This window comes from Ptychodera flava, chromosome 1, assembly GCF_041260155.1.
Source record: "Ptychodera flava strain L36383 chromosome 1, AS_Pfla_20210202, whole genome shotgun sequence".
In the NCBI taxonomy this organism is placed as follows: domain Eukaryota; kingdom Metazoa; phylum Hemichordata; class Enteropneusta; family Ptychoderidae; genus Ptychodera; species Ptychodera flava.
In genome coordinates, this window is record NC_091928.1 from 49,079,126 (window position 1) to 49,134,394 (window position 55,269).

Consider the following 55,269-nt stretch of genomic DNA (forward strand, 5'->3'; position numbering starts at 1 on the left):
CTAATTTTCCCAAAGGAATTTTCCAACCATTCTCTTTCAAAATCAAGACTAAAAATCGGGGGTCACCGTAAAAGATTTTTCAGTCGAGACACAATTACTCAAAATTTACCAATACTTGAAATTCAAAATAGCCGCCGTCCCTGTGTTAACTCTATGGAGAAAAATTAAATAATTGATTTTCGATAACATGAGATGGTGAAAAGTTCTCCGACACCAAAAGCTTTAAAATGAGCTCCAACAAGTAGGAAATCAGAAAAGAATGGTAAAGTTTGAGAGTCAAAATATATGTCCCCTTAAGCGAATTCTACCTTAATTCAAATATCTAATGACAAATTTCATCGGAGGAGAACTTCATTCCATTGATAAGTTACGGCGAAATTGACATTACCTTGCTGCCGATTTTTCCAGTAGAGATATTTAAATCTTTCAAAGTCGTCAACACTCTTGAAAAAAGCCATGGTACCTCCCATGGTGGAGCATTCTGCCGATGCATCGTACCACGACAATGGATTATTTGAAAAAAAGAACTTGTAGGTATCTGGAAAAGCCGAAAGCATAATTACATAGTTTAAGTTCACATAGGGTAACAGGTTTTAACCTTCGCCTGTGCGCTTGCTTTTTCATATCTATGACTAAAATTCCAACAAAATAAAAAACTGTAACTATATTTTCAAGATCACGAATTGTTTTTCACATAAGATCACACAATAATTTAATTATAGCATTGCGCAGAACTAGCTACAAACGTCTAGATCATGACGAATATTCTTAGCTTGTATGTTTGTATGTATGTATGTATGTATGTATGTATGTATGTATGTATGTATGTATGTATGTATGTATGTATGTATGTATGTATGTATGTATGTATGTATGTATGTATGTATGTATGTATGTATGTATGTATGTATATATGCATGCATGTATGCATGCATGTATCTCTCTATCTCTCTATCTATCTATCATATATACATATAATACATTTATACATACAAACAAACATACAAACGAGCAATCAAACAAACATATATATATGTATGTATATATCTATATATCTATATCTATATATATATATATATATATATATATATATATATATATATATATATATATATATATAATATATATATATATATATATATATATATATATATATATATATATATAGTGTTATGGTTCTTTGTTTTGCAGACAGTCCCGAGTGTTGCCTGTAGTATGGTACGATAAATAATTGTTGGAAGAATGTTCACACTCTACTATATTCAGGACATTATGCACATTAACACCTCAAGGCCTCAACATTCTTGCATCTTAAATACACCGCCGTTCTTACTAATTATGCAAAATACAACGCCCTCACATATCATCTATAAATAGCTCTGCCTGTAACCATCTGCGTGCAATTTACTATCCCGTGCCAATAGACTATGTAAGCCCAGTTACTAAAACCACCCTTTACTGCTCTGTAATTTTCTGTTTTCAAAAAGACGTGTACCTTACACATCAAAACTGTACTTGATTTTTTTCAACAGAACACCTGATGAAGTCCGACTTCTCCAACGAAACGTTGTGCAAAGTGAAATAAAAACAGCGACAACCAGAATATAGTAGAGTGTAACACGATTGGAATTAATTTGGGATGATTGGATCTTCACATTTTTCAAATTTCTCAAAAGTGTTAGGTGCCAGATAGCTAAATGTTACAATATTGAAAGTTACTCATAAAAACAAGTGTATAACTTGAATAGAAAAATAGCTGAGCTTATATTTGCAGATTAAACAAACCCTACTTCACCATCCAATTATCCCAAATTATTTCGAATCGTGTTAGTGTGAATATTCTTCCAACAAGTGTATGTATATATAATATATATATATATATATATATATATATATATATATATATATATATATATATATATATATATATATACATACACTTGTTGGAAGAATATATATATATATATATATATATATATATATATATATATATATATATATATATATATATATATATATATATATTTATCACATGAACTGGCCCGTATCTCCACCTTTGTGACGTACACCAGCACAGATAAGAAATCCATATTACCGCTGTTGTACGTCATCAACCGGAACTTTTTTCCTGTAGTGCAATGGTACCGTTCGTACGTGCACGTCGCGACACAGACCGATTTGTCGTGATCGATGCCATGCTCTCATGGCATTTTGACAAAAAGGCGACCCGATAAATCCAGATACGGAAACATAGAAGGCATGCCCAACGAAGTTTCGAGTCGCTAAAGCTTAACTATTCCCAAGAATAGAATGAGGATACCGTCGATCGTTTGGCTCGGTAACGTCATGGCTCCAGTAGCAAGGCCCAATGTGGATATCGTTGTACCTGGCGATCGCCAAGCGACGTCGTACCTGGCGATCCCGGTTGGCGATAAACCCGAAAGATACACCTCAACGAAAGTTCAACTTAATAAATGAATACTGTATAAACTTCGGGAAAGCGACATAGAAGGCACAAATATCGACGAACAATGATAAATTTCCTTCATCACACAAATACTATTCCGTTGTTTCTCGATCGGAATCAAGCCTAAGCTTAAGCTGTCGAACTGTAGCGTAGGCCTAAACTCTGCAGTGCAGCGCTGTAGAATCCGATGCATTTCGAAAGTTGACTCGGACAACACTCACAACAGAACAGAGTTCCCGTCAAGTAATAAAATTGGGAAGTACCTACGGGCGATATATGTGTTACAGCAAATATCAAAGTCCGTATGACGAAAACACTGACGACTGAGATGGCCACCGGCGGAGACCGGTGACGGCAGTGCCCACTACAAGCGTACACTGTGTGTGTCATCGATCTGAAACTTTCGGGCTCGCCAAGGCCGTAAACTTGTGATATTTTAAAAGCCACAACATCTCTAAGAATGATAATTACTGTTTCGATCGTGCCGTTGCATTCGCTTTATAAATATAATTCTAAATATTCTAAATAACTCAAAATACTATGGTTATCCGTCGCCAGCGCGGTGAAAGCTATGTCCGCCGATGGCAGACTTGCCTTGGCATCGCTCCAGCGCGAGACAATGATTGACACGCGCACGTGACCGAATCCGTATGTCTGATTGGTGGAGATACCATTTCATGTATCAAAGTTTTGGCTTAATGGGATTTATGAATGAAAGTGTACCTGTAAACATTTGCACATCTCCTGGGTGACGGACCGCTTTACTCATTAAATGTAAGTAATCCGCGTATATAAAACACAAAATTGCGATAAAAATCATGCAATTGGTTACAATAATTTTGATCCATCCACATCAAAGAAAAATAAGAAGACTGTTCATGTGATAAATATATAATCCAATGGAATATTTCTCTGTTTGACGTCATCGTATACTCGTGTTTTTCGCGGAGCCGCACAACTTCTCGCCTTCGGCTCGAAGTTGTACGGCTCCGCAAAAAACACTCGTATACGATGACGTCAAACAGAGAAAAATACCATTGGATTATATATAATTATATATATATATATATATATATATATATATATATATATATATATATATATATATATATATATATATATATATATATAATACATGCTATACCTGTATTGCCATTTTCCTATTGCTTAGGGGGTACTGAAGTGATCCCGTATTTTAACATGTTAAAATACAAATTATATTTTCACTGTAATTGCAACTATTTATAGCTGCGCGTACGCCTGACTTTCGCTGGTATTTTCATATACATAAAACAGTTAAGCGAATAAGACTTATGACACTCCCAATCTTCATTGAGATTATGGTCAAAACTTTGTTTGCAGTCATTTTATGGGCATTGCACTTTGGTATAAGTAAGCTTACAGTTGTACCAAAAACATACCAACGAAAGCATTGAAAATTTGAACGTTTTTGCGACCGACATATGTCATCGTTCATGGTCCCGTACGGTGCAGTGTTTTTATGTCGTTACGCTGCTAAAGATTACGGTCCCAATCAACGGTACATCATCATAGAACCGCTATACGACAAGTTTCCTGTTGACTAGTGTAATTATCCAGGTGGTGAATTACATCGTTTACAGCCATAAATTGGCCACAAAAATCCAACCACACTGGAAAAACACTCGCGACAGAGAAGGTGCACGTATTATTTTTCCGACTTGTACCTGTCAGTGAGATTCACAGGTCTTGGTCGTGTACCGTGCAGGTTTCGGATACAATGTACGATACTAAAGAAAGTCAAACTTTCCTTCAGGTTGTTAAAGCACGTTTAGTTCTACTTAGGCAAGGAAGTAACGAAAATATACGAGCAGACGATATAAATACCTTTTAAATGTTTTATTCGTTCCGCAACAAAATGTACACGAACGAGTTACGACGCTATATACAGCTTACAGTGTACTCACTTCACGTTTTCCCTAATCCGCTCACAAATTCCTTTCTAAGATGGTAAATTTGGCATATTTGACGTCTGAGGACATGTATAATTCTTGGAGATCACGAGATAAACTGACTGGTACGGCTACTATATCCACTTTGCATTCATAGATGTCGCAGAGCTGCTTGCTCTATACTCTCAACTGTTCATACTCGATCGAGTTTGAAATCCAACGCTGGCGCGGCGCGAGTATTTTTGACCTGATTTTTGGCGGGCCTCATAACTTTCGCGAAGGGATGAGATTATTTTTCAAAACACGAAAACACACTCATTTTACAACTCTAGCCTACGTTTGACATCCATCGCCATTCTAAACTTAAAGTAAACCTTCTTCAAATTGTGAAAACCTGTGTCGACATCTTAATATTAAATTGTGCGCTTTAAAAGTGTACCATAAACTGTCCTTGAAGTGGAATGGCCAAAAGCGGAATAATATCAAGAAGTGATACGGTTGCCATCATTCCTTAGCAACCAACCTTTTATGAGTACAGCGAGGGGCAAGTAAGGTCGATTTCAATTGATTTCGTCGCGAATTTCGGAACGTTCGCAGGAAAACAGTCGTAACCAAAGCATGGATGTATGAATAGGGGTCATTGCAAAAAGTTTGGTCGATACCTTGTCGTATTCTCGTGGTGTGTTGCGCAACTCGTCAAAATACGGATACATCACTCGAATCCTACGCGGTATCGATGAAACTTCAACTTCCAAGCTTACTTATCTCCTGATCTCCAAGAATTATACATGGCGTCATGGGAACGCATAGAGACACTTCCTGTCCCGCTATAATATATATATATATATATATATATATATATATATATATATATATATATATATATATATATATATATATATATATATATTATCATTGTTATTTATCTTAAAAAAGTTATTGCGTCGACATCTAAAGACAACTATCTGGTACCTTTGAAATCTTTGAAGTCTTTGAAATCCGTGTCACTCTTTGGTATTTTTTTATTCATTCTATTTTAATAAGTAGTTATGAAGACTAAATTGACGGAATGACAAGATAAAATATATATATGTACAGCTTACTTCGACATGACGTCATGGGAACGCATAGAGACACTCCCTGTCCTGCTCCATACCAGTACCAGTTTGACCCGTTTGCAGGATTGACTGTCCAACAAAATAGATCATATTCTTCACAGGTCATAGCTGACGCGTTCAACGTCACCCGGTTTTCTGTAAACGTCACCGCTCCAGACGGTCCAATTGTTACGTCGTCATTTTCTGCTGATATGACAGCATCTGCATCACTCAGCCAGGGTGAGGCTCTCTCTTCTTCGAGCAGGTCTTGCGATCTCAATGAGGCGGAGATCCGAAACAATTTGTGTTTGAGACCCACCATCTTCCCGGTGTTGATGTCTCCTATCTCCAGTGTAAACGAGAAATTGTATGTTCTAATAACTCCCATGATGAAATCAAATGTGCCGCCATCAGGAATGATATTTGCAGTTGCTTCATCGATGCTCACTGAAAATAGAATTAGGCTAAACTTCATATAACACCCATTTTATTTCAATAAATATTAAAACTCAACAAGCTATGTTGACTTTTTTGTAATTGCCAACGAAAGGTTTGCTCTTGTTGAACTTTTCTTCAGTCAAAATTGAAAACATTCATTATTCAAAAGATGTTCCACTTCTGAGAGAAATGGATTTATATAAGAAAGCAATGTGGACACATCTTCGTACATATCGAAAATCCCAAGACAGGAACATCACATAGAAACGGCTGGGTTCAAAAACGGTTAGGAACCGTAACTCAGCCATTGATGGCGTACATCTGATATTGAATTAGCTGCCTGACCAGTGTCATGTTAAGAAAATTTAAAAAAGGCTTGACCAGAAAAAATACGGAGGCTATAGTAAAACTATTTAAAGCTGTCCAGTGTTCAAATGGAGAGCCGTACCTAAAATGTAACCCTTAAGTTGGTCAAAAGAAACGCCACAGTATCCTTTTCTTTGTTTTGTTACGGGAAAATGTTTTATTTATCTTTCCTTGGCTGACACATAGCTAAAGATAAGATATCTTGGATAACAGTCACCGCTGAATTAACTGTTTTGGGAGCTGTTGATCCCTGTGGCTGGTAGCTTATTTTTTATTTGACGCGCAGGTACGGTGACAATGCATAGCACTGTAGTGACCTGAAGACCACATGGCCTGTATAAGGCTACAACACGACATACATCTATGTCATAGTACATTGCATATCGCATGACAAAATGACATGGACATGTACATCGTGGTATATTATCAATATACCACGATCGTGTGACATGGATCTGCTTCGACTAGTCTACCAAACTGCTCAAGAAATTACAAAGGTCATAGCAGAATAACCATCAATTGGCCATATCGGATATATAGTGATATAAATGGACATACTTGCATACAGCATATAATTGTACATGGTCCTTGCGAGCAGTTTCAATGGAATATATTCATATATGTCTTAGTTATAGGTTTAGAAATGAAAACTCATAAAAATGTCCCCAGCAGGCGGCCTTATTGGGTCATATCGCAAAACAAATAGAAAAGCATTTACTTAGTTTCTAGAAGACAGATCTTTGTAATCTTAGTTTGCTTTTTAAAGTTTTTATTCTGTGTCTTTGTCCTTGCTAATTTTTGAAAACGTTTTATTGTATTTTTTCTTGTTATAGGTCTTTTGTTTTCTAGTTTTTTCCATGTGGAAATGTTGTTTTTATGTGTCTCGACCTCCATCAAAAGAGGTTTATTGTAAAAATCCTATGGAGTTATCGAGAGTAATAAATACAGATTAATGATAAAGATTAATAATAATATCACAGTACATCGTCCTTGTACCAAGTTTGAATGTTTGTATAATCGACATAGACGTGTAAAAGGCACTGGACTTTGTCTGCGGTAACAAATAATGCCAAAGAACAATCATGCCAATAAACGTGTGCTACCACTCCTGACCGGTAATGTTTGACAATTGCCAAATAGCAACATGCCTCACATTATCTGCAAGTTAGTTATTTGAAAACATACCTTGGCATCTGTCGAATTCGATGCATGCAGTAGAAGTCGCGCCCTCTGCCCATGCCCAATTGCTTCCGACAACCGGTGTCACGTCTACGCATGCGTAACCATATTCATGGCATCCAAGATTGAAGAGACTGTAACCGGAGTGCAATGTGTTCATACGTCCAGTCGAACAATCAGCACAAACATGTACAGTACGATCATTAGTGGCTACAGCATCAACTTTCATGAATGATGAACTTCCACGACCATCACTGGCTATGTACACTTGAATATTAAACAGTGAACTGATTGCATCCGAAAACAAAGCCGTGTCTCTTTCCGTGACGATGTTAACATCCAGTTCAAAGGTTAAGTCTAAGCCCATGTCAACAGCAAATGCCTGATCATTACTGCTGGCTAGGATAATGTTTCCGTTAAGCTGGTCTGAAAGAAAACAAAACTCTGAAAATAAATACAGGCTAATGCTTAGTTAACTGTTCTCTGGTCCCCGAGATATAGTGTCGATTTATTTTATCTATGCCGTTAGCGCTCTCTCTCTCTCTCTCTCTCTCTCTCTCTCTCTCTCTCTCTCTCTCTCTCTCTCTCTCTCTCTCTCTCTCTCTCTCTCTCATTAAATTAATTTTTTTAACCTTGACAAATGCACATTTTGCCGATGTTTTCAAAGGGCGCACGACCTGTGACCAAAGCGGCAACACCTTTCAGAGAAAATGCCAGGTTAGCAATGTTTTCAATATCCATACTGCTTGTGGGCATTTTCCCTACATTTTCATGGTATGTTATGACATATAAGGAAATAGCGGTGTACTTCATAAAAAATTTCACAATATCCATAGTTTTAAGGACTAGCAGTTAAACTATCGCCAGTTACAAGCGCTCAATCTGAAGATGTTGTTGAGATTCTCAAATTTTGTGTTTGTGACGTTCAGTTTGCTTATTTGTTAACATTTTTAAGTTTCAAAAAAAATTGTCGGATTTTTTTCAGTCTAGTGAGAGTTGCAGTCTTGTTATTAATTGTAATTAACGTAATTACAATTCGAAATGAATTTTACAAGTTGTGAAGGCTTCGTCACTTTCCAAATAATGGGAACAATTCTCAATCCACTTCTTCTTCAAACCTTAAGAACGTTTTTGTAACAAAAAACCTTCCGTTCAGACAAGTTCAACGCTCTAGTGCATTGTGGGTAGAGATCATTAAGGTTCTGATATGTGATTATGTAAACTACAGTAAGGAATGTAAACAGTCTTACGCTGGCAGCTTGCCATCAAGGCACACTGAATAGAAACGCTCTCATCAGCGAGGAACCACAGGTCGGTGTCAGACGACGATATACCCACACAGACGTGAGAAAAGTCATTGCAGCTCATGTTGCTGGTATCATAATCTACAGAAACATCGTCTATGGTGACGTCAATTTTAGGTTCAACAGTCAACGTTCCACTGCTTGGTAACACGGCCTTCACTTTCTGAGAGGGCGCCTGTCCAAATTCGTTGGCTGCGAAGAAAACGGCCACTTCGAAGATCGACGCGAGGTTGCCGGTAATGCTTGCAGTATGTGTACCAGTGACGACAGTCACACTTTCATGGATTCTCTCAACCTTTCCCATGGTTATACTCATTTCTGCCAGGGTTAATCTTATTTCTTGCACAGTAACTTGACCTGGAAGTGTTAGGAAAACTACAAAATTTAATGCATTAATTCAGATGAAACATCTATGAACGCTTAAATTATGGACCGAGCCTCCCCCCTCCTCCCAGCAAACTCCAAAGGTTTACGCGCGCGGATGAAAAAATTGGTGGAAGAATGAATGGATGGATGGATCGATGGATGGATCGATGGATGGATGGATGGATGGATGGAAGGATGGGTGAAAAGATGGATGGAAGGATGGATGGATCGATGGACGGATGAATGATGAATGAATTGATGGATGAATGGATGGATGAATGGATGGAGAGACTGGGAGGTAGATACATACTTGTACATGCTTCGATTGGTGAGCATACAGTTTCTTGTGCAGCAGATCCATCGTCAGACTTCGGCGATATTTCCAGGCACAAACTTGATTGATCACATGATTGCCCAGTCAGGTCCAGAGTTACGCGTACACCCGAGATTGTCACCTCGTTCGTCCCTTGAGAAACGTGTATTTCCGCTGATGGAATCGTAACTTTGGATTTAGTTGAGCGTTTTGTGTTATCTTGGTCTTTGACATAAGCCTCCATCTGAAATAGTGAGTCCAACTGCGCGGATGTGACGTCACCATCGATATCCACCTGCATGGTAACATCCAGAACGAGATCCTCCAGAGATCCCATAACAACTGCTATACTGCCCCCAGCGGCGGCGGAAAATGATGAATCACCGTGTGAAATAATCTTGCTAACTTCAGGTACGGCATCATCTGTTAAAACGTAATGTGTATGTACTGTGCATAATAATGTTACCCTGTTTTGTACATTTCTAAACTCTAGACCAAACCGTATGTGTAAAGCCGTTTCACAATAAAGTCTTAAAAATAACTTTAATAATTTTAGCTTTTTGCAAAGACTGTCTTCAACTTAAAATATTTAACAAAGAGCCAATTGATTTTGATATGCGAAAAGTCCTTGACTACAAATTTTCAACTAAAATAAAGGAAAATTTCCGAGTCAAGCTTACAGGACAGAAAAATACCTGACGATACAGCGTTCTTGCAGTTGTCGTATTACGTGTTACATATTATCAAAAACTAAATGATTAAGTTTATCATGGATATTCGTGTAAAGCACTATCAACAAATCAGTGCACTTTACCTTCTGAGTCACGTCCATAAACTGCAAAAAAGAGTAAAGAAGCGATTTAGCTATACCATGCCTATTCGGTGATATCCATGGTCGATAACCATATGCAGGGATGAGTACAAACCAGGCGAATTAATCTCTGCTCATGATATAGGTATGCACTTACCTAGACTGTCCATTAAGTGTACATTTTAACGTGAAAATTTCTGTTTTATGTGTAGAGGAAATACAAATTGTAGTACAAAGTTACTAAGGTTTCCTGTGACTGACATTGAATGAATTATTGTTACTCGATCGTTAGATGCAACATTTTGAAATGAGTCATCGAAATAGATAAAGCAACTGAAGATGTATCTTTCAACCTCCCCTAGCTGCCTACTAATATAGAATTAAATCATTGAAATTTGTTTTAACTGAAAATACAAGATAGACAGTCAATCATCGCTTATCCAGAATTAAATTTGTTAATGATCAAACTAACAATGAGTCATTATTCTCTCTCTTTCTTTCTTTCTTTTACTTTCTTTCTTTCCTTACTTCTTTCTTGGTATAGGTCGTACTAAACAAAATGTTTACTTACGAAGATAGAGTGTTCCGCCAATTGCGGCCAAAAGAACGAACACTCCAATTGTGAACAACAATGCAATCCGTTTTCTCAGGTGATGTGGTTTACTTCTCTTTTCCAGTCTTTCATTTGTCTGCGAAAAGTGTTTTTAGAGTGGTTATATCGCAAAACTAAAAAATGGGCCTGTTGATTTTTAAAACCATTCGTATCAGCCTAGTACCACATAGGCAGTGAAGCAGCAGTTTCCAAAAACTTACAATTGTAGATGCTTTTATATCAATACTTTGTTCCAAGGTGTTTTGAACAAAACTATTTTTTATGACGAGGGAACAGTTTTGCTTTCAACTGCACCCTCCTCGCCTAGAATATGAAAATGTTCCCTTCCCGCCCTCTTGTTTACCCCTCTTTCTGTTTCAACGTGGAAGACTCTACTATCGCCCTGGCTACTACGATAGCTCCAAACTGCCCTTGGTATTGCCTTCCTTTTGTAAACAAGAATGAACGGGCAAACCCAATACCTCGCAAGCCCAGTTTTTATCACTTGTTTGCTGGGTAATGGAAAAATAATCGCAATCGTACCAATCCATAATCCGATAACACTAGATCAGTATTCGTAATACAGTAGTTGTAAACATACACACAAAACAGCACAGAACAGACAGCAAATAACCGGTACACATACAAAGTCAAATTCATGGAAGAAAGATATATGGACCTCTGGCCAAAAGACCAAGAAGTGATGCCAGGTGTTTCGAAAATAGTAAGCGAATCCTGCCCCACATGTGGCACCGGCTATATATCAATATGTAAGTCAGATAGGTAGTGGTCACTAACTAAGGCCCAATGTCACCGATGCCAACAGCGATCATTTGTCGAAGATAGATATTGTAAGATAAACTTAAAATTAACCATTATCAAAGGAGAATACTTTGTTAGCCTTATTCATGCAATAACTACGTAGATAAACAGGCAGATTACAGGTGGGTTTTAAGTAAAAGTCATACAGAATGAAAATTAATGAAGCCTCAGCATGCTGGATTTAAATAATAACATATTAATCTGTCAACAGTGTTTTTACTTACCTTGGTCGCATTTGGGGAATTCTGATTCATTTCTAATACTCTTTGGTAAAAGGAAAACGTCGACAACCTGAAGAATTGATTTTAACTGTAACTGATGTTAACTTCTCGTACTTGATCAATGGCGTAAAGTGTCCGCGCTGAGAAAGAAGACGATTGGATGGCATGCTACGGTATAATTTGTCCAAAAGAAAGTTTATACCCCTGGTTGAAAGAAATGCGCACAAAGTCGGTGAGTTATTTGAGGCTATTATTATAAACCGGTGCGATGAATTACAAACCCACTGTTCGAATTGATCACGCATGACCCGAAGTTTAGCTTAATATCTCTTTTGAAGGCAGTGCCATGTGTTTAGGTACGATATAGATGTCTACCCCTGGCAAATGTCGACGAGATTTTCTCGAATGATTGGGAAGAACAGGGTGGGTATTGATCTAAATAAGTTATTTAATATGGCTCCTAGCAGCCGTCCTGAGTCTATACCGAATAAAACACATGTAAAGAGGGGCTTAACAGTGTCGTTTGTTCAGAAAAAAATCGTTCCTCAAAATGTTTCAGGCGAGGATTCATGAGAATAACTGTTAAAGAATCCAAAACTTTCTATGTACTTTACAGAACTCAATATGAACAGTTAACAAATCAGCAAATGTTTTTGTTTGTTTTTGAAACAATAATATTATGATTAAGTAGTGAACTTGACGTTGCTATTATCCCCGAGACAACTCGTTAGAAAATCATTACCACTCTCCATGATTAATATGATGACAGACATTTTGCCCGCTTTTTTTTCAAATAAGCAAACGCGAACTGTAAGCAAAATAGTATCTTTTTATAATTTGAGAGACATATTCTTGAAAAAGCTGCATGCTTTGAGTCGAAGATCCAAGATTTTCACACGTTTACCGGTATGCTCTAGTTGTCACTTAAAGCATTCATTATAAGTATTTTTCGATTTCTTATCGAGTTTAAACCTGCAAGTGATTTGGACTTCAAAAGTAGTAGTCCTAGAGACATCATACTATTCCTATAGTCCCATTACAGTACACCGATTAAAATAAAACCTTTGCATAGCTTGGATTTGAATGCAATCGTCCATGGTTACCGAAGCCTTGCTGTTGGCAAAGTGAAATCGTTGAGGAACGCCCTCACAAGTTTGTTCATTGAATGCATCTTGGAACTTCTCTTGTAATGCAATTCAATCAACAAACATCCCGAAGAACCGATTTGAGATTTTTTGTGGCTCTTGAGGGAAAAAACACGATCAAGGATTTTCTTGAACTATATAAACCCCTCTTTAGAACAGATATCATGAGAGTAAAATTGGGCGTCTGTTGGAGTGTTTTACTTCAATGAATATGGCCCATGTTTCATTATTCTTCGGAGAATTTGCGATAAATGAACACGTATGAAGTTTAAAGTTCTTTCAAAGTTTGAATGGCTATTTACCTGTACTTGGAAGTTGAGTTTGATAGGTTAACAACTATTTTTAAATTAATGAACAGCAACTGACTATCATCCACAATAACAATGTGAAAAGCAATGGACCTCGTGTAACTATTACTTCAAGGTCATCGGCATGGTTACAGTTTCGTATGTAGACTGAGAATGTAGCGAGGTCTGCGATAATGGACTTAAGGATGAACAGACTTCTCGGTAAGACAAGTCGAAGTAAGCGATGAGACTCACAAAAAATTTGGTTAAAAGAATAGACAGGCAGAGGTTACAGATAGTTCATTTAAATAGTGAACACAGTCATCAAATCATAATGGCCATTGGTAGACTCAGTCATGTAATACATAACATGTGACCTCTAGCTTTTATATTTTCTTTGTCGATAAATATAGACCATTATTTTGCGTTTTTGTAATATTAAAACAATGTCAATGTCTGTTATGGAATGATTGTGTTTTTTGGACGTTGAAATGATTTTTTTAATTGAACAATAACTAACTCCACCTCTTCTCTCCAGTTTCCCCTGCCTCTGGTAAATTAAAACTAACTCATTTCTCCGTTCAAACAATTCAGATTCCGTCTACTTGCTTTAGCTCATCACGCCCAGGCCTGGCCTGTCCGGCAGCCTCGTCATATCATGTTAAATCACGCCACACATTATAAACTTCATCCGGTATCATCGGGTGCGACCACTTTTCACATCTGTTTCTCTCGCTCTCGCCACTTCACGTCACATCTCGCATCATTTTACTCCATCTCCATAGCAACATGTCGCCTTCTCTCATTTAGACGAGTAACAAAAAATCAAGATAAAAAATATGATAAACGACACACATGCTATGGAACGACATAGGCCATTTTAATAACTTAAAGAACGTTAGCCGATTTGATGTAAAACACACTAATATTATCTGTATATATTAAAGGTATACTGTCACCTGTTCCAATTTTGACACAGTTACATTGGAAAGAGAAAATCTAATTAATCACAGATTTTAAACGGGTTAACGCTTTTTAAAAACAGCGCCCTCACATGGGCATTTTGAATACCAAGGAACGCCCCTTTGACCATATATAGCCATATTTAGATTACAGGTGGCTGTATACCTTTAAATAAAGATATAATCAGAGAATATGTAAATGTATATGTAAATATGGTGTAAATAAAAACGTTTTAAAGAAACTTTTTGACTTAACAAAAAAGTATATACAAACTGACAAACCAAATCTTCCGACTTACAAAACAACATTAGAATAAACAGAAAAGTACATTCAAAATAATATACTTCTCTTGAACTTGAATCTTACATCATTCATGAGACGCTTTAAACATTATTTAATATACACTGGAGAAAACGACAAATGTAAAGAGGATATCGTACAACTCAAAAAACGCTTCACTTTTTATAAATTCTGTCGATCGTTTTATCGGCATCATTCACCCGCATCACCATTTCAAGTCGTTGACTCTTTCTCCTTTTGAATGTGAGATGATTGGTATAATTACAAATTCTTGGAGACACAATTTGAATGTAATGATATATTATACACAGAAATTGCAGTTTGTTGCTATAACGGTAGAAATAATAGCAATATAATGCTGATTCTTTCTCATATGGAGCTCTCTATACTGAAATATATATATATACATACATATATATATATATATATATATATATATATATATATATATATATATATATCATAGATATTTATCATAGATATATATCATGAAACGCTAATTAGAATTAACCAGTACTGGAGTATCATGTTAAATATTATTAAAAGTCTTGAAACTACTGCTGTCAGCAAATATATCAATGTATTTGCACGTTATTAAATCCATGGATTGGCAGTCATAGATGTCACATGTAATCTAGTTGAACGTGGAGAAAAATGGTTAAACATCTCTTCTAAGGACAATAGACTACTATAAATATTCCATGATCAATTAAATATAAAGTAAGTGGTCTCATAAAGGTCTGCAACAGTCACGATTACTTTGAATAAAAGATAAAAACAACATAGTTGCCAGGAAATTTTTGTAATAACCAAAATTTGGAAGGAAAGTTATTGCAAAGTCTCTGACAAAAATTCTTTCGGTAACAAAATACAATGTAATCTTTTGCTGATGAGAACATTTCTGTTGTGCCTTCCAACATCGTCATATCATTTCTACCCACAAGGATAACATAAAATTTCTATTTGAAAAAAGTCGTATTTAAAAAATGGAGAGGAACAGAGTAATCTCTATTTTACGAAAAAAAGGAAAACAATCTTTAAACCTTATAAACCTTATCTTATTTTACAATATTAAATTTCTAAGACATATACGTAATATAAAACAATTAAGTTTCCGCAAAGCCTAATAACTTACAGAAGTTTAAATATTTTTCGTAAAAGCGTTACTGCATACTTTTGTAAGTTTTTGCTTACATTTTTACTGGTTTTCCGGAATACGATCATATTCGGACACGCCTGGGTTTACGAGAATGACACCGCCTTTGTTTTTTTTTGAGCAGGTTCTTGTTATTTGCAGTTATACCTTGAATTCAACTTTGCAAGGAGTAAAGCCAGACCTGCAAAGTTACCATGACTACGACCATGACATTGAGTTTCATGCTTGGCCTGCAAGCAGTGATTCCTGGGTCAAGTGAAGTCGAAAGAAGTGAAACTGTCCGTCGAAACTCCCCGAGTGTCTTTGTTGAAAAATGCTGACAGCTTAAGAAACGCATTCATGCAATGGTGTGATAAAAACTGCGCGTAGACGTTGACACTATTGCCCGATAACACATAAAGTTTGTGGGAGCATCCGAATAAGAAGCAGAGGTTGATTCCCATTCCGAAGACATAATGGGGTTGCCAGGATCATGGAGATGTGCTACTCCACAATGCCATGTCTGGATCGTCCAACTGGCTGAGTCCTCGCAATCACAACAATCCCAAGAGTTCGAAATGTTTCAAACCTGCAAAAATTGATATGAAACACATATTAAGGTAGAATGCGCCTAGGGGACAGATATTCGGACTCTGAAACTGTTACAATACTTCTTTGGCCCATCACTTGCTGCGGTGGGCGGGGGTCATGTGAAGCTCATGAAGTAACGAAGGGTTTCACAGGCTTGTAGTGAAAATCGAAAATTAAATTTAGAGTTCATACGAGCAGCCATTTTGAATTTCAACTGTCAAGAAATCTTCGTTACTTTGTTTCTCTAGTAACACATTTTGCACCATGACCCCTGATTTTATTCTTAATTTCAAAAAGGATTGGCTTTAATATTACCATGCGGAAAGTTTCAAGAAAAGTCCATTCTTTCGATTTCGAGGCGTGTACTAACTTTAAATAAGATTACCGTTAACTGATACTCTATCGATAAATAGCTGTCTGTCCAAGATAAGTTTGAAAAAACAAAAGTTTACAATAATGTAATCATATTTAAATTTATCGCCAGGTTATTTGAGGTCTGGTTATACCGAGTATTACTTGACACTTCATGTTAGGCGTATTACCTATAACAGTCTGTATTGCGTTGTATTTTATGCTACGTTGATGTTGCAATAACAAAGAGCTACTTTCATCAATGACCTCTTGATAATGCAAACATTAAGAGACAGATGTTTATTCTATTGACCTGAACTTGGAGATGACATGAAATATTTATTTGACTTTGGTCCAGAGCGGCCTCAAATTGTGGCATTGTTCGTTGAAAGACCAAAGTTGGCATTCAGTCTCAACCACATACTACATAATGTAGCATTGGGTGATTTAGTAACCTCAAATTCGAGAGGGCCAGAGCAACGGAAAGAGTACATTACTAGTACCTGGAGGCCCCCTAGCAGACCTTGTTATTTCGAATCACAGGGTAAGCGCACTGCATGTATTGGAAATATGATGCAACGCATAGTTATTACAAGAACATATTATGACGTAATTTCAACAGACAAAATTTCGAATTTTTCCCGATTCCCTTCATTCTATTCTTACCAGCTAAAGCAGACTGGAATCCTGCATTGTAGTCAAGAGTCACTTCGTTCATGAAGTGCGAATCGCGCAAATCGTCGTAATAGCCGTTTAGGTCTTGAGGCCCACCGACGAGGGCGCCATGCAGAACATGGTGATTTGGCCCATCGTCCCTGTACACTGGCCAACCACAGCTATCCGGAGGATAAGGACAAGAACTGCCGAACATAAGTAATAGATTAGTACATCAACATTGCTGGAATAGTAAATTGCCAATGTTAATTCAACTGTCAAAATGTGAAAAAATTTAGAATGTTGGAGAATATAGAACCGTCTTTTCATGTGCATTCATTCATTCATTCATTCATTCATTCATTCAAGCAGTCAGTCAGTCAGTCAGTCAGTCAGTCACAAATATTAGTCAGTTTTCCAGCGCAAGTGCCGAAGCCAAAAGCGTTTTTGAGTAGCTTCTGCAAGTGTCTTTGATATATGACCTTACCTAGAACGGTGATGAGGGCGCTGCGGCGGATTTACGCCAAAACCAACGACGTAGCTTCTTCCAGTGTCGCCGAGAGCAATGTCCACTTGAGTCTTGGCCCACTCGATGTATTCGTCGACTTTGTATCCATAGTGAGCAGTCATGAGTGCTACAAACGCCGTAGAAGCTATTGAAAGAGAACGTAGAAGCCCTTCACACCTCAATCCACAAAAGTGCGCAACATATGTAGGTGCAATAATTGTAGCCCCCACGAGCCGGCGTGCGCACAGTGCACAGTGAGTATGTGGAAATCGCCCTCTACAGTGACGGTGAAATTTGCCGAAAGACACAACGATGCAATTAGCTGCAGCTTCAAAACCACCTAAATGGTTTAAATGTGACGCCAGCTAGCTGTATTCATTACACCTCGATTCGGGAGAAAGTATTTCAGTGTCACAGCATTTTGCCGGGTTAAATTTGTTACTTGGATTTCACTTGCAATGGCGGCGTTCCATTTTGATCATGTCCCCTTAAATAGGGCCTAAAACATATGGTTGGTAATTTTGAAAGATTTCAAAGTCTGTATATGCTCTTTGGCACATAAATTTCGAGCAATCATCTGCCTCTTAATTCAAAACATAATATGTAACAGGTCTGACCTGAGAGCGAGCGCAGCGTAGTATATCGTCATTGATGTTTTCAGGCAATAGCATGCTAATTTCTGTGTTTGATGCAAGATTCATAACTTAGCCATTGACTCGTTGAGGTTGAATTGTTGTCAATTGTTTTCTAGAATAACATTTATAGCAATTTAACTCGGAAATGCCAAGTTCACTAACGAAAATTATTTAAAACTGGTAAATTATATGATTCCAATCAGCTTGTTATTTTAAACAGGGGCTGGAACAGAGGCAGTCTAATGTAAAACACGTACTTGATATTCCGTCGGTAGCTAGCTCTCAGCACACTATTTTTAATTCTCGCGTGAGTTGACCGTTCGTTCTCGCGAGAGTAGGCTTGTTTCAAAATGGCGGCGCCTAGTGATGACCGATCCGGCCTTCAAAAGTGATCGAAAATAGTCATTTTGAAACAAATTTCACACTTTCTTTGGAACAGAGAGATTCTTTGGTCGGCAATACACATTGTCGAGTAGTTTTTGTGGTAGATGATATCTTTAATTCACGCAATCCGTGTAAAAGTATTCAAAATGGCCGCCTCCATGGAACTGTGCTCTCTTTTCAAACTCGTAGGTATATAGAGATTCCATTCTAAATTCTTGTACACGCATTAGTCTTAATGCTCGCTTCGCGAGCGGCCTTCGGCCGCTCTCGCTGCGCTCGCTATTACTATCGTCACTCTCAATTAATCGATCGCCATTCATGTTTCGATCGATGTCACGTGTAAATGATCTTTACTCTCATGGTGGACTTAAGGTAGTATGCACCTCGAAAGTAAAAGACTTAAACTTTTGCTTAAAATTTCATCAAGGAATCTTTCAACAGTTCTCTTTCAAAATCAAGAATAAAAATCGGGGGTCACCGTGCAAATTTTGGTTCTAGAGAAACAAATAACCCAAGATTTACAGATATTTCAAATTCAAAATGGCCGCCATCCCTGTGTTAACTCTATGGAGAAAAATAAAAATTTTCGAATTTCGAAAAACTAAGCCGGTGAAAAGTTTTCTTTCACCAAGAGCTTTAAAATGAACCCCCACATGTGGTATATCAGATGAGAATTGTAAAAGTTTGAGCGTCCGAACATCTGTCCCCGAGGTGCGTTCTACCTTCAAGTTAAAGGGAGGCTGTCGTTGGAATTCTGCTCAAAGCTTGCCAGGGACCCCTACGACTGATGTAAACTCTGCATCTAGAGTACGTTGGCGATGGATGAAAGTAAAAACATGTGTTTTAGCAATGAATATAGCAACATTCAAATGTTGCAGCTATGTTGACGTGATGCATCTAGATATCATGCATCAACTACAGTGTTTGTAAGCAAGAAAGTCGCACGCGCGCAGCTCCGACGACAGGCTCCCTTTAAAGCTTAGAAACGGCTTAAAAATTAAAAAGCGTGTGTCATGCTCCCTGTGGCTTACTTGAGTATCTGAGTGATCCCCATTCGTTCCGAAACACTTGACCTTGTGTAGTGTATGGTAGAGAGGCACCCGGCAACCATTTATCCACAAACTTGGTCGTGATCAGATTCAGGTATGTGCTGCTACCGGTTGCCTTCAGCAGTAATAGCTACAAGATAATATACAAATTCGATAACATCAGTTTATCACTCCAGCCAGCCACTTCATCTATAACTCGAGGTCACAACTTAAAGCTTCCTAGGCCTACAGTTAAATTAGACATTATAAAATATTTCTTCATATCCAGGACTGTGGACAAATGAAACAGCCTGCCTGTCATCGTAGTTAATGCTAAGTCAGTAAATGCTCTCAAAGAACAATACAACTGCCATAATTGTAAAGGGATGCCATTATCATGACTGGATATCTTATCCCCATTCAAACTGAACTGAACTGAACTGAATGTGGTAAAAATGAATGGTAACTATGTGAGCAGTAAATATGAGAGAGAGAGAGAGAGAGAGAGAGAGAGAGAGAGAGAGAGAGAGAGAGAGAGAGAGAGAGAGAGAAGTGAATGAGCGTGTCTGTGTGTATCTGTGTGACATCGAGAAGATAGGCCAGCGAGAAATATGACTAACCCTGTGGCCAGAATTGACATCGCCCCATCCGAAGGCATATGGTGTCTTCTTCGGCATTCTGTTGAACTGATCGGTTGCGTTGTCCAAGTAGTGTTGCTCATGTGTGGCGTGGTACATCCACATGGCTGCCCATGTTATGTCATCACCAAAGGAAGTCGACCTACCCAGAAAAAAAAAGACGGAAATTATAACCTACACAGACAAGTGAACTGCCTTGACTTGGATAAATTACTCCCTGTGAATTGTAAATCGTTTAAGCCACACTATGAGACTATGAAATCTTGAGTCGATCATATTTTAATCTTAGTTTTTAATTTCTTTCCCCTAAAGTGTATGTTGAAATAAAGCATTTGCGATGCCATTACAAATCATTTTTCAAGGCCAAGTATTTGATAAAAAATACAAACATAATGTAATACTTGCACATACAGGCTACATTGTCAAGTTCAGAAACGAGTATTACAGGGCTTTAAAGACAGATATTAAGAATTGGAAAATACATCAAGAGTTGTTGGCAATGAAGCTTAATGAATGTAGCAAATATTCGAGCTAGCGGACCTAGAACGACACCAAAAGAAGGAGAGTGGGCCATCTCTAAGTTGACGGCTTAGAGGTTTTTTTTTAAATAATTGTCTTACAATAAAGAAAATGCTAAAGATTGCTTTTCAGGTAAAGTTGTATAGAAATGTTTGTCAGGTGACCATGAGAATTACAAAAATCACAAGCCGCCCCCAAAACGAAATGAGGCCTTGCTCTTTATGAATGAAATGACAACAGAGTTACAATGCTCGTCCCCTTGATTTGTGATTGGGACACAGACAATCACGTCGCGAGACAGAGAGACACACGTGACATTCCAGAGAACGCACTGCGTACGATTGCAACGCTTTGTATGCTTAAAACCGGACCTAGTACTCGCATGCTATGCATAAAGTTCAACTACATCTACACAAAAAATAATAATCTAAATGCCTCGAAAGACTGATTTTCCAATCTCAGATAATTTCTTGTGTACCTCGTGTGTTTGTTAATTTTTGTGAATATCGGAAATTTAACTTTCCCCATAGAATTAACACAGTACAGCGGCAATTTTGGATTCCAAATATCGGTCAATTCAAGGTTTAAATAAAATTCTTTATTTGCCGTCCGCGTGCTGGTAGGTTTTCAGAGAAAATCAAGAAAGCAAACACAATGTTAACACTATTACAAATAAAAATATTATTTCTCCAACAGAAACCAAATAAAAATTGAGCTTATGTTAATACACTGGTGGTTTTTGTCTGTGTTTGTTTTTTTCCCTGGCTGGCTTGGCAGGGTTTTCGAAAATCCAAGGACGGCAAACAAAGAATTTTCGTAAAATGTCCTTAATCAGTGACCGCTGTTTTGTTCTAGATTGAGCAAGGGAGAGGTTAAGTATTTGAAGAGGGTATTGCTTGCAAAACTTTTTTCTGTTTCAAAACTTTTTTCTGTTTCAACGCTTTTTCTCTTAAAGCTCCATAAGCTGTATCTTTTGGCTATTTTTTCAGAACTTTTGCTGTGTGGTTTCCCTACACTTTCTGCTTTGAATTCCTAAACTGTAATTTAATACCAAGTATTTAGCATTTCAACACCAACTATCTATGTTTATCATACATGCTGTGCCTGTATTGCCATTCTTCTATTGTTCAGACGGTACTGATATGAGCCCATATTTTAACTAGTGAAAATACGAATTATATTTTCACTGTAACCGAACTACTTACAGCGACGCATACGCGTGACCTTCGCTGTATGCATGACCTCCGTTGGTATATGTACATATAAAACAGCTGAGCGAATAAGACAAATGACAATCCGAAACGTCATTATGATTATGGTCAAAATTATATTGTTTGCAGTCACTTCATGGGCATTGCACTTAGGCACAAGTACAGTTGCACCAAAAACATACAAACAAACGTATTGACGTATTTGCCGACACCTGTCAATTCACGGCCGGTCCCGTGGCGGTGCAGTGTTTTCGTGTCGTCTACGCTGCTGTAGATTACACCATCGATGTATGATTACACGTAATGATATCGGTTGACAGAGCATCATGATAGAATCGCTTTACGACAAGTTTCCTGTTGATAGGCTTAAAGTATCTGGGCGGTGAATTACATCGTTTACAGTCGTAAATGAGCCACGAAAATCCAACCGCACTGAAAATACTCGCGACAGACAAGGTTGAAGGTGCACATGATATTTCCGATTTGTACCTGTCAGTGCACAGGCCATGATCGTGTCTGGTGGCACCGATGCGGTGCGGGTTTCAGATACAATGTACCATCTAGGGAAAGTCAAACTTTCGCTTAAACTTAGTTTAGTTCTATTTAGGCAAGCCAGGAACGAAAATATACGAGCAGACGACGGAAATACCTTTGAAATGTTTTATTCGTACAGCAACAAAATCACGAACGAGTTACGACACTACAGCTTACTGTGTACTCACTTCATGTTTTCACTAATCCGCTTACTGAGATGGTAAATTCGGCATATTTGACGTCTGGGAACATGTATAATTCTTCGAGATAAACTGACTGGTACGGGTATTATATCCACTGTATGTGCATTCATAGATGTCGCAGAGCTGCTTGCTCTCTGTGCTCTCAGCTGTTCACATACTCGATAGAGTTTGAGCGTGGCGCGAGTATTTTGACCCGATTTTGGCGGCCTCATAACTTTCACGCAGGGATGACGTTATGTATCAAAACACGAAAACACACTCATTTTACAAACTCCCGCCTATGTTTTACATCCACTGTCATTTTAAACAAAAATAAATCTTCTTCAAATTGTGAAAACCTGTGTCGGACATCGTAATATCTAAATTGTTTGCTTTAAAAGTGCTCCATAAACCCTCCTTTGAATGGCCCAATAGCGGAATAATATCAAGAAGTGATACGGTTGTCATCACTCCTTAGCAACCAACTTTTTATAAGTACAGCCTGGAGGAAGCAAGGTCGATTTCAAGTTGATTTCGTCGCTAATTTCGAAGCGTCTGTAGGAAAAGTCATAACCAAAGCATGCATGTATGATAAAGGGGTTATTACACGAAGTTAGGGCGATACCGCGTCGTATTCTCGTGATGTGTCCGTATTTTGACTCGTTGCTGCGCAACTCGTCAAAATACGGACACATCACTCGAATACGACGCGGTATCGCCCAAACTTCGTGTAATAACCCTAAATAATCTCCATTGTTATTGTTGAAAATTTTATTCAGGTCCGGACTAGAATTCATTTGTAAACAATAAACAATGATCACTACACACATACAAGCTGTGTTGACAGAAAGAATACTTGAAATTTCAGCATGACAAACGGATTAGGGTCAGACATGGTAGTTGATATACAGAAGCAGAATACTGAAAAACTTGCCACAAGTTACAGCTTAAGTCCCTTTAAAGAGGAATACATACGCATAAACTGTCGCCGCTTCAGGAATACTGTTGCCATAGTTACCACGGAAATCATACGCGAAAGTGTACAACTCTCTTGCTTCCTGTAGTAGTAATGCCGAGTAATTTGCATCTGAAAATAATCATGGAAGATGTTATTTTAGGTCATTGAAAATTTTCGCATGCGTTATACTGAAGTACAGCTCACTCACGGCTTACAGTTGGAAAACATTGTTTAAGGTAAAAATGCGCCTCAAGGACAGATATTCGGAGTCTTAGTTTTGTTTTGATACATATCTAATGTACCACTTGTGGGAGCTCATTGTAATCTCTTGGAATAAAAAAAAAATCAGTCTAAGTTTTTCGAAAATCGAAATTTTATTTCTCCACATAGAGTTAACACAGTGATTGCGGCCATTTTTAATTTCAAATATCGAGAAATGTTAGGTAATTTGTTTCTGTAGTACCAAACTTTGCAAGATGCATGACCCCTGATTTTTTATTCTTGATCTGGTAAGAGATTGGTTAAAAGTTGCATTGAAGAAAGTTTGAGCGTACGCTGGTGTATTTATCAAGAGTATGTAAGCAAAACTACCGAGGCTGAATTTTTCTCGCGTTCTTCTGTAAAATAAGAAATAACTGTCAGGATTTTATCTGTAGATCTAGCCTCAGTAGCTTGATGACACCGTAGCTGTCGTCTCATACTGAGTCTTCTGTGAAAATTTCAAGGAAATGACAATGTTGCAATGAAGTTTTTTCTAACAATTCTATATACAAGTGGATGGAATTAATTGGCTGACACCAAATGACAAATGTGTGGTCGGCTACCTTGAGCTTGAGCAATCATGGCAGACGTGACTGTGTCAGATGTGAACCACGCCACCAATGTCTGCAAATTTGAAAGTATGTTACTTTCCTTTTTTGTCACATGCAAAACTCCATTATGCATTACCTCTGTCCTTGAAAGCTATGGACGCGGCTGCCAGGGCAGCTACAGTACTGCCGACACAGTCCGTCCCTGGTAGCGTTTCGTTCAATTTATACGCCGGCCTAGCCATAGTCATGTCTTCAGGGCGCCCCCAATAGCCATGGTCACCTGACACGGAGCCAACCTGTGAATAGGAAGCGATTTGCATCTTACATCGCAAAGAGCAATGACGTCACGATGTAATTATGCTGCAATATAGGTAAAAAATCAATATTTTTGAATTAAGCGTAAATATGTTTCAAACATCCGGAATACACTTAATTTGCAAACGTTCAACGCGAGAGCACTTGCAACCGAACATAATGCACTGTTCGAATGGGCATGCGCAGTTCTAGTGCTGTGCGGAAGTAAGGAACTTATGAGAATTACTCACGTGAGCGTAGAACTCATTTTCGCCCGTATGACACTTGATGAAGTAGTCGGTGAACCACTTAATGCAGTCGTACATATGATCTACCTGGCCCGCAGCTTCGTAAGCGTCCCGAAATTCAATGAATCCCCAGGTAAGTACGGTGGCGGCCCAAGCCATCGGTAGACCCAGTTTCAGATGATCTCCAGCTTGTGAAGAAGAGGAAGCGCATGTGGTGATGAGTTTTGTGTTATTTATGTTCATTTGTTGTATAGGGCAACTTAATTGTATGAAGACGAACGAAAACCGTCAAATCTATTTCAATAAAAAATTACTATTCTCATCAAGTTTATAGTATTTTTTAATTTTATACGACGATTAGTCTCAGTACAGGTATTTTTGTTTGTTATTTGTTTGTTTTTTGTGTGAATTGGAACTCATTACTTTCTACTTTTTCGGGGTATTACCTTACTATATGCAATACGTTGCCTTGTTTGTATGGTAATCCAAACGTTTAAGAGACTCAGTATTCATGAACTGATGGAAGAGAAAACATAGCATACTTCACTGGCATCGTTCACCCAAGCAATGATAACCTAACACGTGGCACATAGCGAGCCGCAGGCTGTCATGCATTCTATCTGCAGCTTGATTCTACTATAGACTGTACAGTTTCTCTAGGGTCTATATGATTCTACCAATTTACCTGAAGAGTGAACAAACTCACCATCATAGTAACCGCCACTCAGATCTTCGCCATTTTCACCCTGGTCATCGAGGGCAGAGTCTCCCCTCCAGGGTATTCGGTTGTCGTCGGGGAGCTTACCCGAACGCTGTGCTTCGTAGAACAGCAGTGATTTGTTGAGCACGTCGGCGTAGTCGTAGATGCAGGTGACAGTGTCGTTACGCAGTAGCTGACCCACCGGACAGGAACATATACGTGAACCCTGCGTAGGCGTGCACACGTGTGAACAACCGCCATTGTCAATGTCACAGGGTAAGATCTCTGTCAATCGAGGACGAAAGTATCAATAGATTTAGTAATTCTAGCTGAGAGTCAAATTAATGTATTCGTATAGCAACGAGTCGGGACTAATTCTACACGTGACTCAAAGAGCGCCTCCTACGGCCTCATATCGAACGAACAATATTTAGCAGTCGATCTACAAGTATACAATTACGTCACCAAATAAGCAATGTGTTGTTCAAACAGTCATTCTACAACTTTATAGTCGTTATTGACCTCCCTTCACCGATTCGACATTAAAAATATTTCACTGTGCGATGAAAAATAATAACCAGACATCTTTTTTCTTCAAAAGCTGAATGTTATAGAGTTTGTAGAGTCGACATAAAACACAGTAGACAAGAACACATCTTCTGGCGTGGTATCGACACTGAGTGATTACTTCAAAGTAATTCTTGATATTCGTGAAGTGAGCATTTTTATTTGCTGCTAAACAATTTCAATTCTATGGTAAAGCCTGACCGACATACCAGTTGTCGTTGCGGCAGTCGTCGCGGTTGTCTTGACGTCTGGCCGTTGAGTCGTTCTAACACCTCCGATCGGATCAGTTCGGGTTTCTTCGGTGGTTGTTTCTTTCTGGGTCTCTGAAATGGACAAGAAATGAACATGTTGAAAACAGTACATATAAATTAACAATCTCCGGAAAGAGTTGTATAGAAGACAGGTAGTACCGTTGGGGAATGAAACAGCGCCTCTTTATAAAATAAGTCTTTGTACAAAGCGAGGGTTTACAGTGGCAGAAATGATAATCGCCAACCATTGCAGTTGTTATCTTAACTTGGTGTGTTCTTCCTTTAAGAAAAATTCAGTGTTAGGAGTCCAGAGTAAAACCACACATCTCACGCCCTTGACTTTGCATCGACCGTTCTTAATGTCACTGACTGTTAATGCATTCTCCATTTTTGACGTTTTCACTGTTTTCGTTCCATGTATATTTCCTTCGCTCCTTTTAAAATTGTGACGACATGTCAAGTTTTTTTCTCGATACAACGCATTGCTAAGTTATTGTTGACAAGCGAATTCTTGTCCGTACTTAAATTCAGTTGTAAACAATAGCAAGACTCTATTGATAATTTGGGCACTGATACTAACATGAATTTAGAACTAGGAAACGAAAACTGTTTTCAGATCGACTACTGATAAACATACAAGTCAGAATAGAGCTATAAATATCTTACCTTCTACAATGAAGATCACTACGACTGCGCAGACGGCCGCCAGAACCAAGACGATGATAATAATGATAACTGTGGTCGCAGCACACGTTCCACCTTTACCCATTGTTTTGCTAGTCGCAGACGAATCAGACGACCAGGCTTCCTTCTTACTATCAGGTTGAATAGCGTTCTGTCGCCATAAATGAACGAGATATGTTATATAATTAGTTTATTTTGTTTTTATGGTGACCCTGAGTCGGACTTAAGCTTTGTCTATCAAAGTATAGTCTCTCTATCGGCTCAATTTTCCCCTCTGAAATTTAGAATCAGACATCTTGCCAATGCAGCTTTACAGTTTGGCGGGCTTTGTTTATTCAGATTATATGCCGTATCCCTGAGGAAAATACGCAAGCACGCAGACGTTGAGCTCTTAGAATGAAAGACAATATCTATGATTTTTACTGGCACAAAATTACGTAAAATTCAACGATACAAGGTATAGAATTTTGAAATTGGAACAACGGAATACGAAACACAAAACTTTCTGACATAAAAAGTGCAAAGACAGATTAAAGTCGGTGTCAAAATTTTCTCGCCGAGGTTTTACAGTAATGACATCGCATTGTCGTTCTCTGCTTTCGTGGATTTTTTTACCGAAAGCAACGATCGCAGGCAAAAAAAACCACAATATTTCAAAAAAACCATGATCGCATATTTCAGAAAGATCTTTCACCTGCTTGCTATGGTTAAAACTGTTCCATATGTACACTCATACGTGTTCAACACCTTTCCTTCTGTCATTACACGTAATCACCTCTACTTTCAATGAGCAGCTGGATTTCTATGACTCAAGTACCGAAGTAGATGCTCATTTTTGAGCGGAAATTAGAGACAGCTGTAAGTCTTATGACTGGCCTGCAACACTTACTGAAGCGTGTCTTGTTGGTGTGTGTGTATATACGTAGTAATATTTCGCATATTTGCAAATTCCTAAGATTCTTGTAAATCCGCAATGCATTCTATGAATTAGTCCTAAATGTCTACTTTTCATCGACCCCACATCCGTCCCTGTTCATGTTTAAATCCATAATAATTAAGAGTAAATTCGAACTCGTCTTGTCCGAGCCTCCAGCAACGCGAATGCCCATGACACGATGCACGTACTTCTGAACGCTACGCTGTAGTGGCCCTACGGGCAATGGTTCTTAATATCCGGGCCCCGTTGTATCAAAGGATCAAAACTAGTGGATCGGGTCATGTTTACAATCTGCAGAGGTTAATTAGACATACTGCTGATAGGACCCCGAGAGCAGCTGTCTTTTAAAGGAATGGATTGTGGGTTTGGAGCGAATTCATAATTTGCAATTATGAGAAAGTCCATTGTACATAAATTTATGTGTGTGGCTAGTACATTAAGAAAATCTTCACGCTGGTAATTTCTTTGAACAAACCCTTAATGCGTTTTAACATTTATCAAACGTACGGCAGAAATACATGACTGATTCATGAAAGAGATATTAAAATTTGAACTAAATTCACGGGTATGATTGTGCAAGCCTCCAGCAACGCGCATGCCCATGACACGTGACCTGTTATTGGGGCAACCTGTTGGTTCGAGATTAAATAAAATAAAAAAATAAAAAAAAAATAAAAAAATAAAAAACACACCGTGTCACACACAGACACAGACACAGACACAGACATATATATATATGTTTATATATATATATGTATACATACTAAATATATATATATATATATATATATATATATATATATATATATATATATATATATATATATATATATATATATATATATATGTACATGTGTATATCATCAACGGCGGGCCTTTGTTTTGCCATTATCTTAAATGAAATATAATTGATTCAAGATCAAGTTTGTTGACGACGGCTGTACGTATTGTTAGCAATTCTACGTATGTCTGATCACTCGCAAGCAGTTAACATCTCCTATTTTATATTTTGACTACGAGTGTATTTGCCTGGACACGCTTTGCGTCTGAAATTCATCTCTATGGAGACGCTGACCCAAACAGACAACTATCACGTTGCACTTTCTCAATGATCGGGTGAAAAGCAACGATCAAGTACCCGGTCACGTTGAAAGGAGGACGGAAGCAGTGAACTTATTCGGTAATTAATACAGTAAGTTAAACCCAATGCAATATGGAATCATTGTAGGTTTTCAACACTTGAAACTATTTCAACAAACCCGTGGTGGCAATGAAAACAGTTGTGCTTCAAAGAGGTTTTGAAGACATACGTATTTTCACACAAACAACCAACAAAACACAAAGGTATTAAGAATTCTTTAGACCGTGACTTACTGGACGTTAAAGTTTACGCATGACCACCAGACCGTGTTTTATACTCATGCGCACTTCGTTCAGGCACAGAGAAACATAAACAGAGTGGCAACGCTTGCATGCCTTTTGTTCCATGGTCGTCTCGGTAGACTATTGGCTTTTCATATTAAAATGAGCTTCAAAGGTGTTAAACTTATGGAACGCCGTAGCTGTCATAAATGCATTTTAAGCATATTATCTTTTCCAATTTCAGAACATGATTCGCATTTTCATAATATGCTAGGCATTACTCCCACGTCACTATGCATTGAGATGAACATTTTGACATTTACAATAACGTTATTGGCATTCAATAAATCATTTTAGGCATTTGCAATACGTTTGTACGCATCCAGTTAATCATGCTAGGCATTACTCTTACGGCATTAAGCATTGAGATGGTCATGTAAGGCATTTGCAATGACATTATTCGCATTCAGTTAATCATGTTAAGCATTTGCAAAAACATCATTCGCATTTAGTTGATTATGTTTGGCATTTTAAGCAACATCATTTGCATTTAGTTAATCATGATAGGCATTCACAATAGCTTTGTAGGCATTCAGTTATTTATATTGGCATTTTCATAAATGTTACAGAAAATTTAGTTGACTGTTAAATGCATTCAGTTTGTTATTTTAGGCATTTCAAACACTGATATAACCATTTTTTAAAGATTGTAAGCATTTTTATTACTGTTATATCCTTGTGACTGATTTTTGAGGCATTTATTTGGTCATTTTACGAACATTTAACAATTAATAGGCTTTTAATTAATTATTTTACCACTTTACAAACGTTGGAGTCATGTAAGTAATGATTTTAAGAATCAGCGAGATTTTAAGGCGTTTCATCTATTATGACAGATATTTGTAATAATGTAAAAGTTACTTTAGACATTTCGCCATTTATCTTAGGCATTAGCAATACAGGCCTTGGCAATAGCTTTGCATACAAGTATGACATCATGGTTGGTATTTTTAACATTCCGTTGAAGTATCTTTTTTCAAGGAGGGATGACCTCTAACCTCAAATGATTCTATTTTCCGAGTGACCTCTGAACCCAAATGAGTCATTCGCGAAAAATGATCAGATCAACTAACAAAAACGTATGAAATATCTTCTGTTAGGCTTTCACATGGTTGACACTTTACGACTGCGTAGCTGGAGACCCATTGTGCCAACTCCCAGTCGCATGAGTTGGCCCTTACTCATAGATGGAACAAGCGTTGGATCGATTCGCTCAGCTTCAAAATTCGAAGCCAAAGTACTGAGAGACATTTGTTCGAGGATTCGTTTCATGGCCATGGCGAAAAGTTCGAGCTCAATGCGTACAATATCACGCGAACGCGAATGCCCGTTGGAGACGATAGCAGTAAAAGTGGGTTCAAAGTGCGCGGAATTCGCGGGAGCGCTCCGTTGATTCGGACCTATTGCGCAGACTCGGAGTTGAGAACAGCGCCCTCACAAATGGGCTCTACAATGATGAAAATGCCTAAGACAATGAGCTGAATGACTTTGACTGTATTGTGCAAGCCTACTATTGACATGGTAATGGTTGGTCAATCTAAAATAACAGAACAGCGCCCGCACAGTACGTTTCAGGGTAATGTGAATGACGAATACTACAATGTCAGTGGATTTAACGATAAAACCGATATAAAATAAATGATGCTAAATGCTTTCGTGTGAAGATATTGAGCAAATAAGCCGTATTTAAGTGCCAGACAAAACACAAAATTCTCAACTGTTGGAAAATAACCATAATACTATTTAAATTAACTAGCTTATATCAGTTTTGTAAAGACTGATAAATGCCATATATAAGTGACACGATTTATAGAATGAGGAACCCATTATAAAGAATCACTGAAATTACATAACACGTGCCTGCAAAATAACAAGCACAAAGTCACTAAAAAAACACCAGATTAGTAAATATGAAGAGAATTAAATGACGTCATGTTTGTCTAAATTGATATAATACATGCTTAGAATACTACACAACACTTAAGCCAAATGTGAGTAAAGATTTGCATATAGAGATGAATGCCTATGACGATGCCTTTAGTGCCTTGATATGTAATGAATTGACTTAAGTGTAATTGGAAATGCAACACATAATCCGCTAAATATCACAGTAAAGTTGCAAACACCTTAAATATTTCATTAAATGCCTATAACAGTATTGCAAATGCCGAAAGTGAACAATCGAGTGCCTTCAACAATCACCTTAATTGTCTATAACATTGTTTGAAATGCCTAACACGATCATTTAAATGTCAGTAATGTTATTGCGAATGCCTAAAATGATAATTTCAATGCCTATAAAATTGTTTGAAATGCCTTACACGATCAGTTGAATGTCAGTAATGTTATTGCAAATGCCTAAAATGATAATTTCAATGCCTATAACATTGTTTGAAATGCCTTACACGATCAGTTGAATGTCAGTAATGTTATTGCAAATGCCTAAAATGATAATTTCAATGCCTATAACATTGTTTGAAATGCCTTACACGATCAGTTGAATGTCAGTAATGTTATTGCAAATGCCTAAAATGATAATCTCAATGCAGAGTGACGTGAGAGTAATGCCTAACATGTTCTAAAAATGCGAAACAAGTTCTGAAAATGGGAAAGAGAATATGTTTAAAATGCATTTATGATAGCTACGGCGTTCCATATTCACAGGTGTTAAACTTTTTGAAGGCTTTGTTTGTGGTTGATAATTACACGAGATTATGCGAAAAATACGACGAGATGGCATCGTACTGCCAGTCGCGTAGCAACCATAGTTACTTTGTGAGCTCTCAGGCCAGAAACACTGCTTCACGCCAATCAAAACATAACACACCAGCAGTTTCATAAACATGTCCTTCCTTGACGCACGTGTAAAAGACGGTATGACTGACCGTAAACCATTGAGTAAAACCAGACAGTATCGATAGAAGACTTTCAAATTTGGTTCAAACACACTCATTATATATTCAAAAAAATATGAGAGGAATTTTTAAAATGTTAAAACTCACTTTCCTGAAGCTCAAAACACTCCCGTTTTCGCCAGCACGTCAATTCCGCTCAGCACCACACGACAACAACAACACAAACTTTGCCGAACATACTTTCGCTTAACAATTGGCGAAAATCCGAAAATTACCGAAGGATGCATGGTCGGCACTCTTCGGAAAAGAGAGGCGAGAGCAACCTGAGGCGAGGCGAACATGGATGGGTTACGTAACCGCTTCACGCCTTAAACAATACCCGTTGCCACTCTGTCTATGTTCCTCTGTGGTTCAGGACAAACATATCTGCTAGATTTTTCACCTTGAGGTTTCACAGGCTTCACAGTTTGTGCGAAGAAAACTCTCCTTGTGATTTAAATGACTCCGCATAAGATTGTTCACATGACAGCTAAACTATTTTGTAATATTTAATTACTTTTTCGAAATTCTGTCCTCGTTGTATTCTATTCTTATCAAAATGAACTCTTTGTCAAAAATACTGATTCATTACAATTTACAATACAAGAGCTATAGAGAGCTCTCTTTACCAGCCAAACCCGTATTCAAATCGCACATGACGTGAGCATTACAGGTAACAACGAAGATTATCGATGACGTCACCAAATGATACAAGGATGAGATAAGTTCCCTCATCATGCGTGAAGCTTGAAAATAATTCTCATAATATTACCATATGTGATAGACCATTGTAGTGCATCATGTAATTCTGTAAAAATGTGATTATTGCAAGGCAATTCGGGCTACGAATAACATACTTCAAAGTTTGTGGGTATAAAGTGTATCATAGTGTACTAAACTTATTAGGACACTATGGATTACAATAGATACACAAATATTGAGACGCTTAGTCGAAGTGTACAGATAGATAGATATGTATAGATATCATAGTATCACTGAATACTTTTGTCGTGCCCTGCTCGGTATTGTTTGGCCTCGTCGTCTGAGTCCTTGTGGCACCAGTGCTTGCACAACGAATGGGAGCGTATTTGGATTCTCTGGCCATTTCATATCTGTGGTACCAAACGGCTAAACTACAATTACGACTGTCTGTAGCAAAAATTACATATCGGCTCGTTACATACGAGCGAGCGATTTCAAAAACCTGGGTGGTGTATCTTACAACAGTTTTCGGCTTGATTTCACGCAAATACAAAATTTAAGCATTCACCTTTTCTCGTACTTGTAAATAACACCACCAGTTCTCATCACTCATCCCACATGCAGTGGTAGCAACACAGAGAACCGAGTTATAATGATGCAATGCTGACAGGTACGAATTATGATAAAGCAGACGACAATTGACTTAGATCTTTGACCCTAATTGATTATCTTCAACCGCCCCTAGTCAACGCAATACAGATTGGTTTTATTCTCTGCAAACACACGAAGAACAAACATGTTGATGTCTGAACCAAACCAAACAAACATACAACAAACAACCTAACAATACAATCTTCATCCATCACTTGAATGTGTATCTCAGTGAACGTACAATGCAAGGCTTGTTTCCCCGCCTTGTTCGCCTAGAGACAGACACTGTCCAAAAATGACAATAGTGCTCTTATCCCTGAGGCAATAGACTCGAATGGAGGGTTGTCTAATTGTCTCGAGCTCAGTCGAACCAGTAGTGGTGATCTTGTCTAAGGTCGGGTGTGAATTTATATACATGTACATGTACATAAGCGTATATGGCGCTTATAATAAACAGAATGGCTATACTATAGGTATATTCGATTAACTGCCAAATCAGCCCTTTTTGAACATAATCAAATCTGTATAGATCAAACTGAGGTAAGGGACATATTTCTAGCCGGGGTAACTTATTGTTCTGTGTAAGTGCCCATCTAATTCACAACGACTTCTAAACCTTTTGTTTTCAATATTTTTAATTTTGCCTCTCCAAGCCATTTTCAAGCTTTACATTTGTACTCTATGGTCAATTCAGGTCAAACTGACCCTTGACCGTTTCTGTTCTGTTTCTTACCCTCACGTATGTATGTATGTATGTATGTATGTATGTATGTATGTATGTATGTATGTATGTATGTATGTATGTATGTATGTATGTATGTATGTATGTATGTATGTATGTATGTATGTATGTATGTATGTATGTATGTATGTATGTATGTGTGTGTGTGTGTGTGTGTGTATGCATGCATGCATGCATGCATGCATGCATGCATGCATGTATGTATGTATGTACGACGTACGTATGTATGTATGTATGTATGTATGTATGTATGTATGTATGTATGTATGTATGTATGTATGTATGTAATTGATAATATGTATGTATTTATGCATGTATCTATGTAGTTTGTATGTATGTATCTATGTATGTCGGTCGGTCGGTCGGCAGGCAGGCAGGCAGGCAGGTAGGTGGGTATTGTACCAGGAGGTAGCTTGGTGAGTAGGCAGGCATGAGAAAGGCATTTGTAAGGCAAGTGGTTAGGTAGGTATGTATGTAGGCAACCAGGCAGGTATGCCAGTATAGGAATGTGAAGGCCACGAGGTATGTAGGTACCTACATGTGCATGTAAGCGCTTGGTAGGTGTATGGATTGCTCTGTTTATCAAAATGTGTCCGTCTGTCAACATGATGCCCTTCTGCCTGTCCGTCCATCTCCAGTAATTAGAACAGGAAAATTGAAAAAGTTTACAAACATAAAAACGAAAATCTTCGTCAATTGTTGACATAATTATCAACTGTATGAATGAGACAGAGCTATCTCATACATGTCAACTGGAGTGCGAGGAGGTTACAATGAACAAGGCTGTCGTGTCGTTTTCCAAGTGATGAATATTCTAGCATTCTACAATTCATCACACATCGGATATTTAAAACCTGTCATTAATTGATCCATTTCTCATGTCTTTTGTCCGTTGTTTTGATGGTTTGTTGTTGTCCGTTTTTTTGACGACTGTGAAAATAAAAGGCGAGTCATTTTGGCGACGGTGGGAATGAAATTTGAATTGAAAGAGCTCTATTCTTCTAGCTAGATAATACGATTGGCGATCAGTCCAACAAATCACTGTAAATCAAGTGTTGTTTTGGTCGATACTTTTGTGTCTTAAATTCTCAATCGCATGCGTCAAATAGTGACCATAAAATGAACGAGCTTGGCCACAGTGAGGTGACGGGTTGATGCACTTTCTTTGAGATCTCTGATTGTATGCTCATTTTACGACGTAGAGCGTGGTTGCTCTGAATCGTCACACTTTGACAACTTTACGTACATGATTGATTATATTTCGTTGAGATATTGATCACATTTCATCATCATCATCATCATCATCATCATCATGTCACCCTAACAAATTGAATACATTTGTCATCTTTATAGTCATTGAAGATAACCAGCAATATAGGACGAAAAACCTTATAATTCGTTCTTACTGCATTCAGCAAATCAAGCTCTCTTTTCAAATTAAAATTAAATATTGTCACTAAAAAGCTCCAAAGTAGAAAATAAAAGAAAAGGGAAGTATTCAATTTATGAAAATCGGCCATACTATATCAGTAATAAAAGAGAAAGTGAATTTAATCATGTTCTGTGTAAACGTATTAACTAACCAAACTCGCGTGCTTTCTGCAACCTGACAGTTTAAGATAGTATGTGCCTTTAAAGTGAAAGACTTAAACTTTCGCTTGAACATTTCACACGGAAACTTTTAACCATACTCTCACTAAACCAAGAATAAAAATCAGCGGTCACCGTGCAAAGTTTGGTACTAAAGAAACAAGTTACCTACAAGTCACATTCAACAGACGGTGTTTGAAATTCAGAATGACTGCCATCGCTATGTTAAGGTAGTATGCTCCTAGAAATATAAATTTTTGCGTAAAGTTTCCTCAAGGAATCTTTCAACTATTCTCTTTCAAAATCACGAAAAAAAATTGGGGTCACCGCGCACATTTTGGTACCAGAGAAACAAATTACCCAAGATTTACCGATATCTGATATTAAAAATGGCCGCCCTCCCCCGTGTTTACACTATAAAGAAAACTAAAATTCTTGATTTTCGCAAAACTCAAACAGTGAAAGTTTTTTTTTTTTGCACAAAGAGCTTTAAAATGAACCTCCACAAGTGCACAGTAAGTGAGGCTACCCATAATTCCCCTCGATTTGTTCACTCAGACATTTTTTGCTAAAGGCTTTTTCAATTTTATCGGTTTCTTAACAATTTATAAATTACAATTTCAGTTCAGGATTATTTGTTAAAGGGGTTGATCTTCTCATTATTCACAGTGGGAAATCAGAAAGTTGTGATTATAAGAACTATGTTGCCAGAATTTTGAAATATGGACCGAGTTGTTCTGTGTACAGAAGAAATTTGCTTCAGTTCAGTGAGTGATCTCCGTGTGTACAGATCATGGAGAATTGTGGGTAGCCTCACTTACTGTAAAGTGGTAGATTAGAAAAGAATTGAAACACTTTGGGAGTCCTAATATCTGTCCCCGAGGCGCATTCTACGCTACCTCGGTTAAATTTTCGATCTTCGAAAAGTAATTACTCATATAGTAAAATCATTTCGACTTGCACGATTGTAATCACGTTCTACTCGATAAAATTTCGATCTTCGAAAAGTGAGGCGGTGAAATTCTTTCGTACACCAAGATAGTTTACAATGAGCCCCAACGTGTCAAGTGTGGTAGATCAGAATAGAATTGTGAAAACATTTAGAGCTAGTATGAATTGCTGTCCCCAGGGTGCAATCTACGTTAAAGTCGAACAAAGTGCAGTATTTGGTACACATACCATATTGCTTGGAATCCTTCTTAGCTGCTGTTACGCAGGATTATTGACAGTATATTACAATTCCGGAGTGGAACGTTAAAAGTTCTTTTTCTCCCTGAAACCTCGCGCGTGTTCGTCTGTACTGTCGCTAATACAACACCGCTTTCGTTGTATATACGTCTCACTAGAGCAACAAGGTCTCTGTATTTTCACTATCAATATGAACTTAAATAATAGAATTGAATACATTTTAGGGAGAAGAAGGAGGAAAAATTAATATATTTACTTTAACAACATAAAAGTATTATCAAAAGTTATCATAATAGCTCTTGCTTAAATGTGCCAGTTTCGTAGATCGATGTCAGTTCAGACAGGTTTGACAACACGTTTTACGTGAAAGTGAACACTTTAAACATCACGGACTTCTGCGATGTGTGCGTACGTTCTCCACGTACACGGAGTCGGCGCCGCATATTTACGTGGAGACAGCTGTTTTTACGTAATTTGTAAACGTGTAAATTAATTCTCATCTTTAGGTATCAAACCATGATATAAAGTGTGAATCATTCATGCAAGTTGTAAGTTGGATATATGATAGTGATATCCTCAAAGATATTCATGTATTTTCGTTATTTTTATATGAAATTTCTTCGTCGATTCGCGGCATATACCGGGTAACCATTGAGCTATACCTGTGATGCGGAAACAGCTCACGGGGACCCAAGCCGAGCCGAATCATTTCTTGCGCGTGTGGCGTAACACGTAGCCAAACGAATTTTTGCACGTGAACGCACATGTATGCCAACGCCAACGTGGATTCTACGCGTTCACGTAGAACGTTAGCCAAACCTATATATTTAAGGTATACTATCATCTGTTCCAATCTTGTCACAGTTACCATGGAAAGAGAAAATCTAACCAATCTCAGATTTTAAGCGGGTGGCTGCTTTTTAAAACAGCGCCCTCACATGGGCATTTTGAATACCAAGGAACGCCCCTTTGACCATGTATGGGCATATTTAGATTACAGGTGACTGTATACCTTTACCATTAAACACGCAAAAATACGTTTACGTATTGCTTAATTAATGGCATCTTGTACATTCATTTCTATCACCTAAACACATGTACATTTCGTGCAGACAATTTGTAAGTTCAGATCATAAAGTTCTGAATACTGTTATGTTGAAATTAAAATTAACACGATTGGAACTAATTTGGGATAATTGGATGCTGAAGCTATGTCTTTAAACCTGCAAATAAAAACTTATCTTCTTTTCTTTGTACGTTACACACTTGTTTTTACGAGTAATTTGTAATATTGAGACATTCAACTATAGCACATCTAACATTTTTGAGAAATTTGAAAAATATGAAGACTCAATTATCTCAAATTAGTTCCAATCGTGTTGAATGTACGTTTACCAAGAAACACACTGATTTGAATTTCCTTATGTCATGATCGCGAATGTCAAAATGCAGCGGAAACTTCTACGTTGATTTTGTTCGACTGACCTATGATAAACATGATAAAATCTAGGCGTTCCATTTACTCATTCATTGCTCATTCGCTTTTAACAGATCAAGCTATCAACTTTATAACTTTTGAATGTATTGCATGTCGTCAGCTATAAGAAATACATAAATGTACGCGTGTTCAAAATGAAGTCCAAGGAGAAGACGACGGAAGCGAGTTAAAGTATTTTGCGCCTCGAAAATGAAAGACTTAAACTTTGCTCAAACTTTCCTCTAGCAAACTTTCAACTAGTAACTTTCAAAATCAAGAATGAAAATCAGGGCTCATCGTGCAAAGTTTGGTACTAGAGAAACAAATTACTGATCTTTGAAATTCAAAATGGTCGCCATCCCTGTGCTTTCTCCATGGGGAAATAATAAAATTTCCCATTTTCACAAAACTAAGCCAGTAAAACATTTTTTTACTCCATAAGCTTCAAACTTGGCGCCCACAAGTGGTAGGTCAAAAGAAAGTTTGAGACTTCGAATATCTGTCCCCGAGGCGGATCTTTCATTAACAGTAGTCCAGATATAAAATCGTAACCCTCCAGAATATGCAATTTGTTCAGAGATAAACATTGCTTTCACTGGAATTCAGAAAGACATGTCATCTAAGGAACCTTTGTCTTAAATTTTGGCGTCAATATAGAACTACACTTATTGTATGATCTCCACTTAGACTAATACATGATAATTGAATTCGATCGGGGGATCGATGCTGCAATATCAATCACGTGATCTAGACATATGCCCAACGATATTGTCGTTACCAAGTGACTGGCAAAGTAACACCGTTGTCTGCACAGTGCAGTGCACGCGCACGTTGCCCGTCAGCTGGAAATCAAAATACGAACATGACCGGATATGACATTATTTCTTTATTATTATATGATTGAAAAGAACAGAATTCCACACCCCATTGACCGAGATGGAATGTTTTACACGAGTTGGGGAATCGGCGGGCATGAGGCTTTCACAGAAATTCCCCAACGAGTGTAAGACATTCCATCTCAGTCCGTGGGGATGTGTAATCATTTTTACTCACGTCCCTTCATCAATTGAGAAAAGTGAAGGTAGTGCATTTTATTATAGAAACGTTATTGTCATCAATTACTTTCTTTGATTTATGTAATTCCCCTTCCAAAAATATTATTCACATAAGAAACATGTTTATACTGATGAAAGTTTTCGTATCACTTGCTTTAACAGCATCTAGTAATAATTATTTGGCGATGTATCAGTCAAAATAACCACACGGCATCATGCATTGGTAAATCTTCAGATATGGTTGTCACTGACGATGAATGCACAAACCGTTCACTTTGAAGTGTGTAATCTGCCCACGATAGTAGCAGTTTTATAGTACGCGAGCGCCCATTCGTTGAATAATACGCGCGGCTTGGGAGTGGAGACGGCAAAGGAGCAATGAGCATTCGTCAAACGAAAATATATTTCGCTCGCGCAACAATATAGAGCATGAGAGAAATTCGATTCCACACTGGTGTTCTTGCACTCCAAGTGTTATCGGGATGTGAGAAAGAATATTCCAGATACCATAGAAAAGTGTCTTTATTGTGGTGGTGCATCTAACTAGGTAATTCGGATAAGGTACGCACGTATCTGTAACACTGTCGCCAACTTATTCGCAAACAAATCTGACTTCTATAGAAAACATCTATACTCTTTGAAGATAACCCAGGACAAAAATGCAATGGCGTCATCGTTTGTTTAGTGTGGATAATTAACGTTTCTCAAAAGCTTTGTAATAGATCTCGGATAAACAAGATGTCCCTTGATACATTCCTCGTTACTTACGCCTGCATTAGCACCGACTGCCATCCACCGGGAAACTTGGGTCATCAGAAGACTGTGACCTCAGATGTATGTTCACCTGTCTCGAAGTCAATTAAAGTCTAGACAGCCATCATTGGCAATTTGCCGATTGAAAGAGATTTCAAGATTTCGTTAGGTTGAAAGGTCAAGATGTAATATAAAATCAAAGAATTGGGTTTTTCCCTGTTCAATACATGAAAGCCTTGGCGTGCATCGATCAGAGAAAAGTAAAACTTATCTAAAGACATTATATACCTTCTAGTCATGGATCACTAGACGTCTAACACATCATTTCAAATCGATGCAGCTTAATATTGGGTGTATGCTGGGTCAGGGTTATTTCATCCAATTCTCAGTGAGTGAATGATGTCCCCTTGATTGTCAGAAAGGGCGGCAGACGATGATGTAAGTGAGGTTGAGTCCCTACAGTACAATAGGGGATGCTATACAAAAACCTGATATTTTTCAGTAAAAAAGGGGAAAAATAAAAGTATTTGTTGCTTCCTGGCCCATGTGAATATCTAGAGACCAAATGACTAGTATGTGGACGTCAATGTGCAGCAAGAAGTATCGCTGTAACAATCGACAAAAAATCCTTAAATGGATCACAGCTGCAGTGGACCATGTTACCACTACAATTATTCAAAAGATCTGAATGTTGGATACTTTAACCCGTTCGCCCCAATGCCCTGTGGAAAGGTCCACAGTCATCACTGACAACAATAGGTTTGGGCCAAACCACGGTGTTGAAAGGGTTAAGAATGGAATTCTGTGAACTCGTATCATTGTATCTTGTTTGTTGTTTGAATGTTATTTTAGTTTATGCCTAGACTGGCCCCCAAGTCGCCTGGCTATTCTCGGCAGCTGAGTTACTGTGGGCCAAGGCGTTCACCCCATAATCTTCGCAACAGCCTACCATTAGCGTGATGGTCTGCTAATTTTAGTCGTTCAATTTATTATATGTTTTGATACTTTCATGCCCGCAGAGCAAGTTAGTTTATGCCTAACTCATCATATGTCGTCTAATAGACTACACAAGTATATTGCGAAGCATAGTCGGCGTCAAGTCATACGTTCACAAAACGCAAAAGTCCGTATGGTGATTTTAGGTTTAGAACAGAATCATTTCACTCGCGCACTGTTACAAAACGAATGTATCATCCAGCACCATGACAACCTGTGATGTGCCCGGTTTCAACCTGACCGTCACCTTTAGCAAACCGCACAGCAACGACGCTTTAACAGCGTCTTCGACACACGGTTTAAAGACAACACCAACGACGCAGTGACAGCGTCTTCAACAAATTAGCAAACAGGAACTTAAGAAATCTCGAGCGTGTTTTAAGAACGAGTGAAAGGGGTGAAATTAACAAACCTCTCTCAATGTGACCCGGTGCATGCCTAGTCTTGCATGGATTTATGGTTAAGCGTCGATTACCTTCAAGGACGATATCGCCGTCTATGAGGCACGAAATACGTCACGCATGGAAACACGATATTAAAAGAAACGCATGCTTGCCAGGTTAAGCTCCCAAATCACATTCATATAGTTGGTCTTAACTGCAATAATTGTTGCCCACGGGCTGTGCACCAGTTTTTTTTCTGTCGTGTTGGCTGTGTAGCGCCAAATTGTTACAGCTAAGTTAGTATCAAAAGAGGGGAAGAATTGATCGCTTTATATTTCGTGTGCAGGATTCCACAAAAATGTTTGCCTGCTGAAGGACAACAGAAGAAGGTGTAGACAGTTTACACTTCTGTTTGTCGAACACACAGCCGTTCTTGAAGGAACGATAGAGGGTATAGTCGCTAGGCATTTGTTTATATTATACGTGCTGCGAATCTGACCTTTCTGGTCAGGTCACACACTGGTTGCGTAATGACTGCATTGCGTTTGGTAAACTGCTTTCATCTTCTTGAGGTTCCAATTGTGTCACGTTCGTTAAATTCACAACCATACTGATTTTTTGTCTTCTGTTTATCGGGGCAGTGGTTTCCAGGCGCTGGAACACTATTTCATTGAGGGTGTTGACTTGTACAAGTTGAAACAGCGTTTGAAACTTGAAGCAGTTAGTTGGTTTATGTTTTTGAGATTCACTTTTTTGTCTCTTATTCACCAATCAAAGAATACCAAAACGGTCAAATGGTTGGCAATCGAATGTGGCTGTATTGTAGGAACGGTGAATATCATTGCGAAATTATGATTTTATGTTCCGATTCGACATTGATTTTAGCAACAAGATATCGAGAGTGTCATGCGCACAAGCCCATGTCTTTGAACCGTGACGGATTCCATGAGTCCACTGTGGAGAACAAATCGCTCTTAAACGAACAACTTTAAAATTGGATGACCCGGCAAGTCAGCTCATAGAAAGTGGAGCAGACAATGTTCCGCTCCACTGTCTATCATTTCACAAATGGGATCGTTACCTTGTGACATGCCATCGGCACTTGTCCACACAATAGGTATTGTGTGGACGGACCTTTTAGAGACATGGTCAGCTCAATATCATATACGATGTCTCTGAAAGGTTCGTCCACACAATACCTATTGTGTGGACAAGTGCCGATGGCATGTCACAAGGTAACGATCCCATTTGTGAAATTATGTTTTGTTCATCCAACTTTGACGGGACATTTTCCATGTGAGTTTACTCTTTCATTGCCAATTCCAAACAATTTGGCCCTTGTTGACAAATACAGGGTCTTACTGTGTGTCTACGATCTCAATCAAAGCCGTAACCCCCATTGTGTCTGTTACACGGATGTGCGGCTAATCTTCAAGTGGAGTCTTTTATAAAGTCAAGGCGTCCTAGATGCTAAACAGTCATGCCAGCAGTTTGTAGAATAGAACAAAGAACTTGAGTAAAGCTCAACAGTACGAGAGCAAGTATTAACATTTGCCAAGATCTGCCAACCGACGCAAAGTCAGCGAGGTGCCCGTGGACTGCAAAAGTTGTGAAATGTTTTACAGAAAGAAAAGTCATTGCGTTTTCTGATCGCTTTGTCACAACGATCGATATGTTTAGTAAAATCCTTTATTAAAGAAAACTACCATAGTAAAGCGCTTCATGCAGTACACGCCATTACTGACATGAAAGACAAAAAAAACACCGTGGTAAAACCACAGAGTATCATAAACAGAGTGGCAACACTTGCATGCCTTTTGTTCCATGGTCGTCTCGGTAGACTATTGGCTTTTCATATTAAAATGAGCTTAAAAGGTGTTAAACGTTTTGGAGGCTTTGTTTGTGGTTGATAATTACACGAGATTATGCGAAACATACGACGAGATGGCATCGTACTGCCAGTCGCGTAGCAACCATAGTTACTTTGTGAGCTCTCAGGCCAGAAACACTGCTTCACGCCAATCAAAACATAACACGCCAGCAGTTTCATAAACATGTCCTTTCTTGACGCACGTGTAAAAGGCGGTATGACTGACCGTAAACCATTGAGTAAAACCAGACAGTATCGATAAAAGACTTTCAAATTTGGTTCAAACACACTCATTATATATTCATAAAAATATGAGAGGAATTTTTAAAACGGTAAAACCCACTTTCCTGAAGCTCAAAACACTCCCGTTTTTGCCAGCACATCAATTCCGATCAGCACCACACGACAACAACAACACAAACTTTGTCGAACATACTTTCGCTTAACAATTGGTGAAAATCCGAAAATTACCGAAGGGTGCATGGTCGGCACTCTTCGGAAAAGAGAGCCAAGAGCTTCGTGAGGCGAGGCAAACACGAATTGCTTACGTAACCGCTTCACGCCTTAAACAATAGGTGTTGCCACTCTGTCTATGATACTCTGTGGTAAAACAGAGACTGGAGTCTTCCAGGATATGTTGACACTGTGTTTGCATTTGACCAACGGTATCTATGCCGAAAAAAACGTGAATTTGAAAGTGACGAGCGTAAGCGCGCGCAGAGACTTAATACCCACTCTCAATGCTCGACGTTGCTACAGTTCCGTAGCCCACGACTTTTCACCTGCCCACATTTTCCCGATCTCACGAAATCGCGGCAACGAAACGTAGCGCCACGGAGCTGCAGCAATTATGCCAAACATTCAGAAGATAACGTTTCATCATTCACTGGGTAATGAAATATTGCCATATAATACAAGCAGATGAACGGAACAGATATTTAAAACTGAAGAAACGAACTGCAAAACAATTTAGCGAATAAACAAATAATCAATCAAGTAAACAAACAACTTAACAAACAACTTAATATATTACCTCAGATTACACGACCTTATGCAATAATTTATCGGTTACGTCCCGCCAAGCGACAATTATCACCAGTGACAGAGAAAAGAGATTGTCTTGACGGCGTCAGTCTCTCATGGAAGCAAAGTTCTCACGAGCAAGTATGTACGCATTCCAGTCCACGCATACTTCTTGCTGGATACCATTGTACAATAAACAAGGTATGTTCGTACCTATTTAGGTTGGCATTTTAAGTGATGGCACAATACGCATGATGCCGATTTTAGAACCGTCCTTGGTATGAAAAAGTAAGTTTGACGCAGCGCTGAACGCTCTCAGTATGAAAAGGGCGAAAAAGGACATTTCCAGTGACAGTTTTTTAACAATGGTTTTCCTACCTGCTGATGTGTAGACTCATTCTGAAGACGATGGAATGAATAAAGTACTCGTCTTCTTGGTTTCAAGATAAACGAAAATTTACCTTTGCTAAAATAATTTATATGGTATATATACACGGGCACTGTTGAATTTCCATGATTTTGTAAATATTAATAAAATTTGTTTCTTTGTTACAAAAATGTTTACTTGGTAACCCATGGTATTGTATTCTTGATTGTTAAGAGAAACTTGTTCTAAGTTTTGGTGAGCGAAATATTAACACAAAAGTTTTAAAACTTTTAGTTTCGCGGCGCTCAAAACCTTGAGAGAATATGGTATAATCTGCAAAGTTACATCAAATGATGTTAAGGGTAGGGATGGTACATGATGCTACAATACTGACGCGTATATTTAGCAAATAATTATTTCGAATTCATTTGAAAGTTCTGTGGAAAATACAGGTAAACTATACTTTATTACTGTGCAAATTCATAGCAGGTCATTTTCGCCGTAGAACTGTAGTTGTTCGTGAACTTGCCTGGTGACTTCTGGTTTGGGTTTTATTTGCACTGCGCATGCATTTCACACCGTGGGATGCGATAAGTATTGTTCCAATTGAGTATTTACCCAACAAACCCGCCGCGCAAGCAAAACTATACCAAGCGGTACATTCTCAGGGTTGGGGAACCAGTCGCTGGGTAATTTCTCATCAAGAAAACATCATGTGAATTTATCCATTTCTCTGCAAACGCGTACTGCTTGTTGACACAAAGTCTTTGCCAAACTTTGTCAGTGCAAATTACGATGGACCTGGAAATCGACTAGATTCTGACAGAAGTCGCCACAGCTGCTACTGAATTTGGTGGCTTTAAAACATACTTTTAGTGAATGGTATGAGCGGCAGCCTGCCATTTTAAAACTGAAGAGACCACGTGACATGCAAAAACTAATCATATCAAGACAGTATTTCAAAAGAACTCCTGTCTGTATTCGTAATTTAATAAATAAATACTCCTTCAGACTTTGATGAGACAACTACGGTCATGTTTGACCACGCTAGAAGGAAGTCTACCGACGGTTTTCTACTCTACTCAACTCTGAAAAACAATAAGTGCGTCGCTACAGTATAAGTGCAGAGAATCTTGACAACAATTTTACTTCGTTACCGTACCGTTGACTTACTAGCTTAATGGCCTGACGTTTTCAACTAATGCGTCAAAGACCGCTTCAACACACACGCACAAAAATTTGGAACATTTTTCGGCGTTTTATATGAAAGCAACAGTGTGCGTTCGAATTTAAAAAGCTTAATTCAACATGCTTCTTTACTTGTTCGCTTTTTATATTGAGATCGATTTATTTTTAATGTCTAGAAAGCAGTGTAAACTATCCAGTTTTCAATTTAAATATTAATGAGACTGCACGATCTGAACGAGATAGTAGTAAATATGTACAACGTAAGTACCTATCATACCGCGTATTTGTAATGCCTTTATGGTTTTCGTTCATGCGTGGTCGCCACACATCCCGAGATAACAGGCGTTTAGGCGAATGACGACAATGTCGGGATGTGTGCGTGACGTTTGTAGTGGATATCTGAGAATAGAGGGCTAAGTATGTGGCTAACACCAAAACAAAACATATTTTCTGCAAACAAAACTTGTATAAATCATGACTTCTGTTTCGAAGGCTATGCCAATGTCCCTGTGTCAAATTAGATCATATATTACGGTAACCGTAAACACTTGCAGAGCACTTATGCAAACGACCGTCACGTCGTGTACATTCACCTAAGACTGAAACTTGATCGCTTTGCCTGATGAGCGGGAGAATGTGGCCAAATTGCAATAGATCACAAAATTTGTCGTTTAGATAATAACGTATAGGGACAACTTTACGTCAGGTATCTCCAGTCAATTTGTGAGCATATTTTGATCATTAAAATTACAAAGTATGGGTGGTACAATAGGCGGTCACTTTTTTCGGTTTTTTTTTTTGTTCAATTTCTGTAAAATTCTCTATGACTTAAGATCTCGGTGCAGATATTCGGACTCTCAAAAGTTTACAATTTGTCTGGTTTACCATTTGTGGGAGCTCATTCTAAAGTCTTTGAGTAAGAAACATTTTTGCCGTCTTAGTTATTTGAAAACCGAAAATTTTGCCTTTCACTCGGCAGATGGCGGCGTGCCATTTTGAATTTGAAATATCGGTATCAAACTTTTCAGTAATTTCAGAGTTTGTCTCGTAACAAACTTTGCACGGTGACCCCAAATGTTTATTCTTGATTTGATAAGAGAATGGTTTAAACTTTCATAGGGGAAATTTTGAGCAACAGTTTAAGCCTTTCACTTTCGAGGCGCATACTACCTGAATGTAGGCGATAGAAAAGAAAAACGAAACTCAGGACGTACAATCCCTAATTGTCTTATGCGATTGTAATTATGTGTTATGGTAAAACCAAGTTTTCGGTTTCCTCCAGATACCTCACAAAAGAAAACATCATTACGCCACTCAGATGATTCATCTTGTGCAATCACGACTCACACTACTTTCATCGAAGGGATCGGTCCCTACATTTTGAGTAAGATTGCCGAAAATGGTAAAAAGTGAGTAGTAAGGATTACAGAAAAGAGCATGCAGGCTAACTGTTTCAAACAAAGTGTTTACATAATAGTCGGATAAAAAGTCAAACATTGGATGGAGCACAAAAATCATTAGTGCCGGCGTTCTGACCATGCGTCCTTAGATCTGACGACCCATTTCCAATGAAAAGATTGCGTCTATCTACTGAAAACCTCTTACAAACGTTTCATGCACTTTTTCAAATTTTTCAGAATTTACCATACTATTGAAAATTGTAGAATGATATAATCCCCGGCTGCTGATATTAACACGTGAACATCGTCGTGAAGATCGATGAAAAGCAGGATGTGATCTGTCGACATTTAGCCGCGCCATTCCTGTCTTACTCCCTATCGTCAAAACGTACAATCGCTTAGGAATGGTGACCCGCTGCAGTCTATCTGCTTCGGTAAAACCTTCAAATGTCGGACTCCTGATAAGAGTAGAGCATATTGGGTGCATTTGCTTTTCGTAAACTAATTAATAGATTTGGTTGAAGTTTTGGTTACTAGATAATTGGCTTATCTCACCGATTTCATGACGCTGACGACGCCCGTAAATATTAAAACGATTTCCCGAAGAACGTTCAAACTTTACAAAACAATGTTTAATATAAAACCTACTTTAAATACGAACTCGCAATTATTGAAAATTAATGATTAAAAAGTGATATATATATATATATAATATATATATATATATATATATATATTATATATATATATATATATATATATATATATATATATATATATATATATATATATATATATATATATATATATATATATATATATAAGTTTGCTGTACATTAATTGCGGAAAAATGTTAATTCCTAACACGAAAGTCAGATACACCTAAAATTTCTTAATAAGCGAAAAAAATAAGAATATGTGCAACGTCCACATTAATCATTAATGTGGTTCATGAAATACGGTCCGCTTTACTTTGTTATGGTATGTTGGAGTTGAAGGTCAAGCTCAAGAAAAAGGCGATCGCATTACAGAGGGCAGTTGAAATGATTGGCATAGTATCAGAAAATGCCGCGCGAACTACAATTTAAAAAACTGGTCTAGAGCATACATAATATGTAACAAACACTCCTTGTTTTGCTGAGTTATTGGGAGTATGGATACAAGACTTAAAGCACCTGTGATTCTCCGACGCAAAGCGACAGAGAGACGAGATTTTTCAGAGAAGGAACCGTATTGACGTGAATCTCTTGGAATGTGTTTGTCGATATGTAATCCGTTGCAATCATCCATAACAAAACAATTTAGTTCTGCATAGTAGCAAACAATCTTTTGCGTTCTTTTTCAGACTTTCAGTCGGCGTGTAAGGAGGGTACTTAGGGTAGAAGCATCGAGAATACTCGATGTGCTGTCAACCGAAGGAAGGTGACGTGAGCTTAGTTTCACTCATCAACGAAAATATGACAAATAAAACGCAGGCTGCATTTGACAAAAAGTCAGTGTTGAACCACATCTACCGGAGTAGACATTTGTAGAGGATATGTATTGTATAGGTTGTCTAAAAATGTCATTCTTACACAGTGTTCAATTTTAAAGCTTCATCAGGTTGAGTTTGTGTGTGTCAGGATTTTTCCTTTTTCTATTCCAAGATCATGTCGAAGTACCCGATTTCCACTTTTCCAGTACGACCTATGACAGTGTAATTTCCAACGCAATTGTCGAAAATTTGAATTTTAGTCTATGGTATAATTTTAGCGCCAACAAAAACATCACACAATGGAAAAAATACATTTTGTTGGTAAGGTAGATTCTCCATGACACAACTTACTGTAGCGAAGAGTGCAAAATGCATTTATCTTAAACTATGACGTATTGCAAATATTATTTAAAGTCACAGCTTATGCCAAAATTGTAACGTACAATCAAGTTATTGTACTCGGCACAAAGACAGAAGGAAAAATGGAAAATCGTAGGTCATGGCTGTATTCACCTCTCGCGTTGCCGTATGCGTATATATCCGTGCACAGCACTAAAACATCTGAGGACATATTTGTGATAGGGTAAATTCCAATGTGTATAGGCATCTGAGATGGCTCAAGTTCACCTGCACTCTCAGCGGTCGACGAGCGTTTACGCGGTCACGGAAAATAGACACATATACATATCTACTACAATTTTGACAGTATTGACAGATATCGGAAGATAGTCAACTGAAGGCGGGAAGTGCAGACATTAAAGTGGTGTGACGTTTCTAGGTGAACGCGTCACGACACGATACACAACACGCGCCACAACGCGATGTCAAGCTCTTGAAATACCGATTTGACACCTGAGGTACGCCCAAGCGAACATGAACTCCGTGTAACTGAAACCGCCGACGTACATGTAAAAAAATCCGGAGGAAAAAAGCCAGAAACTTACCCCAGGACACAACGAAACACATGCACAAGGACAAGACATCTTTGTCTGATTGTCCCGCTTGTCAGATATCCACGTGTAGAAAGGACAGAACTAAACGTCAATGCACTACACACACTGGCGACGACATAAATTTTCCCGCCTTATATATAGGAGCCGCAGCTGTAAAATAATGGCGCGTTCTTTTAGTCAACAATAACAAGTCGCGGTGAGTGACCTGCAAGAAGTGTTTGTGTCATTCCGGAGCTATTGTTATTATCGTTATATAGAGTTTCAAGATATTTAAATCAACAACTTTGCTTAAGCTTACAAGAATAAATGAAAGTTCCGGGGATATGTCTCTTAAAATTTCGTCCCAGCAATTCAAAAGCGGAGACTCTCTTTAAAATCGTGTTTCACTCTGAGAGAGGGCGTCTCAATCACAAAAGTCCTTCGCTTGTGTTTGACCGATAATAAAGCTATTACACAAAACAAACTTTGTAGGAGGGAATTGTTATTCTCTGCTGACTAGATACGTAAGAATGATGAAACAATTTATCAACATATTTGCAATTAATACTGTAAGAGAGACTGAAAACTATCCGTTTTAATGTGAAAATCTGGACAATGGAAGTGATGGGTACACAATATGACAAAGAATGTTTATCGCTTTTTAGCATTTTGGTGATCTAAGATTTCAAAGAGATCTTTTGGACGCGTAAACAAATAAATCGACAAAGGCTTCCACATCTGATGATAAATGTCACAGGGAAGTATATTATTACAAATGATGGATTTGGTAATAACCGTAGAAGATAATTAAATGAAAGGTGTTTTATCCTTGCCTCCACACAACACAATAACCGTTCATGTAAGACGAATGGAGCATAGATAATGACAACAGATGCGAGTCACGGTTTCCGATTTTCGATTTTCTTCTCGTGGTTTATAGAATGGCATCATACAAGGAACACTTTTTCGTAGTTGTGAAAACCCCATTCTGTTGTTCTGTTGGCTGTGATACGCCATCTTAAAAAAGAGACCGGAATTTCTCCTGGAAAAGCGAAGATGAATCTATAATGTTGTTTCCAGTGCTGGGAAGATTTAAAGCGCGTAACAATCCTACAACATGATAGATATGTCTGGGATGTTTATAGGTTTCTGTCCCGACAGTCATCCGATGACTAGGTGTTTTTTACTTTGGTACCATTAATGATGATGTAGGCTTCCATGCAATTTACGTGATGTATGTGGAATGAGGGTAAATGAAAACAAAAATATAATGGTCTGGGATGCTTAATAACCACGGTAAATTTATGTTTATTTGATTCTTGTCTTTGTTTTCTTTCTTCACCGAGACACAAGATAAGATCGGTGCTGGCTCGCCCATGTTTTCTGGTGATGCCTTGCGTCATCACTGGTTTTTGTCTCGGTTGCGCAAGACTTTAAAAATATTGATGAATTTCTCTTCAGTACTCGGTAGCGCGGGGAGAAAAAAACAGGCACAGAAAATCAGCTGAATAATTATCTGCCTTTAAGTTGTTGAATCTGTTCCAGTGCGCTTGTCAGAAACATTATAAACAAAACAAATCAAAGAATCCTCTCTTCTCCCGGTCTAAATCATTCCTAAAATTAGGCTTTTAATGTAATAGTCCAGACGCACTTAAAGTGCGTCTGACGCAATCGACTATTTCAGCTGATGACCTAGTATAAACAGGACCACCACATGAAAGTACTGGGCGATTATTATAGGAGTGGCAATCGTATATTTCAGTTGTATACACTGCGTAAGTTTATTGTCTTGCCTAGAGTCATAAATTGGCGAATGATGTCACCTTGGAGTGAGTCACATGGTAAATTCCATACATGGAGTGCGTCTACATTTCAGTTCGATTACTTTTTAATGGCTCAAACGGCGCGACGTGATATCGATGGTGGTCATTTTAATGAGCAGTCTATTCTGACAATGGTTTCCGATCACTCGACAGAATTCACCTGCTCTCAGCTACGTAAACTAGCTTTTTATGTCTTCCTTTAATGATATCGCGCCCAGGATGTTCCTTCCCGTTGACTGTGTTGGAGAACTGATTTTATTTGGCCCTATGAGGCTGTTTTTCTCTCCAATCTGTAAATGATAAATGAGACACGCCTCCTTTGGCAACTGTTGCACTTTCTCCTTGGGAGTGAGGTAAGCTGTGTGCAAACGTAAAGGTGGGGCAAATAGAGATGGCAGTCTCGGCCGCGCCGTCTTCCACTATTATTCGTTCAAATAAAGGATGACCTATTTAGATACAGACAGTGTATTAAACCATGGTACTATTATTGGACACGGCTGAGTGAGTCCGGTAAATGCGAGTAAATTGTTCGCTAGTGCACTACTCTTTGCGGCATTGTGACGTGTTGTGTTGATTTTGATCGGGCTACAAATGTGTACATGCTGCGTGAAACAGGTTGAATTTGACTCTTTAGCGATTTAACTTGTCCTTTATCGTCATTTAGAGATCAAGTAATCGACTGACGGTGACACGTGTGAATGTACTCAGACGTCGTAATGTGTGACCCCCAGGTGTGACCCCAACGTAACCCCGAATGAACTTACGCCACACATGCAGTGGACATTCTGTAGAGCTAATTACGCTTTTAAATTACGTTCTGTCCACTTTTCATATGTCGGTACGTACGTCAAGAACACTAATACGATACAGTGCAGATATAAGGGCATGAACCGACACAATGCTGATTAACATAATTTGCATAAAAATACTAATCCGCCTAACATCTTGCACTAAAAGCACCCAAGACACAATGTTGATTCATAGATATGGTTAATTTTCGCTGACGTCTTCGAGCCTTCTATATCAAGTGCTCAAAATCGGTATTGATGCGGTTCAAAACTATATTTAATGTTCGATCTAAATTAATTACAGCATAGATTATTTCGCTGGCGTATTATTGCTAGTTCAAGTTCATGTGTCATGTTAGCATGAGTGTCATTCGCAGACCGTGTAACTGCACGTAGTGTTTTCATTTTCGTCACAGGTTTTAGGGAAATGGACCTAGATTTGAAAATACATGTTTGAAAAATGTTGCATTCGTGTAAGTAAATCTTGTAACGACATATTGTTAGCTTTTCCCTTCATTTGTCAGGGTAACGTTTTCTCAAAAGCACTCTTAGTATTACGTGCTCCTGTTTTGAGTAAAACTGGTATCAAAATATTTCCTGAAAACACCTGATGACATGGACAACTTTTATCGACTGATACAGCAACAGTAGATACAGGTTTATTGGTTTGTTGTCCTTGATGTTATATCTAACAGATGAAAACGAAACATAACATATAAGACAACAATTCTCTTTGCTGCTAATCTACCTTTCCCTTTTTATAAAGTATGACGTGATTTCCACATTTTGAACCAATCACAGTGAACTTTTTCTTCTCCTGGGTGCGAAAGAAGTAAATCCGTGTAGATATCTTATTATATCTATCTATCTATCTATCTATCTATCTATCTATCTATCTATCTATCTATCTATCTATCTATCTATCTATCTATCTATCTATCTATCTATCTATCTATCTATCTATCTGTCTATCTATCTGTCTGTCTATCTGTCTATCTGTCTATCTATCTAACTCGATATATGTGTATATATAAGTGTTATATAAGTGTAATTTTACCTCTGAGTTCGTTTGTTGTTATGATTATCGTATAATAAATCGACTTTAAAATGTCAAAAAATCGTGAATCACTTTGAAATCACATCAAGGGAAAAATGGCCACAGACATGGTAGGTAAAGCTACAGACACAGTGTAAAGTCACAGCTACTCAACTTAGGTTTCATCGCTGATACAGTTTTGTTCACAAGGGTACCATGAACTAGCTCCTTATGTATACCTAATAATGGGCTACCCTCTGTAAATGCATGAGTGAAAGTAATTGCACTTTTACATAGAATACTTTTGCACCTTATATTTTGTAAGTCGTGAACTCTCGACTGAATTTCCCTGTTCCACGGTAACTAGCCTTAAGTTTCGTCTGCCTCTTTGTGAAATCACGCCAAAAACCATGTGAAAATGAGTTTGTAGCCCTCTACGAAGAATTTGCTGTCGTAATGAACATGTGACACAAACTTCCCCACCCCTAGCAAGCGTTGAATTTTCTTCGTGCGAGTGACCCGTGCACAACTTTAAAAGGCGAGGCACGAAGTAGACAGCAGACTCGGGGGCGTCTTGTAAAGCGCGCCTGTCATCAGAAGCTAGGTGAGGCAGTCACACCAAACGTTCATACCTTTCGATAAAGAATGACCTTGTTGGACGATAAAGAATGACCTTGTTGTTTTTTACGCACAGTGTATTGCACTATGATACACGAAGCTGAGAAAAGTGAGTCGTTATATCAACAACCCTTATCGTCCTCTGCATCGTGACGTGCGATGTTGGGTTACAAAAGTGTCCATGCTGAGTAAATCAGGTCGAATTTGACTCTTTAGCGATTTAACTGGTCCTGTATAGAAGAACACAAGTAACTTGAATGGCTGGGACATGTGTGAATATACTACACGTAGTCTGACGTGACCCCAACGTAACCTTGGACGGAATTTACAGCTCTCAAAGCTGTACAGTAAACTGAAAGATCCGTCGCTCGACGCCGCTCTCTATGCCACTCCCCCTCCATAATAGGGGAGCGTAGAGAGCTCCCTCGAGCGACGAATCTTTCAGTATAAGCTGTACAGTTGAAAATGGCTAAT

General features: G+C 38.2%; 1 protein-coding gene across 2 annotated transcripts; it reads right to left on the reverse strand.

Moving 5' to 3' along the window:
• Nucleotides 1-14,198: 14,198 nt before the first annotated feature.
• Nucleotides 14,199-50,678, reverse strand: LOC139140163 (endoglucanase A-like). Of its 2 annotated transcripts, none has more exons than XM_070709227.1 (12): nt 50,543-50,678; nt 27,469-27,637; nt 26,761-26,874; nt 25,991-26,269; nt 25,288-25,472; nt 24,879-25,038; nt 23,948-24,059; nt 20,509-20,668; nt 19,892-20,039; nt 17,821-17,986; nt 17,346-17,539; nt 14,199-16,326 (listed from the first exon to the last, which is right to left on the reverse strand). In XM_070709227.1, exons 1-12 carry the CDS (start codon nt 50,579-50,581, stop codon nt 16,292-16,294), a joined length of 1,761 nt encoding a protein of 586 aa, XP_070565328.1. In that variant the 5' UTR covers nt 50,582-50,678; the 3' UTR covers nt 14,199-16,291. The 2 variants fall into 2 exon arrangements, with proteins under 2 accessions (XP_070565328.1, XP_070565336.1); XM_070709235.1 differs by lacking the exon at nt 50,543-50,678 and adding an exon at nt 45,180-45,289.
• Between the last annotated feature and the right edge of the window lie 4,591 nt (nt 50,679-55,269).

Coding starts and splice junctions, on each gene's coding strand:
- LOC139140163 (XM_070709227.1), bottom strand. CDS start 50,581: ATGTCTTGTCCTTGTGCATGTGTTTCGTTGTGTCCTGGG. Junction 26,270..26,760: donor GACTGCCGCAACGACAACTG/GTATGTCGGTCA, acceptor CTCGATTGACAG/AGATCTTACCCTGTGACATT. Junction 20,669..23,947: donor GAAGCGGCGACAGTTTATGC/GTATGTATTCCT, acceptor TTTTCTGGGTAG/GTCGACTTCCTTTGGTGATG.